The 60,668-nt window shown below is 41.4% G+C and overlaps 3 protein-coding genes across 5 annotated transcripts; all 3 read right to left on the reverse strand.

The window, feature by feature from the left end:
- Positions 1 to 3,746: 3,746 nt before the first annotated feature.
- Positions 3,747 to 28,804, reverse strand: LOC129379509 (protein-glutamine gamma-glutamyltransferase K-like). 2 transcript variants are annotated; one of them, XM_055060327.1, is made up of 14 exons: positions 28,761 to 28,804; positions 16,992 to 17,284; positions 16,687 to 16,878; positions 9,690 to 9,941; positions 8,631 to 8,749; positions 8,446 to 8,553; positions 6,463 to 6,640; positions 6,246 to 6,384; positions 5,953 to 6,145; positions 5,711 to 5,864; positions 5,299 to 5,583; positions 4,843 to 5,003; positions 4,611 to 4,747; positions 4,220 to 4,474 (listed from the first exon to the last, which is right to left on the reverse strand). In XM_055060327.1, exons 2-14 carry the CDS (start codon positions 17,281 to 17,283, stop codon positions 4,315 to 4,317), a joined length of 2,370 nt encoding a protein of 789 aa, XP_054916302.1. In that variant the 5' UTR covers position 17,284; positions 28,761 to 28,804; the 3' UTR covers positions 4,220 to 4,314. The 2 variants fall into 2 exon arrangements, with proteins under 2 accessions (XP_054916296.1, XP_054916302.1); XM_055060321.1 differs by having other exon boundaries at positions 3,747 to 4,474; positions 5,299 to 5,864.
- A 5,203-nt stretch (positions 28,805 to 34,007) lies between these two features.
- On the reverse strand, positions 34,008 to 45,867 carry rabggta (Rab geranylgeranyltransferase subunit alpha). 2 transcript variants are annotated; one of them, XM_055045957.1, is made up of 18 exons: positions 45,773 to 45,867; positions 45,412 to 45,450; positions 44,372 to 44,482; positions 43,725 to 43,849; positions 43,431 to 43,618; positions 42,620 to 42,883; positions 42,454 to 42,537; positions 41,377 to 41,459; positions 39,900 to 39,995; positions 37,194 to 37,299; positions 37,063 to 37,114; positions 36,891 to 36,979; positions 36,192 to 36,280; positions 35,972 to 36,088; positions 35,766 to 35,879; positions 35,514 to 35,601; positions 34,544 to 34,736; positions 34,008 to 34,440 (listed from the first exon to the last, which is right to left on the reverse strand). In XM_055045957.1, the coding sequence occupies exons 2-17, from the start codon at positions 45,412 to 45,414 to the stop codon at positions 34,588 to 34,590; spliced, it is 1,758 nt and encodes a 585-aa protein (XP_054901932.1). In that variant the 5' UTR covers positions 45,415 to 45,450; positions 45,773 to 45,867; the 3' UTR covers positions 34,008 to 34,440; positions 34,544 to 34,587. The 2 variants fall into 2 exon arrangements, with proteins under 2 accessions (XP_054901932.1, XP_054901923.1); XM_055045948.1 differs by having other exon boundaries at positions 34,008 to 34,736.
- Positions 45,868 to 48,442: 2,575 nt separating this feature from the next.
- Positions 48,443 to 55,279, reverse strand: LOC129370183 (GTPase IMAP family member 8-like). The gene is made up of 6 exons (XM_055045935.1): positions 55,131 to 55,279; positions 52,092 to 52,811; positions 50,605 to 51,303; positions 49,725 to 50,498; positions 49,453 to 49,626; positions 48,443 to 49,367 (listed from the first exon to the last, which is right to left on the reverse strand). Exons 1-6 carry the CDS (start codon positions 55,156 to 55,158, stop codon positions 49,156 to 49,158), a joined length of 2,607 nt encoding a protein of 868 aa, XP_054901910.1. The 5' UTR covers positions 55,159 to 55,279; the 3' UTR covers positions 48,443 to 49,155.
- Positions 55,280 to 60,668: the final 5,389 nt, after the last annotated feature.

A 60,668-nucleotide genomic window follows, 5' to 3' on the forward strand; every position in this document is an offset into this window, starting at 1 on the left:
TGAAAAGAAAACAATGAGTGACGCTTCCTGGCAAGACTGTCAGTCCTGTAAAACCGATCTGCTCTGCTACTGAGCTGTGAAGTTCACGCGTCTCCAGGCGAGAGGAGATGAAAGGGAAACGAGGCTCGATAGCAAACGAAGCAAATGCTTTCCTCGTTTTTGTTTTACTTTCTTTTTGTCGGGGCGAGTTGCGGCAACATCCTGGTTGAAAGGTGACGCCATGCTTCCCACTAGGAATTGGACTTTGTAGTGTGTCCCTCGTGTTAAATCACAAAGAAGCGGGCGTGTGACGCAACACGAGCCAACGCAGCGCCGCTTGAACAATACACAAGTCGTACATCGGCCTCTGTTCTTGCAGACGCCGACTTCCTGCACCGTAAAAACTCAAGGACGTCGTTATGGAGGTCGATTTGTTGGGTGTGCTTCTCTTCCGAGCCGAGGTCCATCCTTCCCAGTTTCTGTTTTGTCTTCTAAAACGGACCAGACTCACCATCAGCTTCTCTTCCCCTGGCATGCAAAACATGATGTAAAGAGAGACGAGAGCAGTTCTGCAGAAGAAGATGTAAAAAACATGGCGAACATAACCGCACACATTTTTACACCAGAAAGACATGACCTCAGAAAACAGAGAAAGCGGCTTTAAAATGAAGCTCTCTGCCCTGTGTGTAGAAGTAATTTCCCTCTAAACCTAATAACTGCTTCTGTCACCCTTCAAACAGCTGCAGTTACGAATTTGTGAGAACTGAGGATGAGTCTTTATACAGGAAGAATCTGCGTAGAGACGCCTCAATTCAGCCACAGCGCAGTTTCAAAGCATGAACAGGTTTTTTTTTTTTTTTGTTTTTTTCCATAGAGAATATCAACCGGATTCCGATTTGGGGTAAACGTGTCTTCATGTCAGGGAAATATTTACCCATTTGCTGCCAGAGCTTTTTGCAAGGACCTCTTCCCTGTGTGAAGGAGAGGAGTTAGGGCAAAAAAAAAAAAAACATGTCAGAGGCAGCTGGAAGCTCAGCAGAGACTTGAACCTGTTATTTTTATCTGCCCATCACTTGTTAGTGGCAGGCAGAACAACAAACACACCCACGTGTTGAATCGTAGTAGCAGATTTCCCACCCACTTTATTTCAATGATGGGGCAAAAGAAAATATAAGATACAAGCCTTTTCATGCATACAAGTGTGGACCGGTGTGAAATAGCTTTTGGCAGACGTTTTGGTTTCCATCTGGGTGTATCATGCCCACAGTGCATACAAATACCAAGCAGGGTTACAGCGCCCACTAAAAAGAGTCATTACCACAGACAACACCAAACTCAGATTGTTTATTTGTGTGTGTGGATTTTCTCCGGTGGCTCAGTTGCATACATATTTAAGCATGCTGCTGTCTAGTGCAACTCATCCCTCCTCTTGACTGTTTAATTTTCCATTTTGGAAAGAGTCACAAAACGTGTTATCTTCAGCTGGTAGACAAATCCTACCTTCACTCTGCTCGGCCGCCGCTGCTGCTTCTAATGTAAGGAAAGGAATGCAGAATAACATCAATTTGACTGAAGCTCTAACTTCATGTATCATTCCTGCGACTATGGCTGCAGTGTTAGAGAAAGGAGTCACCTTTGTCGAGATTTGAAAGAGGCTGTCTGGCAGGGACATCATGGCTCAAGAGGGGCATCCTCTGTCCCAATCGTAGAATGAGTTTAAATTCAAGACACAGGCTCACTTCTGCTTTTTTTTTTTGTCAGGTCAAAACTGCAAACTTCAATGCATTTCTTTGGAATTTAATGTCATAAGCCATCACCATTTTCCTTTTAATCTCACGAATGAAATTCTGAAATGGGTGGTGGATTTGTATTCAGTGGCTGCTGCTCTGTAAGAACCGTAGTTTGTGGAAATGACAGCTGGAAGTTTCGGGGTCTCAGTCGGCTTTACATTTCTAAATATTGTGAATCCCCTCACCCTCCACAGTCAAATTAGACACCTCCAACAAACTTCTGCAACATTTAAAAAACAGCTGTTTTTACCGAAGACCATGAATGCTGCCACAGAGGTCACCGGTGTCAGCTCACTTAATGGAGTTTGGCATTTCTGTTGACGGGGTACCAGGTTTTACAGGTCAGGAAGTCTTACACCAGCATCCCATGCTTTGAAATAACGACCCGCCGCTTCGCGGTTGTGCCGGAGCTTCTGAGTCGACGTTTGAAAGATGACATGAAGCTTTAGCTGAAGACTTGGCCTCTTTCTGTCAGTGAGGCGAAGGCGGAAGCTGTGGGCCGTCATAAAGAAATCACACAGGGAGGGAAAGTGTTGCGAGCTTTATGTAGGAGCAAAGGGTTTTATTGAAGGTTGGGAAATTGGTTCAGCTGTGAGGCGAAATTGCATTTAACCTACATTTTGAGCATTCCAGTTAGTACTTATAGAGATGTGACATAATGAGCTTTTTACACTTTTGTTTTTGACCCTTACAATTTTGAACATTTGCACTGTTTTGGGGGGGTTAGTTTACAGGAATGATCACTTGTTCTGTACGGTCTTAAAACATACGTTCATATCAACAGTTGTGTCAAAAACCAACACAATTGCTGGATGAATTGTTTGTTTTGAAGGTGTGTTGTTCTGAGTTCTGTTATTTCTCTGATGAATTAGACAAACTATCACTTCTTTCCTCCAGCAGATGTGAGCAGTTGTACACACAAATCCTCAGGCGCAAACTGTTTTCCACTGCTGACTTTTGTTTTCACTTCTGTTTAATAATGACCTGTCCGCTGACCGCTTTAAAGCCAAAACCTGCCTTTACTTTGCGAAATGTCTTTTCTCTCGTTCTGTGTTCAGAGACTCAGGGACGTGAAAAGAATGAGGATATTTTGTTTTCTGCTCGACTTTGAATTAGACAAATACTTACTGTGAAGTAACATAAACCAAATATAGGGTTAGGATATTTGTGTTTCGATCATTTTCTTTTTAGCTTTTTCAGTTTAGTGGGTTTTGTGACATTATGTTTTTCTGCCTGTGTTCATTGTTAGTGCTTTTTGTGACCTTTGTGTTTAGTTTCTTTGTTAATTCTTTTCTTATCTTCTTTGTGCTTTTAGATTTATGTGTCTTATCAGTATTTTTCTTTTCCATTGGTTTTTTAGTTCCTTTAAGTTGGTTGGTTTCTCTCTTCTGTTCCCTGCTCTCAGTCAGCCACAGCTGCTCCACATCTCCTCTGATCAGCTCCTCTGTCCACCGCAGCGCTGGAGCCGATTCTTCTCTTCCTTTGCCCACCAGAACTTGCATCACATCCGGTAACAACTATTCACTCAACATTTTGAAGGATGTTTGCTGCGTTTCAACCTCAGACATTTAATTTGGTGCTCCTGACTGTTGAGGAGAGTCGATGCCATCTTGAGGTCCAAATGTGTGGAAGATGCTCTACAGGTGGAAAAACGTTCAGAACAGCTGCCTGGCTCTGCTTGTCTAAGCAAATGCAATTAAAGAAATGAGATTCAGGTCCTGATGCCACTGAGAGCCTGAGGGGTGACTTGAAACGGGCTGTAAATCCCCTCAGAGTGGGGCGAGCTTTCTTCAGACTGCTGTCAGAGGCCGACAGATGGCTACAAGTAGCTTCTCACTGAAGTTATTTCAGTAAAAGGGGGTAACACTGACAACTCCGTGGGGGGTGAGCAACCTAGTCTTTGAGAAGAACAAGACTTTGCATGTAGGACATCTTGTGACCCAAATGAAGCTACAGAACGTTTTATTTGCGCATCGTTGCCTTCGAAGACACAGAAACCTATAGCTCCAAAAGCAAGTCTGTAAACTATCGCTCTTTAATTAATACAAACAAGTTTAAAACAGGAAGTACTGAAGATGTTGTTTTTAATGACTGGTAAATGAACTAAATAAATAGATTGCATGAATGAGTCGCAAAACAAGACATAAATACAAACCTTGTTTTAACTAAAGCACATTTCCTTCATTAAAGTTACTTAACCGGTCCAGCCGCCGCTGGTCACTTGATTTATTATGGTTCTGCACACGGCTGCATCACTCCTTATGCGGAGCGATGTAAGAACGTAGGAGGCCCACAGTGGGCTTCGTCTGATATTAAAAGCGCCCGCTCTTTGTCGACACGTATCAGATTTCCGCCAGAAACCCTTGAATTAGCCATCGGTTTGCAATTTTTGTGCAAATTTAATCAGGCCTGCGGCGGAACACATCGCAAGATCTGAATACTGGCTTCGTACATAAATAAAACGGGAGAAAGGAGTTTGCAGGTTCGCGATAAAAATCAGCCCGCAGGACGGCGGGAGATTGACTGTCCGAACTCGACAGGTCCCTTACGGAGCCACGCTGCTTTTGTCTTCGACGGCGATGTCGCTCACGCCGTGGACCTGGGTGAGCTGCCTGCAGTCCAGAGAGGCCAGTAATTTCCTCGGTCCGGGAAGGGTGGGGACGAAGTGCTCCACGAAGGAGACGGAGGCATGTCCGCCGATATCTCTGCAGGGAGAACAGGAAATGACAGTAGCAGTCACAAAAGGGGGAAGAGACACCAGGTCATTAAAAAGAAAAGAAGATAAAAAGTAAAATAAAAAACCTCAGGACTGATATTAAGTTTATGTTTCTCCTGACTCACCCATGGTGAATCTTTTTCCCAGGTAGGAGGCCTATTCCTTCCAGGTGAAATACCACTGCTTTCAGCACCAGGGGTAGAGGGTTTGTGAAAGAAACCTCCACTTTCATCTTCTGCCCCACCACAGCCTTCCCAACCGGCTGCGTGATGGTGAAACAGGAAACACGACAAAATCAGAGCTGGGACTCAATCTCCTACTGCTTTGTTAAGATTTTCTGTGTTTTTTGTTGTTTACCTTTATAACGAGGTCTGGGGTCCTGAGTCGGAAGCTGAACTGCTTCGCCAGGACTTGCTGTGTTTCCATAACCCTGCCGGTAAGTGTGAGCATCAGGGCAGCCTGATCGATCAGCTGGTTCTTGTATGTGTCGTACTTCAACTCCCAAGTCAAATCGTTCACTGTAAAGCAAAAGCAAAAAGCTTGTTTAGGTTGGCAGCGTGTCTTGTCCAACAATTAGCTGTTGTTGGACGAGGAAGTTTCAAAAATTTATTCCATCAGTCGAGCTAGCGAGACAACAGACAGTAGTTTAAATTGATTGCTGCCTTGCAGAGATATTCAAACATCTTAAACTTTTTTTTGTAGGCCATCATGTCTCATTGTAAACCTACACTAACTAATGATTTTTTGGTTTGTTGTTGCAATGAGCAAAAATATGGAAAAGCTCAAAGAATACTTTTGTAAGGCCATCCTTACCCTCGTTGGGCAGAATCTGCTCGTCTACTTTGTCGCTTTTCACAGTGTCCTTGTGGACCCCGGTGTAGTACATGACGGCTAACTGGCTGTGCAACGTGACGGTGCGCGGCTCCGAGCTGACGTTCCTCAGCCTGATGGTCAGCTCTGCATCCTCCCCCATCCTGGGACCGACGCCCTCCATGATCACTTCTAAAGAGACGTCTTCCGCTGTCGGAGACGAGTAGGCGGCTGCTTTGGAGCCGTAGCTGCAGGCGGTTTCCACGGCAATACGTTCCTCCTCTGAGCCTGTTAAAAAGAGTAAAACACTCAAACATTTTGAGCAAATTCAAAATAAATTGATCATATGCCCTGACGGCTTTGGAAGCTGCTTGAGTTCTTTCATGAGGTTGTGTCATAGTTTTTTTTGTTTTGCCTTCTGGGTGTTTGTAAAGGTGTGTGATGTCCTGGCGTTCGTCTGAGCCCACAGCCTTGGTGCTGATGGAGAGACCCACGGTGTTCTTCTCGCTGTAGATTTGACTGAAGGTGCCGTCTTTGTTCTTCTGCCAGTATATTTTATCACTATTCACCTGGAAGAGGCGCAGGACCAGGTCAGCTTTTGGTCAACATCTTTCAGTCACTCCTAAAACATTGCGAGGCAAAATCCCTCCGACAAACCTCAGCGAACACGAAGGCGCAGTCGTGTTTGAGGTAGACCTCGCCGTTGCGGATGGCGCTGAGGGACGCCGGGCCGCAGCGAAATATGCCCTGACTGGTTTCCTGCGGCGTGGCGTCGACGGTTTGCCAGCCTCCGTAGCCAGGAGGCAAGTCTGGACGAGACATCCAGCAATCGGTCCACACGTGGAAGTTCCTATCGAAGAAGAAATAAAGAAAGGGGAAATGGTCCAAACTTAGAGGTTTTTGTTGTTGTTTTGTCGAACCCACGTATGTCATGACCTCTGGTGACGCACCAGATAGAGTCTGCATTAAGGTGTTCTATCGGCTCCATTTCCTCGTCCAGGTAGATGTCAGTCGTCAATGAGACGTCGGTATCGTGCGCCGAGCTAAAGTTGGTCACCGTTCGAGCAGGAATGCCTAGACAACGTAACACTGAAGCAGCACACCGATGGTGAGCGTGGATTCAAGACGGCCTTGTTGGGTCATCAAACCACAGACGCATCAGCTGACCTGTAGTGAAGACGCCAGCAAAGACCCAGCACTGGCCAAACTTAACGGGCGTTCCCCTGCTTTCATAGTATTTCTTCAGGATTTCCACACTTCCGCTCCACACGGTGGGGGACGTTCCCCGGGAATAGTCTCCTGACCAGTTTCCTTCCAAAACACCGAAGTCGTCGGGAGCGTTTACCTAGAAACCAAGACATAATCACAATTTATTCTGATGCGCTCAAACCAACTCGCTTTTTGAGAACTTTATCTAAAGAGTGCCATTTATCTCTACAGGAGAAACCTGAAGTGAGTGCAGCTCCCTATTGATGTCTTTGAAAGCGCTCCATTTTGGGAGTGAAGGAAAGACATACACAATGTTTTTTTTTCACAGATAAACCTTTGATATTTCTTGATGGAAAAAGAATAAAGATGAGAGCTGGCTGACTGCTGTTTCACTTTTACATAGACAGAAAGTCTTTGTGGGGATCCATTATTGATGATGCCCGTAAACATGACTGTGACACGTAGTTTGCTTTAAGCGTGATATAAACTGAGATCCCAGTTTCAGGTGCTCAACACCAAAAGATTTTTTTGTTGTTTTCACAAGATTTTTCAGCCTCAACAAAAAGGCAGATGGATAAAGCTGCAACTAAATTCATTCGTTCACTTCTAATGATTTGTTCAGACGGCTATAAAGCAACTAAAATAACGGCTCACATGTTGTCTGCAATTTATTTCTGCCGACCAGCGCAAACGCAGAGCTGGCAGAAAGCGGAAGTACGGAGACGATGGTGACTTTTTCCAGAAACGTCAAAGAAGAACAAACTGGAGAAAATTCAACTGCGTACCATTTTAGTGTTGTTGATTAAACAAGGCAGCGCAGCGACACAATTACTGTAACTAATGTCATGTTTTGCTGTCAGAGTAAGTGAATAAAAAGAAAATATTTCAATTATTAGCATGAGTAAGAGTAAGCAACAATGTTTACTCTCAAGAAATCAAAGATATAAGATTCAGAAACAGACAATGTTGTGATTCATTATTAAAACAGCTATAACGCACATGAAGGGTAAAAGCTTCAAAATTACATGATTACCGTCGCCTGCCTGATCAATACTCTCTGCTGGAAACGGCACTTATGTTTGGCACTTATATCCACTTTTTACATGAACATGATGTTGCACACTAACAGGCTGAGCTTGGAAACATTCTGGAAATTGATATTTATGTCATAAAAATGAAGAGTTTTCACATGGAAATGTGTTTTAAAGAAGTTGAAATGTGGACTGGGCGTAAAACTGGAACAACAACGCTATTTTAAACCCTGATACGTAAATCTGAAGCAGAGCAGATTAAGAAAATTAAGAGAAACTGAGCATATCGATCCCCTGTGGAGGGGCTGAAGAGAGACATTTATCACTCTAATCAAAAGTTAAATTGCAGAGAAGTGTAAAGCAGCGCATTTAACATTAAAGTATTCAGATCATCAGGAGACACGCCTCTACGTGGGAGACGAGGCGGCAAGGAAAGAAGAAACTGTTCTTGGATCTTCAAGCCCTCGGGCAACCTCGCTCTGAAAGGAGTCAGGATTCTGAAGTGGAAATCACTCCTTAGGCTCAGAAACGCTTCTACAAACCCAGGCGAGAAAATCTCACCGTTATTTTCAACTGCATGTTAAATCTCTGTCCTGCAAAGAACAAAAACTGGCCTAAAAAAAAGCACCCCTCACATATACACTGTTTCTACAATCCTTTAGATTCATGTCGAAGACGTTCTGATGTTGAACGGCCTCCTTTCTGTGCAGCAAAGAGAAGATTTTGTGATTCTTCCCCCAATTCTTCAATTTGGGCCTTGACACAATGAACCAAAGCTTAAATACATATTCAGAAAGCCTCTTTCACTTTAAAGCGGCAGACTTTTTTTAAATTTTTTGCATAAAATAGTAATGATTGTTGGATTGGTTGGAAGATAAAAGAGGGTCCAGGTGATCAGCTCCTTCCTCACCATGGCTGAGATGATCCGCGCCACATTAATCGGGTCGCCCCAACCTGAGTTTTGGGTTTGACTTCGATCCAACATGAAGAGGCAGGCGGCGAGGATCCCATCGTTAAACTGCCAGAAGAAGCACAGATTAGAGGTTAGTTTTGATGGACTCCGTTAAACAGCGGATGCTGCGTCCTCTTCCTCACCTGGCCGTAGTCCCACGTCCTCTCGCCGATCTGAAGCTGCGTGCCGTAGTAGATCCGGCCGACATCATTGAGGACGAACTCCTGCCTCTCCTTCTCAGAGTCCAGGAAAACGGAGTCATCTGGGAGAGCGAGGGAGGACCGTCGTCCAAAAAGCAAACAAAAATAAAGACAGCAAATAAAAATGACCGGAAGCCATTTGAGTTTTTCTTTGGCCAGTAAACACGGCAACCATGTTGCCTTGCGTCCGGGTGGATTAAAAGCGTCAGGTTTTTCATGCCGCAATTTTACGCTCCAGTTCGACTGGGAGCTTTTGTTTGAATTATTGCCGAGCAGATATCCTAATCATACATGCATAAAAAAACAAAAAGAATATCGCCTCCTACATAGATGTAGTGCTGTGACTGAGATGACATGAAAAGCTTGTAAGATGCAAGGCACCAAGCAGAGGTTATTTTTGCGTATGTTTTCTATTTATTGGGATTTTATGTGGTGGACCAACAGAAAGTAGTCTGAACTTGTGCAGTGGAAGGAAGAGGATTCATGGTTCTGGAGCGGATTAAGGCCTAGACTTTGACTGGGCCACTCAAAACACACAGATGTGTATTGATCTCATCCATTTGATTTTACCTCTGCCTAAATGTTAAAGGTTTTCCGTCCTGCTGGAAGGTGATCTGAAATGTTCTCGCAAATGTCAGCATGTATTTAACTCAATTTTTATTATTTTATCTACGTTGACGTTGACTATTTTCGTTGTAAGGAAAGCATCCCAGCTGCATGATGCTGCCGCCACCGTGTTTCGTATTGTGTTCATGTTAATCCACAGGCTCAATCTTTTTTTCTCTACTATAGTCTTTGGCATAATGCTGAAAAGTGATATTTTGGATACATAAAAGAACAGCTGCTTTTTCAACGACACATTAATGTGTTTATACTGAACTAAAGCAAGAATGATGCCACCATGCTGACATAGTCAGTTTATTTCAAAGAGCCTACAGAAATCAGTGGTGCGTGGACTGAACCTGGAGGTTTGGGGTCGTTTCATCCACCGTCTTAGATTACCTTCACACCAGGGGTTGAACAGCATGTAGATGTCGTTGGCGGGGTCGTGTCTGGAGGTGGCCTTGCCGTTGGCGCAGCTTGTTTCCACGGTGAGCTGGTACCTGCCTATGATGGCCGTGGGAGGCGAATTCACAGACAGCTTCAACCTCTTGTCGTCCCGCTCAACGACCGCGGCCTCCCAGCGACCGTCCTCCAGGTCCTCCACCAGAGGGACGATGATATGGGTTTTGTTCGACACAGCAGGGTGGGGGCCTGAGCAGAAAACACAACGCACGTATGTGAGCGGTGTGAGGGGCCGAGTGACATGTTGGAACAGAGTTTGAGCTTTTGTTTGGCTCAGGAAGGCAACTTTTGCTATTGCACCCCCGACTGAAGCCACATCTGAATACCTGCTGGATTTGAATAAATAGAAACCAAACGGGCAGGAAACTGAATGCACAATCTGGACTAGATACACGCACACACACACACACACACACACACACACACACACACACACACACACACACACACACACCTGATGAGACAGGTTTCCTCAGAACTGCTCTGCTAAAGGGTCTGCACAGAAAACATCAGTTTTCTCCATATTAGTGTCATATTGGAGATGATTGACCTGTTAAAGCTCATTCCTCTTCTCCTTCTCTGACATTAAATTCTGTAATGCTGCATTGACAGATGATAGAAACGTAGCGTTTCTTCCTTTTCTCTAACAAATCCCCTCACAGGTTGCAGCTGCAGGGTGCGATAAAGCTGCAGCTTTCTGTGATTTCCGTCCTGTTTCCTCCCCAGAGCGTCGTGGCCTTGTCTTAATTTGCTGTTCTCTCAAATACCAAAACAAAACCAGTTTGCCGGTCCAGTCAGGAAACGCTACGTCTCCTCGGCTCCGGTCGTGACGACCGATCGGATAGTAAACATGAATAAAAAAACAAAGGGAGCACTGCGTCTGAAAACACATCGAGCCGCCAACTTGCATGGAAGCGGCAGCTGGCTGTGCGCCGCTAGTCTCTGCACCAGAGATGGGCTTTCTGGTGGGAAAATCTTTAAAACGGACACCGGATACTGTAGAGAAGCGAGCCGGTCGATGCAGCAGCTGAGTCAGTGTGGTCTGAATACGCGCAGGGGGTAAAGGTCAGAGTTTTCCTGCAGCATCTGAACAGGGCTCTGAAACCCGAATGCATTCAGTGCCCCAGGAAAAAATTTTTTGCACATCTCCTGAAACTTTTGCATGACATCTGAACCACACAAAAGATTTTCCTATCTGTATTTTAATGGAAAAAGAAAAGTTTTTAGTAAGAAAAAAAATGTAGAGAGAAAGTTATTTTCTTCTGTTTCACAATAATAATGCATTATGATACGTGATTGACAAATGTGTTGCCTTTGTTATTGATTTTATATTATCTTGGGTTGATCCAATTTCATTTGCAAAAAAAAAATCTAATTGTCAAGAAAGTAAAAAATGCACAAAGTGTTGTTTAAAGCCAGAAACAATGTAAAGAAAATTCAAAATTATTTTAAGGTGATATATTTAAAGTCTGTGCACATCAGTTTGTGGAGTGATTTTGTGGAATGGTTTAGATGATAAAATGATTAAAAAGAACAAAAAATGTTGCCCATTTAAAGAGAAAATGTGACAAGTACACAAATGTGTGTAAAAATGAATGAGAGGGAGGCAGAGTGAGTATGGGTACACATGGGAATGATTGGCAGCGGTAAGACCCGCCTTTCTGCCCTGATTGGTTGTTTCTAGCTGGCAGTGAGAGAAGGCAAAGGTGTTCATGTTGTTCACAGCTTATCTGTCTCACATTATACTTTTCACGACATAGTGACAGTTTCAACAAAAATGTAAAAGAATAAGTTTATAAAAGTTACTGAAACTTTAAACTCTGATCTGTAGATGATACAGCAGATTTGTTGGCACATTGATGTACGTTTATATAGCCACATGTATGTGTACATGTGCATGTATGAGTTATTATGTATGTGTTAAATTTGTAGTTTGATTAAAAGCTTTCAGGAAGACTTGGGACAGAACCAGAGAAGTTTTGTCTTACATAATATGTTTCTGGAAAAGTTACCAATGTTTTTTCTCCAATGTGTTTATATATATTTATACATGTTTTAATTGTTCAAATTAAAAAAAAAATCAACAAGGTTGAAATACCACAGTGCTTCTCTGTGAACCGGGAGCTGCATGTTAAAATCTCAACGTGTTGATGGGATGTGGAATCAGACCGTCCCTCCTGACATTCAGCAGTGCTCTGCCGATAGCAGCTGAAGGCTACAGACGATAACTTATCCCATCTATCGAGCAAAACTGTAAATAAACATTCAGTAAGCTTTCTTCACACACACGGGCACGTGCGTGCGCGCACACGCCCACCCACCCACCCACACACACACACACACACACACACACACACACACACACACACACACACACACACACACACACACACACACACACACACACACATCTCTAAAGCCCAAATGCCAGCTTTGCATACAGCAATGCCTCACATCTTCACTTCCCGTCTCATGACTTCCTTCCCATCGAAAAGATTGCGTGCTTCTTCCCCAGGCCCATTTTGTCCCTGGCAATTTCTTTAAGACTCTGTAAGAGTGCAATTGCATCTCTCTCGCTCTCTCTTTAAACCACGTCAGATATTAAGTGAAATTTAGAGCCACTCTGAGCTGTCAGTGGAGGAGGAGGTTCAGGCCTCTGAAAGCAGCACAGAACCGGGCAGAACATTCAACCATCTGTGGCTTTCACCTGGGTTTTTACAAATAACTGCTTGTTTTCGACTCTGCCTGTGATCTGCCTTCCTGCAGGGCGGCTTGTTTTTTGGAGCTGAAAGTGCTTGCAGTGAGATCGGTCCGCATCGGGTACAGCAGGCAGGAAACAGAGTGCTGGTTAAACAAAACTCTGGTTGAATAAATAGTTGTTTTTTTTTTCTTTAACCACTTAACGTGTTTGATTTTGTACAAAGTCCTGCACTCAGCCAAATTAGGACGACATTACACTCAATTCATTTTACTATTCATAAATATGAATAGTTCATGCAACAACTACAAGAAATCATGAGTGAAAAGGTGCAAGAAAGTATAAACCTAGAGCAGCTGCTGACCCTTATTAGCAAAAAGAGAATATTAACTGTTTGATTCAGAAAATTATCATTTCAAATACACGACATGACATCGGCTTAGTTGACTCCATATTGCTCCATCATAATGATTTTCACTTTTCCTTTAAATGCAGAAAGAGATATAAATTTCACTGTGGTGGCGCAGGGGTTAGCACGCCCCACATTCGGAGGCCTCAGTCCTTGATGCAGTTGCTGCGGGTTCGAATCACAGGCCCAGCGACCTTTGCCGCATGTCTTCCTCCCTCTCCTTGCCCTCTTTCCTGTCAGTCTACTGACAGGAAAGACCTTATGACACTCTGTTGGGTTTGGACAGCTCTATTTAGCTCATTTAACTCCTTCTACTTGGTAATCCATCATGTAAAAACATCTCTTTGTATTTACTCGTGTCTTCTTTGTCTCACGGTTTTGCTCACACACCAAGAAAAAAGGTTTCCACAATTACCGAACGTCATCCCGGATTGAGAACAAACCCAGCATCACTTGTGTGTTAAAACTCGACCCGCAGCCATCAGCAGAACAGGCATGTCGGCTCCAGACGCGGAAATTAGGATAATGTTTTATTTTTGCCTTTTCAAAGCAAACAATGACATACACACACTCACATGAGTCAACTGGTTAAACCCAGATTCCCGAATACATAGGAGCTTAATTTTTAAAACACATTATAAAGGTAAAGAAGCAGAAACGGCGAAACTGGATTGGAGCAAAATAGATGTAATCTGAAGGAGGGGAAGATGAGAGAGAGGAAAGCTCCAGATGGGAAACAGAAGTGAGAGGCAGAAGACTAGATCGACAACATGCAGGAAGAAAGAACTTCACTAAATTAAATCTGACTGTGTACAGAGCGACTAATTGTGTGAAGCGCTTTGGAGGAGGAAAAAAGGGAATTCGTTTTTCAAAGTAATGCACAAAAAATAGTTTTATCAGTAGTTTTTACCAGAGGTTTGTTTATCCTTGGATTCATTGACATTTTTCCTATAGTGTAAATCCACAAACAAAAATGTTATTTTCTATAAATAAAGATTTCAACGGTGGAAACAGTTGAGGAATGAGGAACGCAGTGCTGAACGAGACTCGCCGACAAAGACTTTTCATTTTTCTTTTAGTACACAAAGCAAAAGTGGCAAACAGAAACATTTATGGCCGCGTTATTTAATTATTAGTCTTTACATTAGTTTGTCAAAATGATGTTTGCAAATCTAAACAAGGTTCTTTTTTTTCTTTTTTTCTTTCTGCCTGACAGGGACTGAGGAAACTTGCTGAGTGACATTGTCATACTTTATGTATAAAAGGGCAAAATAAAAATTTAACTGAATCATTTCAAAACATCTCTTCTTTTTTTTATTTTTATTTTTTTATGAAAAACTAAACAAAACAGAGAATGTCGCAATCTTTGGATAGATCCTTCCCCCTGTTATGTAAATCTACTGTATGTGGCAGAGTGTAGGTCCTCCTCCCTCTGTGCTGAACACGTTCGATGTGCTGCAGGAATCACGGTGACAAGCGTTTAATTCTGGGAAAAGCCTTGCAAGTCATGATGCGGCCTTGTAAGCTGCATCATGACACTTGGTATCACATGGTGGTGTTTTGCGGCCATGTTTGTTGGCAACGTCACAACCACAAACAAGCCGATTAAAACTTTATGTGGTTTGGGACGATTAACCGTCACGGATCGATTATTGACATGATCGTCAACTGATTTAGTAATAGACTAATCGTTAACAGGAATGTGCAGAGGCTCAAAAAAGGCCAAAAACAACATGACTGATTTGTAAACAAGCCAATACTGTACAAAATATATAATGTTGCATTTAAGATAAAAAACAAAACAAAACAACAACCCGTTTGTCTATAAAGATGTTATAACCATGTAAAGATGTTATAATAAATCAATAATTATTTCTACAAAATTATGACTCCTGAGGTTGGAATACAAAAGCACTGTAACTCTTTTTAAAGTTGTAACTGTGAAAAATGTGGAAAACCATGGATCATTTCCCTTTGTTTTGCATTTCTTTTGTTGTTCTGTCCAACGGCTGACATTCTGATGTGAGAAAAAGTAACAAGAAGAAAACAAGTCGTTTCAATACTTTTGCAAAGTGTTGGGCTCTATTAGCAGAAAGCATCTCGTCTTGTTGATTATGAACAGCAAAAACAAAAGCAATTGTGACACCCTCACTTAAGATCCTCTTAAATTTGACAGGGTTAGGAAAACATCAGATTTCTCTCTGAGCCACAAGAATCATTGTGGGGAGGAAAACTGCGTCCGCGCCACTTCCTGCTCTGACTCTAAGACAGAGGAATTAACATTAAATAAATAATTAAACTTTGTGTCCATGAAAGTAATGAGTTGCTCAGTTTAAAACCGTATTGTTTTTTTTCCCGTTAACGTTTCATGTGTCTCTATGCCTCGGATAAAACACAAAGCGATCAAGTTCATTTACGCTTCCACTGCAAATTAATTCACTTCCTGCCGCTGAGAGAGTAATCAGGCAAACATGTTTCATCTTTTCTTATTGGGATGACAATGACATCTTTCCGATTCATGTTGGTGAATTAGCATTCCTCACACAATCACCTTTTCTCAACATTTAATTTGGCTAATATATAAATTGCTTTTGATCCATGCTGTACTCTGTCGTCTGATTAAACCGGATGTAGCTCGGCTGGTCCCAGCAGTCGCCACGTTGAGAATGTGCATCCAACCTGGAGGACACTTTTGAAAGAATCCCCTCTATTCGAATGGTGAAAACACGCCACCCAGATTATTAAAGAGTCACGAGATTCTTCCATTTATTTAAAGGCCTGACTTTTTTTTTTTTTTTTGGTAAATGATACTTGAGCTTCTTTCTAATCTGCCCTTCCCTCCCTGCTGTCAGCAGAAACCTCAGCAGTCGCTGTGCAGCTCTAGCCAAGTTTCACATATGGCTTTTGAGGGTGGAGAACGGGGATAATTAGCGAGTGGCTGGGGGTGGAGGGGATTGTTTCTATCTGGGATGTCATTTTTAGACAGTTTTCCTTCTGTGAAATCGTTTTGCTGGTATGATCACATATGGAGAGTATTTATGAACCTTGAGTTGTTTCTCCTTAAATGTATTTCATGCAATTGACATGCAGAGGTGGAGGATATTAGGATGTGTGGTTTTAGATGTTTTTCTCAAAAATTGATATGTGGAAAGTGTGCGGTGCATGTTTTTTTTAAGCAACTCCTTTTAGACATCCTTCCTTGTCCAATCAAATCCTTCACAGAAGTTACCAAACCAGAGAACAGAGTAGAAATCTACATAATAATAATAATAAAAACTTCCAGTAGCACCAAACTATTTTGTCAAAAAGCTTCAGAAAGTTCTGTCTCAGGATATGAATGACACACTTCTCAGATTTGTATTGATGGAAAATCCAGAACCATATTTTCTTTTTTCTTTCGTTTTTCAAATTATGCATTTTTCATAAAATAGCTGCAGCAATTGGTTGCGTTAGATTTAACTTAGGAGTGTCAGAGTAAAGAAGGGTTGAACATTAGCACATAAAATTCAGTCTGCCTCATGTTTGTTGCTACAATGTCGTAAACAACAAAACAAAAGTTCAGGTGACTCAGTTGGTGGAATCCAACTCTCTGCAGAGAGTCAGACATGGTTGTCGTTGGTTTGATTCCCGATCTCAGGCCATTTGCTGCACGTCTTTCCCCTCCTCCCTGCCCTCTTTCTTGTCACTTTACCGTTCAATGAGGGCCAAAAGTGCCAAAAAAATCATTTAGAAAAAAACCCCGAGTGACATAAATACTGTAGACAAGGCAATGCAAAATTCCCAATGACGTGGTTTTTAAATTTCGGGTTAGGATTTATTTCACTCGCCTGTTTTCAGCTCCAGATGAAGCTTGTCTGTGTGGGGGTCAAAAGGTCGCGACAAGGTTATCCACATCTGGAAGGTCTGGCCTCGGCGGATGACGAACTTGTCGCTCTGGTAGAGGTTGGTGTGATGCTCCACCAGATTTGCTCCCGTTTTGCTTTTCATCAGATCTATCAGTCGGACGTTCAGAAGAAGTTCTGTGAAAAGAACGCACAAAAAAACCTTTGAAAGTTAAACTTGTGACTCTCTCTATATACATGTATATATTTTTTTCTTTCATTTTAACTTGAGACGTGTTTTCTCGTATTACCATTTAGATTGCCTTCCTCGGTGGTTGGCTTCTCTCCATTTCCCTCCTCCTCTTTATCTGGATCATCCACCCCGGTGACCACGGTCTCTGCGGCGTCGTCGTCATCGCCTGGCCGTTTATAACAGCACGGACACGCCTTACGCAGCCACCGTCGACAGGCACTCTCCTTCTTAACGCCATTCTCTGCCGGTTCCTCCTTCTCCACCTCCACGTCTTCCACAAACGGCAAAGTGACGCTCGGGAACCGGCCGACGGCAGAGCTGTCTCTGACTGAGTGAATCACCGGTGGCATCCTGAGAAGAAGAAGAAGAAGGAGAAGAAGAAAAACTCAGAACAGTTAGATTTTTCTGAATGGATACTGCTGAGCATAATTCTCCTGGTGGTTGCAGCCACAGCTGACGCTCGAAAACAAAACATCACGTCTAATTAAACTACAGCAGCAAACTATTCCAATTTACAGCCCAATTAATTTCTGCAGAGAGGAAATTGGCTTTCCTTCGGAGCTGCAGCTGAGTTTCGCTTCATTTTTAATCCTTTGAATCGACACATTATCCTCTGATGTGGACTGACAGCTTTATTACCAAAGACTCCCACACAAAATGTCTCCTCTGAACGAAAGAAATTCTGATTAGACACAAATGTGGGTTTTTTGTTTTGTTTTTTTTGTCACCTGAAAAGGTCATGGCAAAGCAAACTTGCAGACACTGTTTTGTAGCTACACATGAACTAAAAGTGAAATATGAATAAACAGAAAAGCCACTTCTTATTTAAATTCTGCCTGGTTGTGCTTTGTGTGTCTTGGCCATACATTTGGTTTTTTTCATCCATGTGAAGCATCAGTTTCTTGAAAGTGGGGAAGGAGACGTCGTGGGCTCTGAAAACAAGCCCTGACCGTCTCTCTAATAGCTTTTTCACAGAAAGCCTCAGATTCATCTATCGACTTCCTGTCCAGAGCTCGTTTTCATCCTCTGTGTGGATGAAAGACGTGGTCCACTTCAACCTCTTTCCCGAGCTGCTGTCACGCAGTTTGTTTTCGTTTCGTTTCCGTTTACCTTGCCGCACGCCGGCGTGTCTAAAAAGGCCGAAGTCCGAAAGTGGAGAATTGAAACCCATTTTGTGGGACGTCAACTCCTGCCGCATCTCTGGATCCTCGGTTCTGATCAGTGCCTGTCCTGTCTGAGCTCTAATCAGTTTTATGAGATTGCAAACCAGTGCAGTGTTAAATTGCACTAAATAAAACCCTATTCCACAGAATACAAATGTAATCACTGCACAGTTGATGGGATAAAAATCTTTAACTATTTAAACTGTCAAGGAGCTGAGAGGGAGCAGAACATTTTAAGTGTTTGGTTTGGTGCCGATAAAAACGCCTCTAATTATTAAGAAAACTGAACTTATTCCGCTTGGATATCACAAGAGAAATGTCCTGTTTTCAGATGAGTTCATATTTATGTCACTTCATATTTTTTATTCAGTCATTTGTTCTTTAATATCTTCTTTTGTCCCGTCTTTAGAGGGTAAACGATAAGTTCATAGCGGCGCATGAAGTTGAAGCGTTCGAATCACAAACTCGTTCAACGCGTCGAGCTGCGAAAGCATCTGTGGCATCCAAACGTAGCTGGAGGTGAAAGAGTGTGCGACAGTTTCGCATAAAACATTCATAGATGACATATTTACAAACTGTAGAGATTTATTTCCGGCTGCATTGTTTGTCGTTTCGAGTCGAGCCGGGTTTGCAGCAGGGAGTCGGACTGAATGCCACAAAGCTCATCTCGCTGCCGAGTAACGTCAAAACGGTTTCATCAAACTTTGGGGTCATTCTTGAGAGGAAGGCGCCACGACCTGCGCACAGGTCGCCATGTTGATCACTGGGTTCAACACTCAAAACGTCGTGGGTCAGATCGCGCGCCTAATTTTCTCAAACAAGGAGTGCAGCGTTTAAAATGACACTGGTCTGTTTTCGTGTCTGCGTTTCAATCTTTGAAGGGGAAAAAAAATGCAAATGAGAAAAACAAAAACAGGTTTAGATCCACAGGGTTCCCTTGACTCGCTTCATTACGGCCAAACACTTTACAGAAAGAAAATAAACTTCTGCAGCCTTGTAACGAAGAACAAAAATAAAGTCAGATTCAATACATTTAAAGATGACAATTTTCCGCCTACAGCTGATGAAAACATGACATTTCAGATTAGAAGCATTACTACAGACCAATGAAAACAATTGGTACCAATAAGGCTACCCTTATAGCCTCAAAGGTATGCACTATTAATGAATAGTGCATAGACCACTATTATGTAATCTCTAAACATTTCATGAATAAGAAACAACAGTTTATTACCCATTTATTAAGGGCGAAGAGGGCAACAAAAATCTACCAGTTTCTTGGCAAATAGTAAGCAATACTTCACCTCACATTTCAGAATACTTTCTAAGTACAATAAGCATTTGTAAGCAGAATTTTTTTAGCACGTATTCTCCTTTTCATCCTTACTTACTGCATAATAAGCTGTTATTAATGATTCATAAAACATTTATTTAGCCCTGTTGGAAAGTGGCACCAAAGATTTTAACATAAATATTTCACTTGTCTGCTTCAAGGTTCTCATGTGAAGGTAATTTTAATCTGCAGGCCTTATTCACCTTATTCAACGTCAAGGGATCAATAAAGTCAAGTCTAAGTCTAAGTCTAAGTCTAAGTCGGGCATGTTGGAAGAGAGGGGAACTGTGCGAACCGCACGGCGTTGTCACTCAGCATGTCACAGATATTTTTCATTCATTACGCAACACCTTCTGTGTCCCAGAAAGGAGAAAGACAAGTGGAAATCATGTACAACTAGTAACACAAGCAGCTGTTTGGATTTCCAGTGACGGTGTGGTTGTGGCAGGTGCAACAGATTCATGGCAGACATTGTGTCACAGGAAGCGTGAAGCATTTCTTACATGTGAATTATGTTGCTTTTTGTCAAACAGGACCCTTTTTTGTTCCTTCCCCCCGATTCAGCGTCTTTCTGGGGACTGACCCCTACAGAGGGCAAGTTGAACACAAACTGTCTTTACGTGAGCACCGAGGCATTTTGTCTTCCCGTGTCTTGAACCGACCGAAAGTGTTTTCCCGCACACGAGGGAAACATTCCTCTCCAGGAATGTGACAACCAACCAGGTTGAGGCGAAGCCACGGAAGTGACAGTGAGTTCACGGCTTATTCACATACCAGTAAATCTGTGGCAGGCGGGAGAATCAGCGGGCGTGCGACTGGGAGGAGAAAGTCCCCCTCCCAGCTCAGGATTGTGGCGTTCTGCTGACAGACGAGCCGAGAACGAACCTGACAAAGAGGCCAATCTTCCAACCCCACAACGTCAGACGGTTTATGGAGCAGAGGAGAGTGAACAGAACTGACACTGTTGATTAAGTTGTTTCCTTTAGGAGTCATAAATTAAAAGTAATCCTATACGCCAAAAATGTAAAATAGACTCCAATTTGCTCATCTGGTCGCCAGTTAAAGCTCGTGGTTGTTTTGAACACAAACAAGTCAGAGAAGAAGCAGCAAAATGTTTAAAAGGAGAATTTTGTCCCCCAACATCTCAAAGCTGGTATTAGCCGCTGTGAACAATAGCTCTATTGGATTTGATTTAGTGCACTGCATGGTTTACTCACAATACCCTGCAGATATGTCGACACCCCTGGTGAAGGTGTGTAAAAAGCTCTACATGATTTCCACCCCCCTCCCCCTGTTTTACTGCAGTTGGCTCATCTCAAACTATCCACCTTATCCCTGCTTGTTCTGCTTCCCTGCTTGTTCTGCCGCTCCGGTGCAGCGGCACCGGAGCGGCTGGTTTCAGGTTGTAAACTGCGGAGTGGCCTCTGTCTTTAAGATGTAAAAACTGTTTCATAACTGAGACGCTGTTTACATGTGAAAAAAACTGTAGGACTGGGACAAGACTAGAAATACAAAATAAGGTGCATATCTATTTTTTTAAGTAGAGGCTAATTTAGCCAAGACATGAGAACATATTGAAATAAGTCAGGAAATTGCTGCAATGACGTATAAAAAAAACAACTACAGTAAGTGCAATAATCAAAGTTTCAGGGGTGCCTTAATGTTATTCCCTGAACAAAATTATGCTTAAATTTTGACAAATGTTTGAAGAATCCTTGAATCTCCATTCAGGCCTGACTAAACGCTTACTCCACCAAAGCTCCGCCCATTTGCCCCAAGCCTCTCCTTGGAGCTGTGGTCTCCAGGCCAGTTTCCGCTTCACAGAGCAGGCCTCCCCATGTGCCTCCTCCACTCAGCTCCTCCAGACTAGCGGCAGCAGGAATCAGCAAATAGCTGGTCGAAGTGTGCATCTGCTGAACTTTTTGTTAGACCAATGTTCCTAAGAACAGTTTTAAGCAGCATTACATGTCAGTGTTAAAGGCAGGGTGTCTGAAAGAGCAGGAGCTTCTTAAAGAGACAGATGCCCAATTTCAGGGCGTCGAATTAGGACTTCAAATTTCCTTTAGGTAACGTTTAATACAGCATTTGTTTCACAACTGAAGGCTACACAGATGCTTAATTGTGCTATAAAATGAAACCATGTGCCTGGAAAAGACATAATACCAGCCCTTTAAAACAGATAAAACTGTGACAGAAAAAGATGGCTATAGAAGCTCGCCTGGGTTCACTGATCAAAAAATCATCCCTCCTTCAAAGTCGGTCTCAGTGGCCTGACTTATACATCCTAAAAGCCGTGGGATTAGTTGAATGGAAGAGTGCAGTGATTATTTATTGATCTGCAAAAGGTTCTATGCAATTTTCAGAGAACATTGGAGAAAGCGGGGCACCGATACTCTGCCTCGGTAAGGTGAGCGCATGTGTGGAGTGTGAATTGATCCAGAAAGGAAAATGGATTTAAATAAGATGCACAGCACTGTTATCTAGTGGCTGAACAAAAACTGGGCTTACATTTCTTTATTCTTTGGTGCTGGAGTCTCTGTTGTCATTTTTGTCTCTTTATTCTTCTCTAGATTGTTTTTTTTTTTTCTTATGGGGATAAAAAAAAACTGCCACAGTTTGAAAACTAAATACATTTAACACTTAGTCAATTTAATCAGCATAATTGTTCTTAACCAATCAGATGTCGGGATATTTTTAATGCAGATGTGGAATTAGTTTAGTTGTTTCAGGGTACACAACACAGAAATACATAGTTAATTACACACAGAGATAATTAAATATTTATATATATATATATATATATGTATATGTGTGTGTGTGTAAATATGCACTTAACTGTTGACATATTTTAACATTTCTGAATAGAATAATGTGACAAAATATGTTTTAGTCGTTTATTACATAAATTTTATTCATGTATTCATAAAAAACTCAAGGAATTTTGACAGAAAGTCATCTTGGATCTACTCCAGGATGTTCCCATCAGCTAAGTTTGACTTGCATTACTAATGTTCTTGGTGGTATTTACTCTATTTTTGCTCTACGATTTGCCAGATATTTTTTTTAGCTTTATAATCCTGATGAAACATATTTTGATTATTTCCATGTGGGATTTCTTAAAGCTGCTGTGTACCGGTTCTGGGTCCAGACATTGTTTGATCGTCGGTACCTGTTGTCTGTCGGCTCTTTGATCCCGTGATCCGACTCATTTTTCTGGCTCTAAATCTTTCATCTTCAAGTGTGATTAGTATTTCTCTGATCGCTTCTCTGCCTGATTCCACTGATGTGGAGATTTCTGGAGGACACATTATTGCCGTGTGGAATCTCCCTTTTTCTTTTATCAGAATCATTAATTGCCTCTTTTCTCGGACTGATGAAGGACTTATCTTAGTCGTATGCTGGTCCTGAAGGCGGATTCGACGACCTTTCTGATGTTTTGTTCGACAAGAGAGGCTGCTTTTAAAGAGAAGATGGTCAGTCGGGCAAAGATTAATCCCCTATTGAATGATTATCTCTTCCCATTGGACTCTGGAAGCATACCGAACGGTTAAGTATAAAATGAAAGCTCTGTTTTTTTTTTTCTGGTCTGAAGCACAGCTTTTAAAGATAACAGCCAACTTATTCCTATGATTTCTTTCTTCCATCTGTGCAGCACTTGTCAGAACATTTCTACTTATCAGGTGGCTGTGTTTGCCGTGTGGAGAGCTGTCCATGCTGAAAACTGTTTGACTAAACATCGCCTGGCCTTTAGAGTTAAATTAAGTCGGCGGGGTGGATCCTGTGCGCAGCACTCGCCTCGGAGCCAGGCGTGTGAGTTTGATGAGAAATTCAGCGTGGAATGAAGCTGTATCCACAGGCCACGATTAGTCTGCTCACTGGGCACCTTATATCTAAAAACAAAAACAGAGAAAGAGTGAATGCTGAACCATTTCCCCGATTCGGTGTGAGACTGGAGATGAGAGTCGCGTCAGACTCTTCTGCTGTGTGGCAGGCCGACTAAATAGGGCGCCGTTTCTATGGCTCCCATGAGCCTGTATCTGTATCACTGAGCAGCTGCTCGCCATGCCAAATAAATTTAAAAAAAATCTACATCATGGTATATTCAGTAAGGGGTTAAACAAGATTCTGTTTGTGCTTTGGGCTCACGTTGAGTTCTGTTTGGGTCTGTGGTAGTGAACGCTAAATGGCATGTGCCTGTACATGCCATTTATCAAGTTCAGAGGACTCCAAAGCGCTTGGCACCACATTCAGTCATTCACACACATATTCACATGCTGATGATGGCAAGCTACTGGATAGTAGCCACAGCTGCTATGGTGAAGCTGTCATGCACCGGCGCCACCGTCTGACCACCAGCAGGCAAAGCAGGTGAAGCGTCTTGCCTAAGGTGGCTGTATTCTGAGAAGTACCACATCCGGATTTTTTCCCTTTGACAGAGATGGCAAAATTCACTTCACAGAACCTGTCACCACTGTTCTACGGTGCAGTGGCAATGACCTTTACTGCATCCGAAACGTTGCACCACCTGGAAATAGCGACATTCGCATCGCCTCCGTGCTCTTCTAGAGGTGATTCGAATGTCGCAAGAAGCCTAGAAATGGCAGAAAGTTGGCGCCCCTTTACCCTACTCTGATTTTTGCCGTCCCACTCTGTGGCTGAGTCGCTGTCATCACCCATCAGTCCCAGTTTGTTCGAATGCCATTCACAGTTGACTGTGAAATATTCAGTACATTTCTTGACTGGACATATTGCTCAGGCAGCATCCCGTCACTGAATTCACTGAACTCCTGAGATCGACCTGTTCTTTCAGAAACCTTTATAGAATCAGTCCTTAATGCCTTCACAGTGGTTTTTATGCATCTGTGGTCATTGAAGTGGTTGGAACCGTTACACTGAATTATTTTGATGGGAATACGATGTCAGGTGGACAACAACAGACTGATAGTTTTATGAGATACTCTTCACTGACGTGTGCGAAGCAAATTGGTTCATCGCTTCTTCATTATTTAAGCAGGCTGTCATGAAGTGCGCTTGAGAGGTGGTGAGGATGACGCTGAGGCCCAGGTTGGTGTGAAAGAACGATGATTTTAATGATGAATGAGGCAAACCATCCAGGCAGCGCAGGCAGCAACTGTTCTCACACTGGCAGCAACTGGCATGACAATAGACAGACTAGGTGGTGGACAAGACGACGAGACAGATTAGACGAGGACCCGACGAGGATCAGGGAACACAAGATTAAATTCGCAGAGGGTAATCAGGGAACGACACACAGCTGGTAACGATCCAGGGGCAGACAGGACAACACGGAGACTCAAAAGACACAGAAACCTAAAATAAACACAGAGGAAAACTCAAATCCTCACACAGGCTGCACAGTTTCATGCCTCTAACTTCACAAACCGAGATCACATTTCCAGATTTGGTCAGATTAAGCCTCGAGCTCAATATGTTTTTATGAATATGTTCATACCAGCATGAAATAAGCCTGAAATCCAGTGGCATTTTTAACAGTGAATGAGTGTGGCTTTTCTAGTTAAACACCATTTTGCTGGAACACACACGGCCCTTATGACAATGATGTTGTGCATCTTTACTGACAAGAGGCGCATTTTTACTGAACGTGAAATGAAAAACTTCAATATCATTCTGCTCTAAATGCAAATTACACGTCGAAACTATCCTGTGGCTCGTCATGCTGCTAAAACTACTGCACCACTTAAGAGCTGCAACACCGAATATGTTTCACTCTAAGATAACATGTTACAGGAATCCAGTGGCTGTAAAATCCCAAAACAACTTCACATTAATACACACTGAAATACGAGTGTTGAATCATTTCACTCAGGGGATCATTTTAACTTAGTTTCTGAAGCATGGACATTTTTAAATAAAACACTTTGTTGAACTTTATGCTACCGTTCCTTTCAGAATATTCATTCCCTCTTGATTTCGTCTGTTCGCCAACACAGCTCGTCAGTATTCATCCCATATTTATGTTTCAGTTGCCCCTTTATGAGGTGCGTCTATTCAACTAGTCATTAACGTAAACAGCGAACCACACAGCTGCAACTCAGTGCATCCAGACGTGATGAAGACAACTTCCTGACGTTCTCACTGAGCATCAGAGCGTCAGGAAGTAAGAGGGCTGAAGATGCTTTGAACTGGGCGTGGCTGCTGGTACCAGACAGGGCTGGTCTAAATAAATCTACTGATCTCCTCTGCACAACTGTCTTTGGACTTACAGACAATGCCATTAATCCCTCTGGTTTGGGATGTTATGCAGCGACAAGAGCTTCTGCTCACTTTTTACTTTCAGACAGTTGGAACTGTGCCAACAGGGTGCATTTTTTGGTAACCCTTTATTTGATGGGGTGTGCATAAGACGGGCATGTCACTGTCATGAACATGTGAGAGTCGATAAGAATGTTGTTACAAAGTGTCATTTGGTAAATAATGACCCATCCTCTGATGGCTGCTTCCAGTTTAAATGATCTTAGATTGGTTATTGGACATGGAAACGATATCACTCAACACCAATGTCCTCCACAGTGGATCCGATGGCAGACATTCGGGATAGGGTGCAATAGATGATTCCATTTGGTATTATGGACCAAAATCTTACTTAAACCTTGTCGAATCCATGCATCAAAGACGGCTGTGAAGAAAAAATGGTGTTCAACCTGGCACTAGCGTGATACTCCTCTCTGACTGTCCATCCTTACCTTTTTGTGCCTATTGACGATTGAGGCATGAATGAAGACTGCACCGGATGCAGTCAGTTGTTTGTGTCGCCGAGTGGATTTTAAATTCACTTAACTTGTAGGGAAAGAGGAGACAAATAACAGCATCCTCTGCCTTATCTGCAGCACGCAGCCTATCTATTAGGTTCAAACGCCTCGCGTGGAGATGATCAACTGAGACAGACAGATGTATCAACGGAGCGTGATACATCGGTCTGTGGCAGGCTTTCGCTGCTCAGAGTGACGCAAGAGACAACTATCATCTGGTGCCAGAAAAACAAAATAATCTCCAAACACTTGTTCCCTCAATAAATTCCCTTTCAAGGTGATCCAAAAGCCCCCCGAGCGTCTATTCCTACACCCTACTGTTACAGATATTTGCAGCATCCAGAAATTATTCAACAGATACGTAATCAAGAAAAGTTACTCTTCCCAACTTTTTTTCCCCTGCTTTCACTGAACCACACGAAGCTTAAATCGATTAAAGCTTGTGCGTATGAGCTGCCTGAGCATATTCTCACTTGCTCCTTCTTCCTTTATGGAAAACAGATTCTTTTTTTTTTTTGTTGCAGGAATTGTCACAAGAACCATTTATGCATCTGTCGGAGTGGAGGTTGTGGGTCTGTGTGGCCAAATCATAATCATAAGGTGGCATTAGATTTTAATAAGCGCAGCTAGTGTTGGATAGCAAACACAACCTGGACCGTAAGCGAAAGGAAAAAGCCGTAATCAGGATCATATGAAGGGCAGCTCGACTGCAGCAGCGCATGTGGCTCAGAATGACCCCGACCTGCTCTCTCCTCTCTTGGTTTGTCGGCTTACAGGAGCAACTGGCTGAATTTTGGGTGTAAGAGGTGATGATTTGCTCCGAAATCTAGTCAAAGGCAGCCAGAGAGCGGACCTTGCAGCACAAGGACAGTGGCACCGTTTTTAAGCGAAATAATAGCAATAAATAAATAAAATACAAACGTACCTTTCTGCAGTGAATGAGTCACCTGCTCTCGGTCTAATCAAGCTGCATTCATTGAACTTTTTAAAAAGACAGATTGATGAAAAGTTCTAAATAAATGGCCCAGCTGCAGAGAAGGTCCAGGAAAAACGCATTCTCCACTGACCTACATGACCGCCACGTTTTGTGTTGACATCGTTTCTGAAGGATCCTTGAATCGATGTTAGAATAAAAAGGAATTCAAACCTTTACACCTTCCTGTTTAGCTGGATTCACATCTCCTGTGAGTCCTCCATCTGGGATTTCTCCCATTGAAATCAATTTCTCAAGCTGAATTTCCAGTCAGTGAACAGAAGACAATGAGCTTTTGCTCTGTTTTAGGTTTGTATTCTGCCGGCAGTTTCAGCGGGAGAAGAGGATTAAATTGTTCAGTCCGCGTCAGCAACGCTTCAATTGGAGAAAATTTAAAACTTCAACAAATTCCACGTGTCTGAATAGCTAAGATCCAGACCATCTGTCTGAAACCAGCCTATGCAGACGCCACTGTGTAGATAAATGTATGCAGAGTTGCCTTGCAAAATCATTCACCCACTCTTTTTTTTTAAGCATTCACATTTGGTCACATCACAAGCTTAAACCAATGGAGATTTTATTTGACAGACAAAACAGGGCATAAAAGTCAAAAGGATGTTTTTCTATTTGCCTTTTTTTTTTCTTTTCTTTTTTTTCCAAAATAATGTTTCTGTGAAGGAATCGGATGTTTGCTTGAGACCAACACAACACACAGGTCAGACAGGAAGTGGTGCAGAAACTTAAAGCAGGAGTTAGGTTGTAAATCCTCAATATAACTTTTTGATTTTATGATCAAGCAGCAAGACGCTCATGAACCCATCTGAACCCATCACCCTCACGATGAAACACATAACAGCAGCTTCCTGATGTTAGTAGGACTAAATTGTTTATAGAAGTATCTGTGTTTGGTTCATTGATATCCAGTTGCATATCTTTTAGTAAATTGACTTTTTAAGTGAAGGGTTAGATCACATTACGTTTTTTTCCTTTTCTTTCAAGGAAATGTAAACTCTAAATGAATGAAGTGAATAAAGTCGTCTTGGACTCATCCTGAAATTAAGAAAAATCATTTTTTTTTGTCCTCTCACCACCATCAGCAGCTGTGCTGCTGCACTGCTGTTAACAAAAGTCAGATCATTTGCACTCGTGACCCGTTTGCCTTGAGGAGCGTTTATGCCAACCACATCGCGACCCCAGCTGAATGAAGAGCATTTAGACAGGGCCTGCGAAATCTTTCTCTGTGAAGCAAAGTTCACTTTAAATATCCTCTGTTGCTGCTTTGCACAAACGGGAATAAAGGAACGGAATTCATTTCAGAATTCACATCAAATCGGAACAAAAACAGCGACGTAAAAGCGCAAACACCAGCGTACAAGCAAAACAATGTGTAGTTATAGCAGTATCTCATACAAAAGGCAATAATAAAGTCATGTTGTCCATGAAATTCACTTTTCAGCACATGAGTGACTATTAGTGAGTCTGAGCCAAATCTAGATGATTCATCTGAGCAAAGACTACATGTGTGAAAAGTTTAGCAGTGAGGCTGAACAAAGACGGAGAAACTCACCCAGTTCATTCGGAGCAAAAACGCAACAATGGAGTCTGGAGGCAGAAAGCAAGCAGCAAACCAACATTTCACTCCTTTAAATACTTGGCTGCACTACAAGGACACACCCTTCTGGATTAGAAATCACTCAGGAGTGGCTACAAGCAGTCACTGTTCACATGAACAGAAACACAGTGCACAGGAAACCTGTTTATCTCTTGAGTTTTCTTTGATTTCGGAGCAGGTCAGTCGGTATCTTCATAAAAAGAAAAAAAAATCTGTGCAGTTCTGTGTTAAACTGCAGAAAACATTTTTTTGCATATTTCTGAGGTCATGTTTCCTTTAGTCACACGTGTTTCTTGTTTTAAAGAATGAACCGCAGTGTCCGAGGTTTTTCCTGCAACTCATGTTGAATTGTAAAGTAATGTTTGTCTGTTCATCTTTTACAGCAGAGTTCCACTACATCTGCGTATATTTTCACTTTGAATGTATCCACATTAAATGTCTGTTTTGTGTGTTATAATTGTGTTATCTTTGTAAACAAGTTTTTTCTCTAGCCAAGGAATGTGGCTCCTTCTTGTTGTCCTAATCAAAGGCCAGTCTAGCAGGTGAACACCCTGGACAGGTTTAGACACAGCTCTCCACTAATACTTGGTCTGAATACTTTATCAAATGACACCTCGGTCACATGTTCTGCCAAATAGCTCCTGCCGTCTTTCTATCACCTTTATGATCAGACATGCAAACTGAGATTCATTGGTTTTCTCACACAGTCCAAAGGTTTTCTAGAAGATTGATGTCAGTCCTTTTGGGATATATGGACGGTACTGACGGCCTGCAAAGACGGTTTGGATGTGTGTTTGGGATCACAGTTCTATGTGAACACACAACCCTGTCCAAGTCTGAACTGGAGCTGCATTTCCATTGACCATGTAATTGCGCAATTTGACATTTCAAAAATATATTTGCTAAAAAGAAACCTACCAATTAAAATATGTATATAAATATTTTTTTTAATAAAAAGTTTTAGCACTGGAATGAGAGGTTTTTTATGGTTGATTTCACAAAACTCCAATGGAAATGTTTTTTTTTTCTTTTGCATCAAAAAAAGCCACATGATCAACAACCAAATGCTCCCACTGGCGCAAACCACAAAGAAGACAACAGGAAGTAGCTGGAGGATGATGTTTATTAGTGACTTATCGAGTGAGCAAACTTACTCATGTGATTTTAATTGTGTTTCTTAATGGAAACACCACAATTGCAAATTTGTGTTTTTTCCGACATGAGCGGGACATTGAGGTTTTGCGGACCGGAAATGCTGTCGGAACTTTAATCAAGATGCTCAAAAGCAACCTGAGAACTAACAAAAACTCAGACTTTCTGTGATCTGTGGGAACAGCAAAGGACGCGTTCACCCCGAAGAAAGGACTGAGAACGTGACGAGCAGGAACGAAGTCCCTGCTCCATGAAGTTTGACCAGAAAAAAAAAAAACTCAAGAGAAATGTTTTACCATAGCATGAGTCAAAAGGTTTAGGTTTCAGGTCACAATCACAAATATGTTCAGATAAGGGAAAGTGACCACATGAACTAATTTACTAAGTTAACTCCACCAGTCCTGCCAAGCTGAATGGTCCGATGTCTGTCCAGGACTTACGCATCAAGCTGACGTATATTTATTCACTCATCATCGAAAAGAGTAAATAAATAAAACACGTTGGCCTGTTTCCTGTTTTCGAAGTGAACTCAAGCAGCAAGTTGTATAATGACTCCAATAAAACCCCAAAGCAGTTACATTTCTCGTAAAGTGACTGAAGACGTCCACTTGCAGCTGTCAACTCTCCTAGTGAGTCAATGAAAAAAACAAAACAATCTCCATTACAGCCAATTCTGTAAACGATTGTAATTGCACATGATGTAATTTTTCATTTATTAACACGAGGGAAATAAGATGTTCTTTTATTTAAAAAAAAACAAAGGATCTAATGAACAGGCCTTTGCTGGGCTCAGGTGACTTTAAAGTTGACAGTGATGAAGCTGCTGAATGGAATGAAATCATTGTTTAGATAATCGTTCTCATCACCGCCCTCCTGCTGTGACACCCAAACTCAGAAAGCCCACGCATTAGTCACACACTACCAACTGGGCTTGCAAGAATTTCAGACTTTGTGAAAGGGAGCAGTCTCCCTCTCAGTTTGATAAGGAATGCCGGGCTGATGTCACAGTGACTGATTCAGGACATTTTTCCTCCCTTAGCTTAGCAGATTAGTTTTTAACAATGCAATTAAGAGACTAATTCTGTCACAAAATTTGAAAGCATACTAATTAAGAAGTCATCATTTCAATGCTGTATTGTCTTTCTAATACACACAATCACAGCACGCTTTTAGTATATTATTTTTTGTTAACAAAAACAACAACTCACATTTACATATTAATAAATAATTTATTGCCGTTTCGGTTTCAGCTCGGAGCTCGAATGGCAGCATGATAGCTTTTATGTTGGCCTTGAAACGTCGACTTGCAAATGGCTGCAAATGTGTCTGTAATTTAAAACGGTGAGTTAAACAGAGAAATGCATTGGTATTATGAAAACCTATAAGTTTTTGCTTTTCTCTAGGGAAAACACAACATGCTCACCTTGCTAGCTCTGGAAGAAAGGCAAGTTAAGATGTTCAGAAGAAACTCTGCAGATAAGAGGTCAATCTGAGTTTCGGTCTAAATTCATCAATCTGGATTGTAAACGTGGTGCTGTAGTGAAGAGTTGAGGTTATTCACATTGCTGATGAATACATATCACCATAGCCCTACATGAGCTTGATAAAAAAAATATAAAAAAATGTTCATTTCAAACATTCGACGTCTGGAGTTTCGCCCGATGTCGCAGCTGAGCCTCACGAAACAAGGTTTGTTTTTTTTTTTAAATCACTACAACAAAAGTGGTGCTAAAGAAGAAAAAGAAGAAGTAGGAAAGTAAATATCAAAAAGCTATGGATGACAAATAGCTTTTTGCCACTTGCAAAACAGGATTTCTAATCTCCAAAGACGATCTGAGGCATCAATCAAAAAAGCCTGAACATAAATTACCACCCTGGTGGATTACTTTTGGTTTGACCTCAGCCTGGTGACAACTCCCATGAAGCAGTGACTGGTGATGAGTCTTTAAAATGTTCTTTTGTTGTTGCTGCTGTTGTGCTTCGTGTCACTGACTTTCTGCACAGCCTGAGAACAATGACGGCCAGACGTTCAACAAAACTTTGTAGTTGGCGGCAGAATTCATGAAACTACAACGACTGACGAAGCAAAGATCAAGCCACCACCATGCTTGACTGGCAGCCTGATTACCTGGAAGAAATCTGCTGTTAGGTTCAACAACAGGTTTTACCAATTTGTCCCAACATTTTCCTCATCAGTCCACAGAATGTTTTACTAAAGCCTTTTCGTGACTTTTTTGTGACTCACTGGGCGACCCGTTGAGGCCGTCTTGTTAGGAATCATGTTAGGTCCGCCATTTGTAACGGCTCTGATGTTTCTGTGGCTCTCTCTGCGTTTTGTTTGCGTCTTCAAGCCTTAGAAACAGGGTTAGTTTGTGATTTGTGGGATGATTTTATCTCAGAAGAAGACATCATTCTGAGATATACTAGAAGACCTCTCAGGTCTTCTGGTTCTGGTCCGCTCTGCATCCCCAGAACCAGAACCAAGAGAGGAGAAGCAGCTTTCAGCATCTGTGCACCAAAAATTTGGAACAAACTTCCAGAAAACTGTAAAACAGCGGAAACCCTGACTTCCTTTAAATCGCAACTAAAAACACACCTGTTTAGAACTTTATTTTGAAATGTAATATGTAACAATGTATTGTTTATTATATGTTGCATGACTTTGAGTTTATGATGTAAAGCACTTTGAAATGCCTTGCTGCTGAAATGTGCTATACAAATAAAATTTGATTTGACTCGCGTTTTCGCGGAAAACCGTATCGCAGGAGATTAAAAAATATCTCTAACCCTGTGTTAGTGTGCTTATGTGGATAAATAGAAGAAATGCAAGGCCAAGCCAATCCCTAGAAATCATATCAAAGTATCTGGAAGATGAGTAGCAACATAAAAAACTGATGATCCTCGTTTAACCTGAAGTTGATGCAACATCTTCCAACCTGTTCCATCGTCTGTAGTCAGAGTTCAATGTACTTTTTCTTTGAGTCAAAAGGTGTGCCGTGTTGCTTTGAATAGGACACTCCCAAACTAGGGCTTTTCTCGAAAGCTCCACTGCCAAAAAATGCTATGACATGACCGTAAAAAGACAGAGATTTGATGTGTCGCAATGTTGAATCCCTGCCATTGAAAAGATAAATAAAGGAACAATGACAGATTTCTGACGTTGACACGCCACTAGACACCCTTCTGGAGGCACGCCTGTTTTAACTGATGGCATTGAAGTTCCTTCTCCAATATTACAGTCTGCTTGAAATGATTGCAAAATAATCTTAGGAGTAAACCGGAAACACTTTGACAGTGTGAAAGGAACATATAGGGTTGACGCTTTTTTTTTTTCTTTTTTTTTACAAAAAAGCAATAATCAGAAAAGGGCGAGATTGAATTATTATTACTATTATTCGGACAACAAACAGACGTACAGTCTTCCACGAAATATTTTAAGATACCACCACACAGCACATCAAACGGCTCGACTGAGTTTGATGTCTCTTGTGTAATATGGCCTCGGCATAAATCCGACTGTCCCTTTAAGAACTCAGAGGGTTTTCACTAAACAAGCAGCAGAACCTGAAGCATCTTGTTCGGTCCATCGGCTGGACTAAAGTTCCAGATTACTTCTTGAAATATTGTTTTTTAAGTTTTTTTTTATGCACTTTACTTATTCAGGAAATGCAAATGTGTCACTAAAGCATCGACAAATGAACCTTGTCCAAAGTTTGAACTGTTGAAAAAGTTCAAAAACACCTGAGTCACAGGAGGTTTGTTGATACAGCGAATAAAAAGTATCGGCATCAATCATACCAGCCTGGTATGGATACCATGATACGAGGGATCACACACCTCCAACGTCTTCCACTTCACAGTTACACGCCTATTTGTCTTGGCCAGTCATACAAAATCCCAGCAAAGCACAATGACATTTTTGTTTTTAGTGTGAAATACTATAAAAAAGGTCAAGGAGACGTCCTGTCTCTCAGAAATATTGTTAATCTTTGGCCCAGAAAAAAAAAAAAAGAAGAAATAATTCAAATACAGAAAGGACACAAACAAAAGCTTGCTGGAAGGCAGTGACACAATGTGTGCTGTTTTTATTGAATCTACTGTGCAACAGTATATTGTCATTTAATGTCTTAAGATAACCTTTTTAAAAATAATGATTACTACAAGATGCTGCAATCAACCTGTTTGAGCACAAAGCTCAGAGAAGCAATAAACCAGCATTGCTGCACGCCAATCCATATCCACTTTACACCTTTTTTTTTCTTCTTCTTCTTCTTCCTCCTCCATGTTTCTGCATGCAGTAGTGGGACTGGACATCCATCCACACAAACGGCGAAATGCGACGTGTTTCATCGTGCATCCACCCCTCCTCACACACGCACATTTAAATGTAGACTTTGTGTTCAAGTGGTGGACAGGTGTGTGATGTATGCTCTGAACCATCAGGCTGTCAGAGCTTCAGTGTTGACTGTGACTGGCAGTCCGCCTACAAACAAGAGGCACGGCACACTTCAAAACAAAATAATCAGAGCCTGTAGAGAAAGAGAGAGAGAGAGAGAGAGGGAGACGAGACACGGGGTGTCTGCTACCAAGACACAGCTGAAGACGGACAGGCGAGTGAACGACGGGACGATCAGAGCAGGAGGTCCGCGACGGAGGGCAGCAGCTCAGCCAACTCCGACTCCACGTTGGCCGTCTGAGTGACGGGGTTGCCGCGGAGATCGAGGCGCCTCAGCTTGGGGCAGGAGGCCAGAGGCTGAAGGTCTGCCAGCGTGGAGATCTCTGTGAGTTTTGGGTTAATGAAAAATAACAGCAAAAAAAAAAAGGAAAAGGAAAAAGGACGCCCCGCTCGTCCTGTGCTGGTGAGTAATGGTGAGTGAGAAGAGGTGTGACAACAATGATCTGTATGTCAAATGCAACGCTGTGGTGTTGGATAAACTTTTCCACTCCAAAGTTGAGCTGTCACTGCAAAGAATATTAATGATTTTTTTTTTTAACCGACCTGGGTGTCATGACCTGCAAACCTCATTAATTCCTCTCTTGTGTGTAAAAGGAGACGAAGCACGGAGAGAGGATGGGGCTTGTGGCAGTAATGTGTCGCCAAGTGTCTCTTCTCTTCCTAATGTGAAGCAGTCAGCCCCCCTTTCACCACATCTCACACACTCACACACGCAGCATTTAATTACTGGAAGTTTCACGTGACATAAATTATGCATGTGCCGAGCTGAAGAGAATAATCACGAGTGCGTTTTTTTTTTTTTTGCCAAACGCTGTCAACAGCAGCCGCTGCGAGCAGAACTCCCTCTCTTTCTGCGTCACCCGGCATCAGCAGCTTCGTGCTCTCCGACCACTTTTTCTTCTTTTTCTTTGTAGCGCCGACGCCACTCAGAGCTGATTCGCGCCCGCCTCTCGAGTCACTACAACCGATCGGATGGCAGGAAGAGGAGGCGCGCGCGGGCAGACCCGATCCCCGTGGCTCGGCTGCAGACAAAGATGGGCGGCCGGATCGTGTCTCGGGCGAGCGCGGCGCCGAATGTTAATCCGCAGGTTGAAGGATACTGTTGTTCTTCAAGGAGACTTCCTCCAGTTTGGGAAGGTGATAAACTCCCTCCAGGTTCTGTATAGAGTTGTTATCAGCCTCCACAACCTGCGAGTTGAGACCAAGTGGTTTAATTGCAGTAAACGGTCAAGCCGACATTGCCTTCCCTCATCATCCCCTCCCTCACTGCCGCTCATGAAAAAAACACAAAAAAACAGAACAGTGACACTGCAGGAGGAGGCAATTAAGAGTGGACTTGGTGGCGTTCTCACCTCCAAGCACTGCAACATCGCAAACTGAGGAGGCAGCCGCCGCAGCTGATTGGACGACAGATTGATGTGAGTTACTAGTAACAGCTGGTCCAGGTGGCACAACGTGGTCAGGTTCTGGAAGACACACAAATTGCTTTTCTGCATCTCTTTTTGGCGGAAAGTGTTTGTTTTTTCCTTATGTTGCTCATCAGGAATTCAGGACCAACCCTGTCAGAGATACTGAAGACTCGCACTTCTGCGTACTCCATTTTCAGGATGGTGTTTTCAATCATGAACTTGCTGCACAGGTCGCTGTAATATGCGGAGCGCATGGAGTCCACTTCCTGGAGGAGAGACGGGGAGCGTGCTCAGTCATTCATCTGAGCAAATACGCTTAGTGAGCGTATGATGTGTGTGTGTGTGCATGTGTGTGTGTATGGTACTCACTTTGAGTGTCTGAAAGTGAGCGAGGGTCTCCTTCTCATACCCAAGAGGGTCTAGTGCCCTCATCAGGAGGATAATGGTCAGCAAGCACCCTTCAAAGGCAGGAAGGTTAGTTAGCTGGTTACATTGAGGGTCACTAAGCCAGCAGCAGAAAACTTTAACAGCTCAGTCAGAGTTTATTACTGGGAGGAGTGCTTTAGTCTGTACGACCCTAAGTGATGCACTTGAAATGTTCTGTTTTTTTTTTTTTTACAGGGTACACAAGTTTGAAGAAAAGCATAACCGCAGTGTTAGCATTTTGCTAACACTGCTGTTTGTCTGCTTTAGTTGAGCTTTCTACTATCTTGCGCTGTCCCACCATCACTAGCTACGTTTCCATTGACCATATAAATTATGCAATTTGACATATTTTTTTCTCTAACTTTCCAAGTTCAGACAACAATAACTGTAATAGGACACAGTATAGGTACATGTAGACATTTGAGCTTCAAAACCTGTGTAGATTTGAGAAAATATGCATCAAATCTAAAATCACGCAGCTAAATCTTTGAAAAAAATAAATTAACCTAAAGTTGCACATTGCGTCACAGCTAAACCCAGGGAGAAAAAAACTTTTTAAACGGATAACCAAAAGCCCAGAATAAACTTGAGTCTCAAGTTGGAACCGGCTCTCTGCGGTATAAATTTGCCGTCTCCACCTACATTTATTCAGAGGCTCCAGTTCTTGTAGCTGGTTGACGGACTGCAGCTCCGACTGCAACACCGAGGTCTTCTCCACCGAGAGTTCACTCCTACCGAGCAAGACACCGCCATCTGTTCTTCCATCTTGCAAAAAACACGTCTGAAACTTGCTGCAAATATGCAAGAGCCGTACCTGAACAGTTCGAGGTCTGTGGCGGTGTCCCGACACCAGCTCTCGCTCCGGCCTTAGGAGGCAAAAATAAATAAGTGAATAAAGATAAACGTACAACGTGGAAAAAGTCCAGACTGTAGGACATGCATCACCTGTGTAGAGGGCGCAGTCCCGGTGGGTGTGTTTTTCAGTCCAGTGCACGGTCAGGTTGTGTTCGTTGGCGATGTCGCTTATCGTTCCTGGAGGGAGGTCGCAGATCTGTGCAGGTGCTAAGGTCACGTATGGTCGGAGCATGAATTATTCAATTCACAAAGGGAACACAAAACAAAAAAAGAAAAAGAACTGTATTGGATTTGCATGAAAATGTTTCATTTTTGAACTGTCTAGACTCAAAATGTGAGAGCATAATCAAATTATGGCGCGTTTCCAGAGGTGAAAAGCAGAAGAGCAGGGCCCAGTGAAAGAAAACAAATGCAACTGGCTGTAGCTGGTGGTAGTCCTGATTTGCTAAAAGCTTCAAAGTAATCCATGTGTTGTTGCAGTAGCATGATGTTTGTGACTGTTACAGCCACAAAAAAGTTTTTGCACTAGGATGATGGGATTTATCACTTGAATCGAAACTATGATGTTTTGCAAAACGGAAACGACTTTGCTACTGCTGGTACTGGTGAAAAAGATGACGACAGGACGTGGTAGGAGAATTATGGTGCTGCATGTTTTCCAGTGATTTACAGTGTCGACAAACTTCTTCACAAGTTGCATTTTCTTAGTTCATGGAAAATTACAAAATTGTGTTTTTTCGCCGAATATTGGCAAAGTTTTGTGCACATTTGTGACGGAAACACAGTCAGAGGCTTCTTCCAACTTGTTCTAACGCACACTGCTGAAGGTGGTCCGTCCTGCCCACAGCCATCAGCCTCTACAGAAACTCTCGAGTTAATATGAGCTACATTTAAAATTCCCTTTGGGAACAATAGCGCCATTGTTTTATCCGATTCCCTCGTGCAACATTCATTGGCGCCCCCGCCGTCAAAACCTTGTATAACCATGTTTTGCCAAAGGAACAATTAGTAGTTTTCTGTAACATTTCACATTGTTCGGATCATAGAGGGAGAAAAGCCTCTGCTTTCTTCTCTTCAGCTCATTCCATCCTCTTTCTATAGGACTTGGGAGATTCTAGATTTTTGTGATAATTTAGATCAATAATCTGCTACTTTTTCAGTTTTCTAGTGAATCCTACCATTATTTATCTTGTTCATTTTAAGGATCCTGTTAGTTCAGATCGTTCATGAAGTCATGAACTCCAACTCGGCCCTTGGAAAACAAAACGGCCCGCAGCATCACAGATCTTTTCACGTATTCCTCTTCAGTTTTACGCACCCGTAGCGTGTTGCTGTGGTGAAAGCTCCATCGTTGTTCTTTTATGAGCAAAACACACAAAGTCCAGTGGTGAAGATCAGAGGAGCTGGACAGAAACCTTCTCTCTTTTTGTTGCATCATCTCTAAACAATCGTTTGGCAAGCCTGGTGTCTTAAAGGTTGTCATGGAAACGCGGCAACCCCACAAAGACATCGCTCTTTGCTGCTGGTCTCCAACAGTGAGCTTTAGCGATTTTATTTTTATTTTTTTCATTACTTCCCTCACCGCTCTCCCCTCTGCGTGTGGCGGCGAGATAAATCTGAGCCTTACGCAGACTTTTGACCACAAGCTTGAAGAAAATGGGAGCAGAATTGCAGCGCATTTACACCCCAATAAAACAAACGTTAGATTACGGACTAGGAGATCGTGAAGACATTTAAAAGAAAGAAGAAGAAAAAAAACACACCTTAGTTACACATTTGCTTTAAAGAGATTGTTATGAATAATTGTTCTACAGGAGATTTTTGTTATAAACTTTGTTCCCCGGCCCCATCACAACTATTCAAAATTTAGGTTCGGATTTTTCCACTTTTTTTTTTTTCTCCCAATGTGAAAAAGCAACAAAACATAGATTTGTTGAAAATGTTATTTTGGATGTTTCCCCCCCAAATATGTCACTGAAATGAGCGGCTCAGGGAGATTCTTTTGAGTCTCTTTCGGTTATTTTTACACACCATTAATGGCCTGATTACCGTTTTCAATCAAATCCAATTCGCGCATTAGTATTCATTCTCACACAGCTCCTTAAGGTGTTTTTAAAACCCCCTTCAAGCTTTGCAAACTTCACAGGCATACGAGTTGCAGCGACGATCGATGAGATGAGACGGGACGTGCCGACTTGTGATGGACCGAATTCGGTTCCAGCTTTTGGAATCTGCTGAAGCGGACGGAGATGGAGCGCTGTGACGCAACAGGAATAAGCCCTGCTATGAATGAGTGGAAATGGGACAGCCTTATTGTTGCCAGAGGAAAAATGTAAAAAAAAAAAAAAAAATTACTATTGAGAGAATTGAAAAGGGGATCCGGAAAGGCCAGGCTGCATATTTAACCTAGGAGTCGGCACAGTTTCCCATGAATAAATCGAGAAAATCTTTTTTTTAAATTGTCCAGTGAGGTTTGTTCTCAGCTCATTTTTTTAAGTTTAAAGTCTCATGCAGGTGCAGGTCGGCCAAAAGAAAGAAAGTATTTGGGATTTTTCTTAATCTTCCTGATTTAAATAAATCACCATAAAACAGTTTTCTGCTTTGTTCAAGTGAAGAATTGTAAATGGATAAAACAAGCAGTGAGTGTTTGTAGTTTAGAGTTAAAGCAGCCAACGAATGTTAAACATTTCCCTTCTTCTTGACAGACGTGCAGCATCTGAATATTGTGCCACAGATGAAGAGGAATGTGAAATGAGTTTGTTGTTATTATTATTGCACTTTGGAGTTAAAGGATACCCAGACTGGACTGTGTTGGAAGTGTGGGTGGACGCTCCGCCACTCCACTCTCTGAGGCTGACCATCGAGGAGCAGCAGCAGACCGCCCGACTGCGCCTGCATGGGGAGGGGAAGGCCAATAAACGCTGGGTGCAAAATGAAGGTGCAGTATACATGCAGCTGAAACCTGACGTTCATGCTCACCAGATTAAAAAAAATCAAAAAAAATAATTCTCACGGTCTGAAGTTAAATCAAAGCAACCGCTTTTCGTTTTACGTCAGCTAGAATTACATACTCGTTTCTTTCCTGTTCCAGAAGCTTACACGCATGTTTAAAGTTCCCCGTCTCTCTAAACAATGAGACAAAGCCTGGACGACGGCGATGATGTCACAGCTTTGGAGACTAATGACAGGTTATCGGTCATGTTTAAGTTAATTTCAACATGTCTGTGCGGGTGTGTGTTGCAGCCACACCTGGAACACACCGCTGTTTTGATTGGCACGACGGGAAGGTCAACAGAAATCAGCCAATCAGAAAGAGAGACGGGGAGAGAGGCAGAAGTCCGGTTAATCCTCGGGAACAATTTACCGGAGCTCGAAGATGTTCATCCATTCAATCAATTATATGAAAGTACAGACACGGTGGGAAAGTCCGATCATCAAACCGCTCAGGAAACGGGTTCTGTGTCTCAGCGATGAACGTGTTTGCGTCCAAAATGATTAAAAACTTGGCAAAGATGCTGTAAGGCAGCGTCATTATTCACTGTGAAACATTTCCGGTACAGATGGGAGCTGAAAGGCCACTTGGCAAGGAAGAAGCCTTTACTTCAATAGAAGCATAAAAAAGCCAGATTGCAGTTTTCAAATGCAAAGATCTTCCATTTTTGTAGACGAGTCATTTGGCCTGATGAAATTAAAGTGGAACCGTTTCTCCATAACGATCATTGTTACGTTTAGGGGAAAAAACGGGGAAACTTGTAAGCCTGGAAACAGCATCCCAACTGTCACACATGGTGGTGGCGGCATCAGGTTGTGGGGCTGTTTTGCTGCAGGAGAAACTGGCGCACTTTATACAATAGATGGCATCATGAGGAGAGAATATATTGTTATTAATGAAGCAACATCTAAAGAAAAGAGCCAGGAATAAAAGCTTGGGCTCAAACAGGTTTTTATATGAACAAAAATTGAAGTAATTTCTCCTTATTGAGGCATTTAACAACCAGACATCAGACTTTGTTTATCGTTATCAGACAGACACCTAAAACGTAGCTGCTACTCATCAAATCTCACAGCAGGCTCTCAAAAGCATCAGGACAGCTGTTTCCAAACAAACATGAAGAGTTTTTCTTAACGAGGACACATCATCCCCAGACTCTGAAAAGAACAAATAAAAATCTAAATCTTCAAATGAAGGAAAACTTGTTCGAGAGCGGAGACATGCAGAAGAAATGCAGTAAGCGACAAAAACACAGAAACAGTGAAGGAGATTTCTGCTGACTTTGACAGGCCTGGAGAAGGCGACGGCGACTCTCTCCTGCTCCCGACTGACGTAGGCGCAGCTTATCACGTCCTCACGCTCCGCTGGGAGGAAGACAAAAGAAATGATAATAGATAAACGCATGAGTCAAAGTCATATAATGGCAACGAGCGTCGCTTGCATGCTCAGACAAACCGGAACGTACACTGGCATGCAAGTTGGAGTCAAAAGTCCATCCACTCCTGATCAAAATCTGAAGAGCGCAAAAAAAGTTCCAAGTATTCCTAAATCAGGACGCCATATTAAAGGGGAATTTTGTAGCACAATCAAGTATCTATGTTAACCTCAGTTGTTATAAAAGTGCTATATATAATAAACATGACTTAAAATAAATTTGACTTTGAAATTGGGCCTCTGTCTCTTTAAGAAACTCCTGCTCTGCCTGAAACTCCGCCTTCACATTGCTCCTATCTTAACGCTTTAACAAGGTTTGAGCTCCAAAATGAAAAAAACTGTTTTTCAGCCTTTGATCATTTTAAAAGGCAAAAAAAAAAAAATAAGAACAGGACTGGTGAAAAATCAGCAATACAAAAACAAATGTTTTAATAGATGCTTTTAGTTTTTTACATCTTGTTTCAGTGGGCTTCTCTAGTCTAGCTCTTTGCAATCATTTCCTAAGAAATGCATCGATTTTTAGGTCAAGAAAATAAAACACTGTCTTCTACATGTGTATGTGTACTTGTATATATGACCAACAATAATGTTTTGAAAAACAGAAGAAAACTGTAAGAAGGAAAAAGCTTTCAAAGGACTTTATGCATGTATAGAACTATTTCACGGTTATTGATTGAACAATGTTTTAGCCATGCATTCTTTTCTTTCTAATTCATAATTATGCTCTAAATTTCTCTTGGTTTAGAGCATAAAATCCTGATGAAACACACAGAAATGTCTATTTTGCACATGCAGAAAATACAGAAAGAAAAGTTTCATATTTGTTACATTAGTTAAATCTTTGCCTCACCAGCAGCAGCGATAGCCATGAGGAGCTCCAGCACTTTCATTAAAAAAAACCCTTTTAAAGGTACAGACTCATACCTCTGCCTAGCAGCCAGCGGTAATAGAACCAAGCACTCTGGTCGTTTGGGTCGGTGAAGAAAGCGTTCTGGACCAGCTCATACTCTGAAACGGAAACAGCAGTTTAAAATCAGGACGATACTGCCCCCTGTCTGCCGCCACGCTGCATCGCCGGCTCCTGTCTTACCTTTGAGCAGCTGCTCTTCACACACTCGATGGAAGTGGGCCTGAGGGGAGGACGGCGAACAGGAGTGAGGAGGGTCACCGCCGCAGCGCAAGGGCGGCGACTCAGGGGAGCCCGGGTGGAGCAGCGGAAGCAGGGTGCTGCGGTAGTGCCAGCTGGAGTAGTTGGAGAAGTTGGACCCTATGAGGCGGTCGGTGAACTCCAGCTCCTGCTTCACCGACACGCCGGACATTTTCACCACCATCCGGCGGTAATCCCAGCAGTGGACTGGGAGAGATGGGAGAAAATTAAGTCAGAGTCAGTGAGCAACGCTTAGGCCTGCAACTATTGATAATTTTAGTTATCGATTAATCTATGTAGAGATGATCTGGTGATTATTCTTGGATTACCGGATTAATAAACTTATTTTAAAAGGTGTTTAACAGGAGAAAATAATGTTTCGGGTTTTTTTTTAACTTGAATGTAAAATGTAAATATTTTTTAGTCGATTGCTAAATTAGCTGACGATTATTTCAATAATCAACTTATAATGATGATTCTGAGTTTTGTTTTAATTTGATGAATAATTTTCATCCAATTAATCAGGTAAAAGCGATTAATCGTTTTAATCAAATTAATGGGTTAGTACGATTAATCGCTTTAATATCAATAATCATTTTAATTTGATTAATTGCATTAATCAGATTAATCGTTTTAATCCGATTAATCATTTCAGCCCCAATTACAGCACTAATTTTACAACTTTCCATTTCAAAAAGAACACAAAATTCAATGTGAAAACCAGAAAAACATTCAACTTCCACTCATGACTCACAGTTGCGGTCGTCCAGGCTTAAGCAGCGATCACACAGGCTCAGCTCTCTGGCCCAGTCGGGTCGAGGCAGACGGGCTGAGACCCACCCTCTGTGGTGCCAGCTGCCATAGGACTTTGGATTCACTTTCAGGCAAGATTCCAGAAACGACAACTCAGCCTCGTAAATCTTCTGCGCTTCATCCTCGTCTCTGAGGTGGACACGGAGAAACAGGGTCATCATTCCAGCGCCGGCGTCTCTCCTGGTGGCTTCAGACACAACAGCAGGAAGAAAAAAACAACAACTAAATTGCTAACTTGACAGTTTCCAGGTGCGTCAGGATCTCCCGTCTGTAGTTCCACAGGGTTGCAAAGTCAGGGTTTGCAGAGAGGAGCTGCTGAGTCAGCTGCAGGGCTTCATCGTCCAAAACACCATCCTTCCTCTGACACAGTGGAGACAGAGAAGGAAGAGAAACAAACATGGATTTATTACATTGTAAATAAATTTATACCAAAAAAAAAAACACACACACAGCACCAGGATTCTGCTGCTTATTCTGACACTGCACTTACATAGTTTATCCAAAGCGACTGCTTTCTGCAAAACTACAAACTGAGCTTTGTTCAGTAAAATTAGATTTTTACTGTAATAGTTCATGCCTTGAAAATTGTACTGACCATCATTTGCATTGACCATTTAAGAAAATCTGAGAAATTATAACTTGCATAATAATTTCTAAGCACTTTTCACCTAGAAACTGTGCACTGCAGAAAAATTTCAATACGTTTGCAAACCAGGATAAGATCCCACATCCAATGAGCTCTGTCTTAGCATCACCAATTTTTCAAATTAAATTATTATGGCGTTATGAACATTAAAACAAACAAACAAAAAAAAAGTATGCATTTTTATTCAAAAACACATAATTTAAAAAAGGTTTTAAAACACGTGTCGCTGAAATCACCTTGGAGAAGCAGGCGTCCCGAGCAGCCACGTAGACTTTCAGCTTCTTCTCCCGCTCTTTCCTTTTCTCCTCCTCCTGCTGGGCTGTGGTTTTGACCTTCACACGGCCATGCTGAAGCAGGACGAGATGCAGTCCATGAAATTTATCTTTCAGGGCCGGGCTGCTTTAGTAGCTAAAAAATGTTCAGAAGCACCTCAAAGTACACCTTTTCTCCGCTCATTAAATGCTCATATTCCTGCAGTAGCAAAAGCCTTTCCGCATTGTTGATGGTAAAATTGAATTGGGCAGCTGAATTTATTTCACTTTATTTGCAATAGATCAGACTGGGCCTGTCACCATAACAAATTTGGCTGGACGATAAATTTTCCCAGAACATATTGCGATGAGCGATAATATTGTTGTTTTGAGACCAGTTTCAAGTAATATAATGGTAATAATGGCATAATAATGAAAGAAAACATTCTCAACAATCAATAACCTTTACGTTATAATAACATTTAAACACTGGACCCGAAAGACATTTTAAATATCCAAAATAAAGAAAGAAAACAACAAAATTAATTATGAAGTCACTGTGAACAAAATGAACTAAAAAAAAAGGGATAGTTGAGACCAAAGCGCCAAACTGATGACTTTTATCATTCAGTTTTTGGTAAAAAAAAAAAAAAAAAAAAAAAAAAAAGAGAGAAAAACAATAAATCAAGAAAATTAAAATGATTCAGTTCCCTTTAATTTATCATGTGATTAATTAATTTATTGTTTATTGCGACAAGCTTAATTCAACCACTTGTCATTCATTTTCATAACATGACATTCATATCTGCTTCAACACAATTTATGCACAGGATTATTACACATTTACCAACTTCTCAGCTGCAGGACAGTAGAAATGGATGGATGGCATTTAGCCAACCGGACTGAATAAATATCTAGTCAATTCTTCTGACACAGTAAAAGCTGAAGATCTTGAACTAGTTTATGTACTCAAATGTGTGCATCGACAGAGTTTGGAGTAAACAAAGAGCGACAATGTTTCCTACCATTGCTGCTGGTATGTGGGGAAAAGCTCGTCCAGAAATCTGTTTACATATGAAGAGAGAAACGAGATGAGGCCTGAGCAATGACCAAAACAAGAGCAACAACAGAGAGCTAACAAGGAAGCGACGAGCATGCACACTGTAAAGTTTCAGTGCGATTGATTAGATCTGTGAACGTCCTGTCTACGAGCAGAGCAGACTGAAGCTGTGTTGCAAATGAGCCCAGATGTCCGCGAACGCCACGGGGCAGGGCTCCTTCACTGCTCAATGAAAGCAGCACGTTTTAGCAGAAAGAAGCGGAGGAGAACGTAGTGCCAACGCCGCACCACGAACACGCGCGGTATTAATCCGACAAAACACTCACCTGCTTGCTTCGTGAGCGAGTGAGACGTTCAATCACCGTGCGATTTGATTTGTCATGTCAGGTTTCCTGAACAACTACAATTTCCCCTCTTCCGGCTCATGACAATTACGTCACGCGAGACGCTTTGTCGCCCTCTGGTGGAGAAAACTATAAACGGCAAATTCCAGGAGTTTGATATTTGGTGTCGTGTAAAAGTGTTGTCAAGAAAGGCGAGCCACAGCTTCACAGAGCATAATTGTGATCAGGAGAGGAGAGTTTGGGCCTGCATCCGACGCCACAACAAGGTAGCAAAAGAGCTCATCAGTAATTTTAGCAACCTCCACTGCATTGTTTGTGCAGTGGAGGTTGCTGAAGTCAAGGTTGGACTTCCCACTTTCCCTTTCAGAATAAATAAATTTGAAGATGGGATTTGAGCGTCTTTACAAAGCAATTTCTGAATTTCCGCAACAAGAGACCTGAACTTGTGCAGCCAACTGCTTGAATGAAAAAAAAATCACGAGAATGTGAAGTCAAATGAAGTGACATTGCAAAATAAAGCACATTTTTTTTCTGAATTTAAATTTGACAGATTTACACAATAAATTATTTATTTGCATTTTTGTTTAACTTGTGAATGTTCAAAGTAAAACTCCAACTACTACTATATCATGGGTTTTTTTGTTGTTTATTTATTTTTTGCTGGAATTCTTTTTATACTGCAGATGTTTTGATTAGCAAAATAATAAGACCTCTGGCTGCTCTTCTTTCTTGGATGTCTTCATGAGTCAACATGATACAATTGAGAATATTGGAAAAAAGAAAGACAGAATCATTGTATGAATCATGGAAAGAAAGGCACGGTGTGCTGTTAGCAATCGTGTGACCTGTGCAGTGAAGCATGTTGTGTGTTTAATTCATTAACTAACATTCAGAAATAACATAGTCTTTTTTGTTCTGCAGCAGTAACTCTGTGTGTCGTCTACAGACACAGTTACATCCAAAACCTCTGCCAAATGAGTAGAAGTGTGTGTAAACAAAGATTTCAGCAGTTGGAGAAAATGACATTACATCAAAAGCTTGTGTGAAGTGTATTAAATAGTGTAAGAAATTAGAACACCAGGTTTAAAAACCTGGTGTTAAAAACCTGGTTTTACTTTAAAACCTTTAAAACTCAAAGGTTTTAAAACCACTAGGTGAGTTGAGCAAGCTATGTTTAATTTGCCCAGTCTATTAAGTGAAATAAGTGTAAGTTAATTGTTAGCTTGTTATGTTTAATGAAATACTAAAACAAAAACTGGGTTTCTTGTCTGCATGTTAGAGGTATGATGCTGTATGACCTTTTTATCCTTTGTGTATGAGGAGCATATAGTATTAGAGACTAAATTGGATCTTGCATTTCTTCTTGAAATACATGTTTGAAGACAGTGATATGTTCTTTTATCGCAATGCAGCGTTTTCCTGTTAGTTACCGTACAACATACAGTTCCACTAAGTGTTCACATTTGTCCCAGACCCTTTAACATAGTTGCTAATATTAGCCAAACTCCACTGTCCCTCAGCTCCTTCACAAATCCTCATTCTCATATGCAGCAGCAGCACCACCTAGTGGTCAGCGGCACATCTGCTTCTCACTCACAAGAGAAATGTGAAAATACTCAAAATCCACACAAGAGGAGACAGTAAGATGCATTAGAAAGTGAAATGCTCTCTCTGGGACGTTGTCCTACTTCTGGGAGGCAGCAGGGTCATGATGGAGGAAAGTCAGAGAGGGGAGGCCAGTACTATGCAGTTTATCTGTGTCGAGACAGCAGGAGATACTCGATGCCACACTGCAGGTTTGATATCTGCTGCTGCTCAGCTTACACATTCAGTGTGACCTGAAGCACCTCTGCTCTGCTTTGCTCCGGTGGCTGCATGTGTCCTCTGTCGCTACCAGGTGTCTGGGGTCAGAGATTGGAGCAGTGTGAGTGTGTGTGTGTGTGTGTGTGTGTGTGTGTGTGTGTGTGTGTGTGTGTGTGTGTGGGTGGGTGTGTGTGTGTGTGTGTGTGTGTGTGTGTGTGTGTCCCGCCCAAACCAGCTCCAACAACAAGGGGAGTTTGACTCTGCAAAAGGACAAACTGTGAGGTGGATTTGTGAATCTGAAGGACGCCGTGGGCTCTGAGGGAGCAGAGAAACATCTGGAGTTCACCAACCTGACTAACTCTGGTTTGATATTTGTGCTTTAGATTGATGAGGTTGCCATAGAGATCCATGTTATTCAGTTTAGGATCAGATGCCGGGTGTTGAGTTTCAAAAAACTTTGCACATTTGTTTAATTAAAGGGGCAGTATTGTGTCAGATTGCCTTTTTTTGAGCTTTACATCAGGATAAAAAGTTATTCCTGTGTCAAAAACATACCTGATGTTGCTCCCTACTTTGCTCCTTCAAACTAGACAGCAGCAATTAGCGAACATCTGGTGGAGCTGAGCTCGTTACACTTCTCAGTGCAGCATCGGTAAAAACGTTGCTAAAGGGCTAATGGTTGAGCGATGTGACTTCCTGAAGGTGGAGTGTTGGAAAGAGACAGAGTTTCTTCAAGAGGCCCAATTTGAAGGCATTAAATTACAATTAAAATTTATTTTGACTTTGTCGTCACAGTTGATCTGTACAGCATTTTTATAACAACTGAAGGTAATATAGTTACTTGTAGAAAGTCAATGCACTAGTTCCGGTGCCTGACTGTTAAGGCAATGTTTTAACAGTCAGAATAAGTTTTGTGCTAATTATAATAATGTGTCAAAAAGATTACTGTACATGGTGGCTCATAATCATTGACACGCTTCATTATCCCCTGAAGTTGACTGGATGCTGTACTGAGAGATTCACGGAGAGACTCTGTGTGTCCTGGGAAGCTTTGTGCTCCAGATCTCGGGAGTTTGTGAAAAGTGACCTCTTTTGAATTTAGAGATTTGATAACAGTGAACAATTCAGATGTACTTTTTACACCTCTTCACTTGATTACATTTGTCTTCATGATGTTAGATTCAAATCAGTTTATTTTGGTAAATTTTTCTTGACATACATGTTCAGTTTCTATAAAGTAGGAAGAGCAAAATATAATATAACATGTTGGAAGGAAACTTTACTCAAAACTTTATCAGTAGTTAATTAAAGCCTCTTAAAATAATATACAATTTATAAAATTAAATGAATCATAAAATGAAATAAAACTGTATTATTAGTTATGCTTTTAGCTGAGTAAATTATCTGTTGTGCAATTTTCAAAATAAAGGCAAATAGCAATACTCTAGATCCAGGTATAAAAGTCACCATTCAGCCATTTTGGTCTTGGGGTGAATAGTACTAAGAGTCAGTATCCTTATTGTCCACTTGCCACATAAACACAGAAAAAGTATTTTAGGACCCTAATAATTTGCGATGGAGTCATTGTCATAGTCCAATGATAGCACAGATCTGTATCCTGATGTGTCAGAGAAGTTGACGGTCAGCTGGTTGTCCAGATTTCTGGTTACGTGAAGTTTGCCGAGCCAACCCAGAACTTTGTCAAAGTTGCTGCTGGACACTTTTGGATCTGACGAAGAGCAAACGATGGACTGAGGTGGACTGTGGTCTGCCACTGAAAAGGAAACGATAGCACTTTTTTCAGTAAGTGTATTATTGTGGATGCAGCAATTGGTAAGTTGAATAGTTTTTTTTCTTACAATCAGGAATCAAGATGTCCATGCTGCTCTGAAGAACAGTTGAGGATTTCAATAGTTCCTTATCAAGCTTTTCAATTTCCTGGCTGATTTTGCTATCAAATTCTTTCAGCTCTTTGTTTTGGTCTTTCATCCAGTGACTTGCAAACATAGTTGTTAAGTTGGTCATATGGGCAACTATCATTAAAAAAAAAATCAGGTTAAACCTCCAAACACAGTGACGCATGTACATTGGGGTAAAACACATGTGTTTGTCTTCATTGCAGTATACTCACTGGGTGATTTGGGTTTAGTCGCTGCCATAGACTCTTGGAGTCCTGCTTGGAGCTCCAGAAGGGTTTCCTTGAAACCCAGCAAGAGCTCCAGCTCTCTCCTTTTGTACTCGCTCTGCAGGCGCCGCTTAAGCACATTTTTCAGCTGCTTCCTCTGGGCTTTCTCAGCGATCCTTTGGTGGGTCTCTTCCATGTCAGGGCAGAAGAGCTTCCCTCCGTTTCCTGCCACGATTTCCTCGATCTTCTCAAACAACTCTGCAACCTGAGTCTTATCTCTTTTCTTCATGTTATTTATGGAGTGGTACCGGTTCTCACACTGGTCCACCAACCAGCGCAGAGACTGAGGCTCCCTCTCAATGTGCTCCTCGATGGACCTGTCTGCTAGGTTGTCTCCATACGTGAAAACAACTATTGTGTGTTTCCAGATCCCGATGCCAAAAAGGTTCATGTGTTCTTCCACAGCAACTCGGTCTGGTTCTCTGAATGTTGGGTTTAAAGGGACCACCAGCAGAACTGCGTGGACCCCGGACGGAGACGCACCTCGAAGCATTTCTTTGTCCGTCTCTTCGGTGCAGCGGGACAAGTCTCTCCACCAACCCGGGGTGTCGATTACGGTGATCTGTCGACCATCTACCACCCCGTTCTCTATCTTGCACTCTTCATTCTGACATGTCACAAACACTTCTTTACCCAGGATTGTGTTTCCTGTTGCACTCTTCCAAGAACTCTTCTGCCCAAGCAGAAGAACCCTCAATACGTCCAACCTTTTCCTGGGCCCTGAGGAGAAAACAAATGGGCCAATCGATCAGCTGACACAGACACAGTATTTATCAACAGAATATTTGAACATAAGTGAAAGATTTACTTAACGACTGGCACATACCTGCTGAACTCCTCATAGCTGTGACTTGTTTTTTCCTCAGCATTGCAGCCTCCTCCACCCATTTGCGTCTTTTTTCAATGTCGACACGCAGCTGCTGGTCTGGAGCAAAATGGTTCCAACTGTTTTCTGCCACAGTTTCAGTGATTTTCTCCATCAGTTCTGTGATCTGTCTGCGATCACTTGGATTTTTGTTATTAACGACATGATATCTGTTGTCACATAGCTCCACTAATGACCGCAGGGCCTCTCCCTCTCCTTCAATGTACTCTTCTATGGATTTGGCCCCCAGCCAGTCTCCCCTGGTAAAAACTATCACCGTGTGTTTCCACACGACTCCATCACCGAGAAGCTCCAGGTGTGATGTTGCTGCTTTCAAATTCTTGTTGTGGAAGGATGCATCAGCATCTATCACTAACAGGAAGACGTGTGGTCCAGGGGCGCACAGAAACATGCTGTTGATTATTTCTTCTTTGATGGCTTCTGGAGTGTCACTGGCAGGGAAGCCTTTCCACCAACCCGGCGTGTCGACGAGCGCGACGTCGGTTTTGTCAACAAACCCTCGGCGAATCAATGACTTTGCCGTTCGCTTCCCGTCTTCCTGTTCTCTGAAACCGAAGAGAGTGTTCCCCACCGCTGTTTTCCCAACATTTCGGCTACCCAAGAGAATCATTTGGAGCTTTGGGATCGACTTCTTCTCCTCTGTTATCAGACGAATACAAAAACATTTATTTAACAAATATATTATTGTTTTAATGTGTTAAACTGTAACTAATCTGCAACAGGAATATATGTGATGCTGTTGGGTGGATTAGACATTTAGACATGTAAAAAAGTCAAATCTTTAAGTGTGAGCTGCCTTTTTTAATCTAAGTAATGCAGGGCTTCCCACAATGAGTAATAAGCCTGGTGGCCCACCAGGCTTTACTTGTGCCCCCACCAGGCTTAGCATTGTTTATTTATTAAATTTTTTTGGTCATTGCCTTTTTTAAAGACTTTATAGTTGGTGTTTAGGTATTAATCTTCCAGTCTTCCAATAACGCATAACCATCAAGTGATATTTTCTGTTAACTTTAAACAGTTTTTATCTCAGAAACATGACGGCCAGCTGGATGTGTGCCCTAGTGCCCCAAACACTAGGGCTCAGCAAGTTTTCTGCAGGAAATTTATATTTCTTTAAAAGTGTTTGAGTCAGTGAATTCAATCAAACTGCATTTCCTCCCCAGAGACTAAAATGTTTGAACAATTTAATTCTCTGAAGTAACCCTAAGATGCAGAAGGACAGTTTGTTTCTATGAGGCAGTTATAATTTCTTAATCTTTTTCTCAGTTTAGTTTACATGTAGGTGGCATTTCATCTAAATCCCTACAGTTTAGGTAAAACTAAACTATGATGAAGCTGTTATGTTTTGGTAAGTAGTTAGATTTCATCCAATTGTATCTGTTTCTAAATTTGTGTGTGTGTGTGAGTGCAGCTATAGTCACTGTTACCTGGAATCAGTCTTTTCCTTCGCTGTCTTTGCTCCTCAGCCTTCGTCCGTCTCTCTTCCGCCCTCCTGGCGACATCTTCTTGCTTTCTGGTGATGACCAGAAGAGTTTGCTCGTCTATCTTATAAAAAGCCCCACCGTTGTTCTTCATCATCTCGTCCATTTTCTGCAGCAACCCTGAGACTTGACACAAGTTATGCTTGTCCTTGTTATTGAACACATGGTACCTGTACCCACACTTCCCCACCAGCCACCTGAGCGAATCTCCCTCGCTCTCGATGTGCTGCTCTATCGTCTTCTCCCCGAGGTAATCCCCACAGGTGAACAGCACCATGACGAACCGCCATACCCGTTCTCCCAACAGCTTCATGTGCTCCTCCAGGGTGGTCCTGTGCTCCTGGGTGAAAGCTGAGTCTATGGGAACGACCAGGAGGAAGATGTGCGGACCGGGCGGGCTCTTGGATGCGTACAGCTTAAAACTTTGCTTTTCCCCCTCTGGGATGTCGGTGAGGCAGAGAGAGCTGCTCCACCCAGGAGTGTCGACTATGATCAGCCTGCTGCCCTCCACCTCCCCATGCCTCACTTCCACCTTAGTTGTTCTGGCTCGTCCACATTCGAACCTGTTCGCCCTCAGAATCGTGTTACCAGACCAGCTCTTGCCTCCCCATCGGCTGCCGATCAGGATGATTCTTATCTGTGGAAGGGTTGCACTCCCTGTCTCCTCTAGGGAAAATGGAAGAAAATCTAACATTATTGCTCAATTAACTCTGATTCTGGAATGTTTCTGAACACCTTTAATTTCTACTTTGCCTCCAACTTTATTCTATCCTTTCAAGATGTTCCATAATCCTTCAGGTTTTCTGAAGGTTTTTGAAGTATATCTTTTGACCTTAAAGTCTTATATATATTATAAGACCACAAAGTAAAACCAAGGCCTAATAAAACACTAGATACTGTATTGATGAGTACCTAGTCTAATCTTTAATTTAAGAACCTGACAGATACACCAACCTACCAATAATATTCTTGCTGAATGCCATGTTTACAGCTAAAACCTGTGCACTCATCACGTTTCTCCTGCTAAAATATTGTTGTAATACCTCGGTTGAAATGTATTGTCTTTGTTACTTTCACAGAATCAGCTGAATAAATGAGAGAAAATTAGTGTCGCTGCCTGTTGTGATGCTAAAACTGTCTCTGTGTGTCAACACATCACTGATTCATCCCTTGGGTTTAAGCAGCCAATTTTATGCCTGAATGATTTACAGGTCACAGCTAAGCAGCTTATCAAATCAGAAAACATCCCTCTTGAGGATGGTTTGAATTGAAAATTTTTCAAAGAAAAAATAAAACGCAAAGACAAATAGCGGGAGATCTTAAGAAGCTTGTGATTAAGATCACATAAATAGATTTTAAAAATTGTCTTCTGAACAGGAAGTCTTAAAAAAAATAAAGAACGACCTTAGACTTGGCAGGATAATGCTCATTATTAGATGTGTCCTATTTTAATTCCCTGTTTGACACCAACAAGGTAATGTGTTTACTTGTGACCAAATTCACAAAGGACCCTCAGAGAAAAGGTTGAATATTCCTGGAGCTGAGAGGCTTTTTGGTTTGAAAGCGCAGACATCACCAAATCTGACTTTGATGTTTTTAAAAGACTGACACTAAGTTAATGCTCTGGGGAAAGCTATTTTTCACTCATCAGCTCTAATGAGAATCAGAGAGATGTGATGAAACTGAAGCAGTAGGTTCATTTTTAGACTGAACCTTGAACTATAACAAGAAATCAAGCAGCAGAGAAAATAGAAATCTTAACCAAATCTGCCCAGAATTACTCAGCCAAAGAAAGCAGCTCCTGCACATCTTGTCTTATTTTGTAGCAGGTATCAAATTATAGATACATGAGTTCCATAAGTCCATACTCTTTGTAAGACCAACAAGCTAGCAGTAATCTTTCAAGCAGCCGTGAACAACATTAACAAAAATGCACACAGTGTATATGTCGCAAACTCATGAAGCCAAAATATACCTCCATAGTGAAGTACGTCGATGGCAGTATCATGCTGTGAGAATTTCTGCTTTTGACAGGAAACAGACTGAACTTGATTCAAACGTAAATTAGCTAATTGTGCACTTAAAAAATATTGCTCCAATGTACAAAATTATAAAATAAATTTTTAAAAATTGTTTACAGTACATTAATTATGAAAAACATCATGCAGTGACAGGTTTGAGGTAACTTTTGGTACAATGTCCTGGAAAAATAAAATGATAAGAATTATAACTATATAAAATATTTTCTAAATTCAAGCCAAAAAAACCCTCAAACTTTTAATTATTCCTACTTTAGTTAATAGTGATTCAGAATGATAAAAATGAACAAGATCTGCCTTCTCTACACAGGAATCTGAAGGTGTGTTTGTTTTCCCGTCTGTTAACAGGAAGTTAACAGACAGGTTTCTTTTGTAACATGCCGGGAACTGAAGCTTTGTCTTCTGGTCAGAAAAAAATATGCAGCCTAACCAGTTTAACAGAAGTGCAGAGCTACATTTGACTAACTTTTGTTTCCTTTTGCAGGGATTAGCTGATACTATCCCTGCAAAAACCAACTAAGGCCAGACGTTAATATTCAGCTTACATTCATTGATCAAATGTAAAATCCCAGCTTTTGAACCTAAGAATATTTCATGATCTCTCTTCTTTTTTTTTTCGCTGAAAAACAGGGACACACGTTACCACATTTGACACATTTTTATTAAATACTGAATTCTGTATTTTAATCTTCAGGCAGCAGCTGGAGGATTGGTGACTTAGGAAGATATTTAAGGAATATGAGAAAGTCAGACGCACTGAGATCGTTTACCTTCGTACTTTCTTTTCCCTGCTAATGTCTGCTCTTAGGTTTGTGTACATTTCTTAAAATCTTCTAAATCTATCAAGCAAATTTGTAAAGCATAAAACATCTCTGGTGTCAGATCCATGGCATGTTCAAACAAGTTAAAAACTTTTACTTTTTACAGTAAGTCCTCATTAGCTTACCTGGATGGCTTCCCATCTTTTCTTCCATCTGCCCGTCTCTTTTTGTATCGTGTCGTATGGTCTGCTATGCACTGGTCAGAGTAAAAATATTTTAAAAAAAGCTACAAAATAGTAAAACGTATATGGGCATATTTTGCTGTCAGATCTGTGCAGTCTCTGCATCCAATGAGAAAACAAAAAGAAAAGCATCTCTAAAAGTAGTCAGCAGTAAGAATCCAGTCAGACAGGTTTGTTCTCTTGTCTGTTCAAACTTTTAAAGAGAACACCTTCAAGTGGTGAAACGACAAATGTAGAGAAATCCTCAGTGAGGTTCACTTACTGATGATGGAGCATTCAGTGTTGGTGAAGTGACATCAGACACAAGTTCAGACCTCCAGATCAAATTTATATGATCTGAAACAGCCACTTTCTTTACAATTTTGGATGCTTTCTTGTTTTTTTTTCTTTTCTTCAAATATTAGCATGCATTGATTTATAAACATTATGCCAAATCTTGAACCATTGTCAAAATACACAACAAAATGTCTAACAAACATTTATTGTTTGCACATAAACAAACTTATGCTTAAGATGTTTCTCTTTTATCCAGACAGCAGTTCAAAAATCAGGACAAGAAAATTTTAATGTTGAAAAGTGAAATCCTAATTCGTTTGTGTTTATTCTTCATTTTTGTTTTCATGGTTCTGAGCTGAACGGCTCGTCGTCTGCTGTCATAATCAACAAATGAAAACGTGTCTCGTTTGTCAAATTAAAAGTACATTTTGAAAATAACCTTTGAGGAGGTCATAAACATACTCGTCATTAAGCCCACATTTCTGGTTTCAAAGTAGTTTTTATTGATCTGATACAACAATCCGGTTTCCAATGTCATGTTTTCATCAGATGTAAATGGAGAATCATCATAATCAAATCAGTACTGGCTTCCAAACATTCATCTGTGTGCAGTTTATCTGTAGTTTATCTATAGTGACAAAGTTCCTAAAATAAATGGACATTTCAATAATATTTTTATGAATCTGGCTCTAGAAGAGGTTTAAGAGCCGACGATGGTCATGTGACAACCTTCTGCCTTAAACAACTTAGTCCATTTCAAGCACAAAAAGAAAGGAAAAAGAAAGCTAACGCAAAAAAAAGTTTCAAAAGAACAAAATAACTTTTTTTTGCATGCTCATTTTACTTTAAAAGCTCTATATATGCATGTTTGCTTTTATTTAAACATATTTTTTCTGTCCATCAACAATATATATAAAAAAACAAGAATATAATGCCCTTGAAGTTCTGCAGTACTCTCTGCTTTAAAGTCTGTAAATATGCAGAAGTCTGTGTATATGCAATGGGCTGAGGCAGTGCATACACGATGCAGCTGTCTGGACACGGTGCTATCAGGATCGCTCCAATCTCTACCTCGGCGTATTTTTCTTCTCACTCACTTGCGTATTCCCAACGGCTTACCGATGCAACTATGACGTCCTAATTTTCTACTAACGCATAACAGCTTCTCTTGAACATCAGATATTCAGAAAGCAGTTCAGAACACTTTCAGCTGCCTAAAACCCAAGGGCTAAGGTGGTGTTCTCATCAAAGTGTGACAACTCTGAGTAAACCCACAGCAAAAGATGAGAGGGAGACGAGTAGTAAGATCGAACATTTACTGTTGACCTCCTCGTTCATAAGCTGAGGTGAAAACTGCAGGCAGAATGAATGTATCGGGTATTGGATAAGGATGAAATTCTCTCTAAAATATGTTTCATAACTGTCCTGTGATGACTGGTTTTGGAGCCCCCTACTGGTTGTCTATAAATGCGAGGGAAAATAGAAAATTCCACACAGTCTGTTCAGCTTTCCACTGTGGAGTCATCAGATCCTTTTTCTACCATTTCACTAGTAATGGTCGTTGTGCTGAAAGACTAACATGGAGTTTTATTACAATACAGAGTGACGAGTGAACCAGTAACTCACTGCGCTATTTGTTATTTACGGTGGACCTGAGGTGCAAACCACTTCAGCAAATTGAAAGCACAATTACAAATTACAAAAGCATGACAACATGAACGAAAGCATGACAACATGAATGAAAGCATGACAACATGAACGAAAGCATGACAACATGAACGAAAGCGTGACAACATGAACGAAAGCATGACAACATGAACGAAAGCATGACAACATGAACGAAAGCGTGACAACATGAACAAAAGCGTGACAACATGAACGAAAGCATGACAACATGAACGAAAGCATGACAACATGAACGAAAGTGTGACAACATGAACGAAAGCATGACAACATGAAAGCATTATGACATGAACGAAAGCATGACAACATGAATGAAAGCATTATGACATGAAGGAAAGCATAACAACATGAATAAAAGTATGACAACATGAACGAAAAGCATTATGACATGAACGAAAGCATGACAACATGAATGACAGCATTATGACATGAACGAAAGCGTGACAACATGAATGAAATCATGACAACATGAAGGAAAGCATGACAACATGAACGAAAGCTTGACAACATGAAAGCATTATGACATGAACGAAAGCATGACAACATGAATGAAAGCATTATGGCATGAACGAAAGCATGACAACATGAATGAAAGCATGACCACATGAAGTTAAGCATGACAACATGAACGAAAAGCATGACATCATGAACGAAAGCATGACAACATGAACGAAAGCATGACAACATGAACGAAAGCGTGACAACATGAACGAAAGCGTGACAACATGAACAAAAGCGTGACAACATGAACGAAAGCATGACAACATGAACGAAAGCGTGACAACATGAATAAAAGTATGACAACATGAACGAAAAGCATTATGACATGAACGAAAGCATGACAACATGAAAGCATTATGACATGAAGGAAAGCATAACAACATGAATAAAAGTATGACAACATGAACGAAAAGCATTATGACATGAACGAAAGCATGACAACATGAATGAAAGCATGACAACATGAACGAAAGCATGACAACATGAATGAAAGCATTATGACATGAACGAAAGCGTGACAACATCAATGAAAGCATTATGACATGAACGAAAGCGTGACAACATGAACGAAAAGCGTGACAACATGAACGAAAGCATTATGACATGAACGAAAGCGTGACAACATGAACGAAAGCATGACAACATGAATGAAAGCATTATGACATGAACGAAAGCGTGACAACATGAACGAAAGCATTATGACATGAACGAAAGCATGACAACATGAATGAAAGCATTATGACATGAACGAAAGCGTGACAACATGAACGAAAGCATGACAACATGAACAAAAGCGTGACAACATGAAGGAAAGCATCACAACATGAACAAAAGTATGACAACATGAACGAAAAGCATTATGACATGAACGAAAGCGTGACAACATGAACGAAAGCGTGACAACATGAACGAAAAGCGTGACAACATGAACGAAAGCGTGACAACATGAACGAAAGCGTGACAACATGAACGAAAAGCGTGACAACATGAACGAAAGCGTGACAACATGAACGAAAGCGTGACATCATGAATGAAAGCATTATGACATGAACGAAAGCATGACAACATGAATGAAAGCATGACAACATGAACGAAAGCATGACAACATGAACAAAAGCGTGACAACATGAACGAAAGCGTGACAACATGAACGAAAGCATGACAACATGAATGAAAGCATGACAACATGAACGAAAGCATGACAACATGAATGAAAGCCTGACAACATGAACGAAAGCGTGACATCATGAACAAAAGCGTGACATCATGAACGGAAGCATGACAACATGAACGAAAGCGTGACATGAACGAAAGCGTGACTACATGAAAGAAGCATGACATCATGAACAAAAGCATGACAACATGAAAGAAGCATGACATCATGAACAAAAGCATGACAACATGAATAAAAGCATGACATCAAGAACGAAAGCGTGACAACATGAACGAAAGCGTGACAACATGAACGAAAGCGTGACAACATGAACGAAAGCATGACAACATGAACGAAAGCGTGACAACATGAACAAAAGCATGACAACATGAATGAAAGCATGACATCATGAACGAAAGCATGACAACATGAACGCAAGTATGACAACATGAACGAAAGTGTTATGACAACATGAACAAAAGTGTTATGACAACATGAACGCAAGTATGACAACATGAACGAAAGTGTTATGACAACATGAACAAAAGTGTTATGACAACATGAACAAAAGTGTTATGACAACATGAACAAGAGTGTTATGACAACATGAACAAAAGTGTTATGACAACATGAACAAGAGTGTTATGAGAACATGAACAAGAGTGTTATGACAACATGAACAAGAGTGTTATGACAACATGAACAAAAGTGTTATGACAACATGAACAAGAGTGTTATGACAACATGAACAAAAGTGTTATGACCACATGAACGAAAGTGTTATGACAACATGAACAAAAGTGTTATGACCACATGAACAAAAGGGAAGAGGTATGTCCCAGTGGGAGACGTAAGAAATCGCTGACTGGACTGCAGCTCGTTTTACTTTTGAACTGGAAGTGACTCTGACTTTAACAAGGCTTTGGTGGATGATGCAAGTCTGCATTTCACTGTAATTGAAATATGACTAAGTGACTTAATCTTCCTTTAAACTTTTAATTTTACTTCTTTTTGTAGCTAAAGCCTGAAAAATAATGGGTGGAATTGCTTAGTGTTGGATTTTTTTTCCCTCTTCCCAATGTATAAAATGTAAGGTTGGATTAGGAAAATCAGCACAACATCACATGAATTCATTTAATGTTTTTTGGGGGGTTATTTTTACATCCTTTATGTTCTTTTGTTCACGCTGTAACGCTTTCGTTCATGTCGCAGCGCTTAACGCTTTGCTTCACGTTGTAATGCTTTGGATCATGTTGTAGTGCTTTTGTTATTTGTAATTGTGCTTTCAATTTGCTGAAGTGGTTTGCAGCTCAGGTCCACCGTAAATAACATTTATTTTACAGCATTGCAACTTAGTGGATGGCTCAGGATTAAATACTTTCTTTTTTCTTGGAAAGTTACTGAGTGTGCAAAGTAGTCAGACTGAATATTTATAAAATTGCCTGAAGACTTTTTTTTTCTTTCTGTTAACTTGAAGACATGATTATTCTGATTACACCTCTGCAATGCTGTGGGAGGGGTCAGAGGTGACATCAGGCCATACCCTTTGGCTCTCTACCCTGTAATGCCGAGAGAAAGGTCGGCGTGTCTTGGTGTAACATTGTCAGGGCTGATCCCTTTGGAAATATCCAACGATAGGAAGCCAATCTTCATCAATCCAGGTCTCCAGAAAGTGTCACATTTTTTGGCATAGTAAGTTTGCAGATGCAGATGGAACGGCATTCTCCCTTCGGCGAAGTCGGTTTCAAATTGCTTGAATCTTCACGATGTGTGTGGATACCCACGCGAGGTCATCAGGTCCAACATCTGACCACTTTGTCTTTTACCTAAAGTATTTAAAGTTATGCTCAAAATTGCTAGTAGATTTC

Source organism: Poeciliopsis prolifica, unplaced genomic scaffold (genome assembly GCF_027474105.1).
Source record: "Poeciliopsis prolifica strain line A6 unplaced genomic scaffold, Auburn_PproV2 SCAFFOLD002, whole genome shotgun sequence".
Taxonomy (NCBI): domain Eukaryota; kingdom Metazoa; phylum Chordata; class Actinopteri; order Cyprinodontiformes; family Poeciliidae; genus Poeciliopsis; species Poeciliopsis prolifica.

Excerpts from the sequence above, each read along its gene's own strand:
- rabggta (XM_055045957.1), bottom strand. Across the intron at positions 36,281-36,890 it reads ACTGGAGCCTCTGAATAAAT|GGTGCTTGCTGACCATTATC; the intron begins GTAGGTGGAGAC and ends CTGCCTTTGAAG. Across the intron at positions 36,089-36,191 it reads CTCACTTTCAGACACTCAAA|GAAGTGGACTCCATGCGCTC; the intron begins GTGAGTACCATA and ends TCTCTCCTCCAG.
- LOC129379509 (XM_055060321.1), bottom strand. The coding sequence starts at position 17,283 with ATGCCACCGGTGATTCACTCAGTCAGAGACAGCTCTGCCGTCGGCCGG. Across the intron at positions 6,641-8,445 it reads CGCGGATCATCTCAGCCATG|GTAAACGCTCCCGACGACTT; the intron begins GTGAGGAAGGAG and ends CTTGGTTTCTAG. Across the intron at positions 4,475-4,610 it reads GGGAAAAAGATTCACCATGG|AGATATCGGCGGACATGCCT; the intron begins GTGAGTCAGGAG and ends TTCTCCCTGCAG.
- LOC129370183 (XM_055045935.1), bottom strand. The coding sequence starts at position 55,158 with ATGGAAGAAAAGATGGGAAGCCATCCAG. Across the intron at positions 49,627-49,724 it reads GACTAAACCCAAATCACCCA|TTGCCCATATGACCAACTTA; the intron begins GTGAGTATACTG and ends TTTTAATGATAG. Across the intron at positions 49,368-49,452 it reads GGACATCTTGATTCCTGATT|TGGCAGACCACAGTCCACCT; the intron begins GTAAGAAAAAAA and ends TTTCCTTTTCAG.